At 48.0% G+C, this 70189-nt stretch overlaps 3 protein-coding genes across 9 annotated transcripts in view; all 3 read right to left on the bottom strand.

The window, feature by feature from the left end:
- Positions 1–644, bottom strand: part of RAB29 (RAB29, member RAS oncogene family) — a 6066-nt gene extending 5422 nt beyond the window's left edge. The window contains exons 1-2 of one of the 3 annotated variants that reach the window (XM_032606778.1): positions 593–644; positions 17–266 (exon numbers count right to left, since the gene is read on the bottom strand). In XM_032606778.1, coding sequence (XP_032462669.1) covers positions 17–140 — 124 coding nt within the window. In that variant the 5' untranslated portion in view covers positions 141–266; positions 593–644. Of the gene's footprint in view, positions 1–16 lie in introns of all 3 variants that reach the window. The other 2 variants (XM_032606787.1, XM_032606796.1) reach the window with 2 other exon arrangements.
- A 9128-nt stretch (positions 645–9772) lies between these two features.
- SLC41A1 (solute carrier family 41 member 1) lies at positions 9773–33984 on the bottom strand. 5 transcript variants are annotated; one of them, XR_004351928.1, is made up of 12 exons: positions 33056–33441; positions 30355–31376; positions 22532–22639; positions 21308–21379; positions 20520–20664; positions 20235–20381; positions 19448–19595; positions 18523–18602; positions 17874–18008; positions 17420–17568; positions 11750–14041; positions 9773–9934 (listed from the first exon to the last, which is right to left on the bottom strand). XR_004351928.1 is itself a non-coding variant. In XM_032646988.1 (12 exons), exons 2-11 carry the CDS (start codon positions 30727–30729, stop codon positions 13856–13858), a joined length of 1545 nt encoding a protein of 514 aa, XP_032502879.1. In that variant the 5' UTR covers positions 30730–31376; positions 33056–33441; the 3' UTR covers positions 11458–11955; positions 13813–13855. The 5 variants fall into 5 exon arrangements, 4 of the variants coding, with proteins under 4 accessions (XP_032502879.1, XP_032502873.1, XP_032502865.1 ...); XM_032646988.1 differs by lacking the exon at positions 9773–9934 and having other exon boundaries at positions 11458–11955; positions 13813–14041; XM_032646982.1 differs by lacking the exons at positions 9773–9934; positions 33056–33441 and adding an exon at positions 33907–33983 and having other exon boundaries at positions 11458–14041.
- A 12164-nt stretch (positions 33985–46148) lies between these two features.
- PM20D1 (peptidase M20 domain containing 1) lies at positions 46149–68438 on the bottom strand. Its single transcript, XM_032603406.1, has 13 exons — positions 68133–68438; positions 65477–65563; positions 63744–63976; positions 63215–63301; positions 61844–61977; positions 61425–61544; positions 60574–60649; positions 60140–60201; positions 59819–59897; positions 57749–57820; positions 52388–52556; positions 50169–50268; positions 46149–48937 (listed from the first exon to the last, which is right to left on the bottom strand). Exons 1-13 carry the CDS (start codon positions 68305–68307, stop codon positions 48814–48816), a joined length of 1518 nt encoding a protein of 505 aa, XP_032459297.1. The 5' UTR covers positions 68308–68438; the 3' UTR covers positions 46149–48813.
- Positions 68439–70189: the final 1751 nt, after the last annotated feature.

The raw sequence follows: 70189 nt of genomic DNA, 5'->3' as shown, positions 1-70189 counted from the left end.
CGCAGCGACGTCTCACCTCCCACCGTGGACTTGTAGTGTTTGCTGAAGCTGTCCTGGGAATATCGCTGCACCAAGGACGTCTTGCCCACTGCGGCGTCCCCCACCACCAGCACTTTGAACAGGTGATCGCGGCTGCCCATGGCTAGCGGGATGGACGTTATACGGCGGCGGGAAGTGGGGGGAGTAACTTATTTTAAACCCTTTGGCTCGCGACCCCGCTCAAATTGAAGTTTGGCATTCCCGCCGAACCGCCCGTTGGGGCTTCTCTGACGAGAAAGCAAAAAAGGAAACTTCGCACTCAACCTATACGCGCTTCCTCCCCGGGCGGCCGCAGCCTGGGTGGGGCGCAGGGCGCAAGCTGCTAGCCCCCTGCTGTTCTCACCTTCTCCCCCTCCCCGCCCGGCTACCGAGAAACTGGATGAGGCACCACGGTGTCTCACCCACCGGGACTTCCCCGGAGCTGCTCCGGCGGGCATATGAACCCGGGCCAGCTCATTTCACGGTCAGGGAGAAGATGGGGGCCCTCCCCGCACTGCAAAAACCAAATTCTGGGGAAAAAGACGTTCACAACTAGACTCCCCGGACCCCATACCACACCAGGCGGCGCAGTCCCTCTCGCCTTCCTCCGCGTGCGTCACGTGCAGCGTTGCTTGGGGCACTACATTTCCCATCTTACCTCGCGGTGAAGAGAAGTAGGCGAGTGAGGAGACTCGCCCGCCTGGCCTCCTGGGAAGTGTAGTTAATGCACTATTTTTCTTTTTTAAAAAACTACGCAAAGTTTCAAATCGTTTCAACCGTTTGGAATCTTATTTTAAAATAATTCTGGAATAGAGAAGATCCTTCAGAAGCGATTTGTTCGACATGATTTCACCTGCCTAAATCCGTCCCCAGATAGATTTCTCACTATCTTTAAAAGTTTTATGGAGCTAAGATTAAAAATTATTCCATAGATGCCATACATTATTCCACTAATAAAAGCTCAAGCCTCATCCCTCATGCTCCAAATCTATTTCCTATTCTTTCAGTTGGATGGACATATCCAGGATCTTGTGAACATGATGAAGCCTAGCTCTTATATTTTCCCCCAAAGACCCAATATCAGTCAAATTCAAGGACAGATTAAAAGGCTGACTCTTAGGAAAACCCATGTCGTTAAATGTTAGTTATTAATATTTAATAACTAGCTACTGCAGTAAAGATAGAAAACAACAGACGGTTCCTCATCCTCACTTCCACAATCTCTAGTCATCACATCATTTGGGCTGGAAGCTAATTGGCGTACACTGGCAGCCCTCCTCCAGTTGTTGCTGTTGCTCATGAATAACGATTAAACTACAGTTTTGCAAATACTTTTAATTTTTTAGCCTGTAACTTTTCTGACCTGCCTGCCCTTTAGGTAGCAGTTAAGGGGACATGAGCCTCACGGCGAAGAAAATAAGTTCCATTTTCTATACTTTTCCCAGGAATAGAAGTAAAAGCAACAGGGCAATGGGAAAACAGCCCTGGTTAGATCTCTTGATAGGCTACCTCTTACGTTCTGTGAGGAGAGAACATCAGCACGGTTCACAATGAATGTATTTAGCCCAAAATATTTGTTACCCAGGTAAGGAAGTTCAGGCTAGGCTACTCACCTTTTCCGAATGTCTCAGTTCCCTTTCCAGTGGTCTTTTCTCAATTCCCATTGGCTTTAACATAGTTGAACACTCCTTGAAATTTGTTTCTCACGTGGCTTCTGTGACACTTTTTCTTGTTTATCCTCCTACTTCTGTGATGATCGCCTTTTTCTTTCATGGTTTCCTTCCATCCCATCACTCCCTAAGAATTTCCTAAGGCTTAAGTCTTGGTCCTTGAGCTGATCATTCTTTAAACTTTTTACTTTAGTGAATTGCCTTGGCTTCAAATTTCTTTGTCTAAATTTTATTTATATCTTTATCTCCAATCAGTTCTGTTCAACTGCTATAAGGGTGCCTCCATTTGGCTGTCCTGCCAGAGCCTCCCTCTCACTGCATCACCACAAAAACAGCTATTTCTGTCACTGGCCTCATCATTTCTTCCTTTCACTCAGGCTTCAGACCTGAACATTTTTATTTTATTGTGGTAGGAACACTTAACATGAGATCTACCTCTTAAGTTTTAAAGTATTCAATACAATACAAAAAATACAAAATTTTAAGTGTGCAAGAGAGGTACAGTGTTGTACAGCAGATCTCTAGAATTTATTCATCTTGCTTAACTGAACGTTAAGCCCATTGATTAGTAACTCCCCATTTCCCCCTCCCCCCAGCTCTTAGCAACCACTATTTCTTCCACTCTTTGACTCTATAAATTTGACTATTTTAGATACCTCGTATGAGTGGAATCATGCAGTAGTTGTCTTTCTGTGACTTGGGTATTACACTTAGCATAATGTTTTTAAGGTTCATCTATGTTGTCGTTTATTGCAGAATTTCCTTCTTTGTAATGGCTGAATAATATTCTATTGTATGCATATACTACTTTTTAAACTCATCATTTGATAGACATTTAGGTTACTTCCTTATCCTGGCTATTGTAAACAGTGCTGCAATGAACATGGAAGTGCCAACATCTCTTTGAGATCCTGATTTCAATTCTCTTGGATAAATTCCCAGAAATACGATTGTTGGATCATATGATAGTTCTATTTTTAGTTTTTTGAGGAAACTTCATACTGTTTTCCATAGTGGCTGCAACATTTTGCATTCCAACCAACAGTGTACAAGGGTTCCAATTTCTCCACATCCTCGCCAACACTTGTTGTCTTTTTTTTTTTTTTTAATAATAGCCATCCTGATAGGTGGGAAGTGATATCTCATTGTGGTTTTGATTTGTATTTCCCTGATGATTAGTGACATTCAATGTTTTTTCATGTATTTTTTGGCCATTTGTATGTCTTCTTTGGAGAAAAATCTATTCAACTCCTTAGCCAATTTTAAAACTATGTTATTAGGTTTTTGTTTTTGCTTGTAGACCTTGAGCATTTAAAAAAAATTTTATTGGAGTATAGTTGATTTACAGTGTTGTGTTAGTTTCAGGTGCACAGCAAAGTGAATCAGTTATACATATACACATATCTACTCTTCTTTAGATTCTTTTCCCATATAGGTCATTACAGAGTATTGAGTAGAGTTCCCTGTGCTATACAGTAGGTCCTTATTAGTTATCTATTTTATACATAGTAGTGTGCAGTAGTGAGCATTATTAATATTTCCTCTTACACACATTCCTCTACAGCCCCTCCCTTTTAAAAAGTCAGTCACCACATCCTACTGATCCTTCCTTCAAAGACATTTCTCCCACCCATCCTTTATGCTTTGTATCCAGTGCCACTTTCATGTTCAGGCTTTCATTATTTGCACCTGGATCATCTTCAGAAACCTGTTTATTGATCTCCCTGATTTTAGTGTTTTAAAATCTTCAGTGCATCCTGTACAACCAGCTAGGATGATTTTCCTAAAACATCATTGTTCCTTCATTGTCTACCAATTATCCAAAAATTGTCCAACCTTCCTGAATTGGTGTCCAAAGCCCCACCCTACCTAACAACTCTATCTCACCTGATCTCAAACGGGAATCTTCCCCCTCCAAAAGGTGATGTTCCTTCTGCTCTTTAAAAGCCCAATTTCATTTTTTACTTTGTATCTTCGCTCAGGGTGCTTCACCTATCAGAATACCCTTCAGGCTTCTTTTCACACACCTAAATCTTACCATACTTCGGGTTCTCAAACTTTAGTGTGCATAAGAATTACTTGGGGATGCTTGTTAAATATGAACATTCTGACTCTGCAGGGCTGTGGTAGGACCCAGGGGAATCTGCCTTTTTGTCAAGTACTGAGGTGATACCCAGACCAGATTCCACTTTGAGAAATGCTGCTTTAAAGCCTGACTTATGCATCAACCGATTTAGGAATATTTCCCTTATTATTGCAGCCCTTATTCATCACCTGGAGCATTTACAATCGGTTTGATCTGTGTTCCTTTAACTGTGTGACCAATTTAAAATTATTTAACTTATATGCAAATAGTACATTGCAAACTAAACAAGCATTTCAAATACAAAATTTTGGCTTTGGCCCCGGTTGTCTGTAAGAGGAGCTACTTTAAGTTTGCCAAATCAGAAGTGTGAAGAGTGAGGATTTAAGAGGGAAGATTAGCAAGTTCCTGGTATCCCCCCAAGTCACAGAGTTTCTATTAAAGGAGTGACAATTCCTTTGGTGGGGGTAGGGGTATTGTATTTCTTCGATAGTAAGCTTCAGTCTCCCAGATAGACAGTCATAAATAAGAGAGAGGGAAAGCACATTCAGAGTGCCAACAACAGATTTACATGTACATGTTTGGAACACAGCTTTTTGGAAGCTGGGGAAGTGGTCAGCCTTGCTCTGTTACTATCACACTTCCCGTTGGTGCCTGCCTCTCTCCTTTTTACTTCCCACCTTTTTTTTTTTAAATTTCAAACCCATAGAAATGTTAAAAGAAGAATATAATGTATATCAGTATGTCCTAAAGCTGGATTTTCAATTACTGACATTTTGCCTCATCTGCTTTGTCTCTTTGTGTATACATATCAAACCTTTTGAAAGTAAGTAGCACACACTTCATCCCTAAATACTTTAGTACATAGGCCCTAATAATTAAATTCTCCTATAAAACCAAAATACTGTATAAGGAAGAACAAATCTGACTGCATATTAGATCTGTTTCTTTTACTTTAACCTTTGTATTCTGTTACTTTTGCTGTAAGTTAAGAATGTTGCCTATCACCTGAAATATACAGGATAGTGCATTCTCAAGGCTCAGACCTTTATTTATTTATTTTTAAAATAAATTTATTTATTTATTTTTGGCTGCATTGGGTCTTCGTTGCTGTGTGCAGGTTTTCTCTAGTTGTGGTGCGTGGGCTTCTCATTGCAGTGGCTTCTCTTGTCGCACAGCACGGGCTCTAGGCACATGGGCTTTAGTAGTTGCGGCACGTGGGCTCAATAGTTGTGGCTCGCGGGCTCTAGAGCACACACAGGCTCTGTAGTTGTGGCGCACGGGCTTAGTTGCTCTGTGACATGTGGGATCTTCCCGGACCACAGCTTGAACCCATGTCCCCTGCATTGGCAGGCAGATTCTTAACCACTTCTGCCACCAGGGAAGTCCAGGCTCTGACCTTTAAAAGTAAGTATAACACTTTTCCGTTCATATAGAGATAAAAAGTTGCAGAACAGAGAATAACATTTGTCCTGTTGGAGGTTTATAGAAACATGGTGATCTGACCTATGTGGACAGCTACAAGCACAAAGGATTACATCACCAACACCAAGACATTTCAACAACCAACCACACCACTTTCTCTGTTAGTATAAAAGAAGCCTGAATTCTAACTAGGGTAAGGTGGTTCTTTGGAACACTAGTCCATCATCTTCTTGGTCATCTGGCTTTCCAAATATAGTCGCTATTCCGTGCCCCAAGAACTCAGCTCTCCACTTATTGGCCTGTTGTGCGGCAAGCAGTAGGAGCTCGGACTCGGTAACAATACCATTACCCTTATCACACCTAAAAAAATTAACTTTAGCTCAATAATATCATAAAAAATTTACATTTATCTATATCCCTTGAAATATTTTTTTCTCACTTCCCTTCCTCTGATCCAGGATCCAATAAAAGCTCATACATTGCATTTGGTCGTTTTGTTTCTTCAGGCTTTTTTTAATGTAGAACTATGCTGTGTCCAATACAGGAGCCAGTAGCCATACGTGGTTATTTATATTCAAATTAATGGAAATTAAATAAATTTAAAATCGGCTCATCAGTCACACTGGCCACGTTTCAAGTGCTCAGTTGCCACATGTAATAGTGGCCACTATATTGAACAGCTCAGATGTGGACTGTTTTCCTTATCACTGACGGTTCTATTGGAGAGCTTTAATCTACAGTAATCCCTTGCCATTTTTTTTGCTTTTCATAACACTGACTTTCTTTTTAAAGAGTTGTATTGTAGAGAGTCTGGGTTGTCAATCCATATTCTGGGTTGTCTGATTGTTTTCTCAAGATTAGATTCTGGAAAAACGTTTTTGGCAAGAGCCCTACCTAAAGGAGGTGGTGTATAGCTTATTACATCACTAATTTCAGGTTGGTGATGACTACCATATGATTTCAATAAATATTTATTAAAGAAGTGACCCAGCACTAGGAAATCGCCTAAGAACTTGGGAGCTTGACTTCAAATAGAAGAGAAAGAGTTTAGGGAATTCCCTGGTGATCCAGTGGTTAGGACTTGGCACTCTCACTGCTGTGGCCTGTGTTCAGTCCCTGGTTGGGGAACTAAGAGATCCTGCAAGCTGCACTGCGTGGCAAAAAAAAAAAAAAAAAAAAAAAAGAGAAAGTTTATATAATCTCCATAGCCTCCACCCCTGTGCTAGGAAGAAGGTGGAAAAATGCTTTGTAACGTGAAATGGAGACTGAAATGATACAGCAAGTGGCCCAGGAGCACGGATGGGAGGGATGGACCCAGAGAAGGGTCAGGCCATGGGGCTGCAGCTGTCCCTAAGCCCCAAACTCCAGATTCACTTAAGTAATCATAACTTTGTGGTGATTGCTTTGGGCACAGGAAGCGGAAGCACAGGAATGCCTGTGACCCAGCTAAGCATTCAGTCAGAAGTTTCCGCAGCAAGGTGCCCTAGGAAACCCTCTAGAGAGAGGCTGGTGGGCTCAAAGGGCAACGTGTCAATCACTCTTCTGCGGGCTTGTACCCAAGAGTCTGCAGCTAGCTTTGAGCCTGGGAGTATCCAGGGAAAACATTATACCCTAGTTCTTACTGCTTGTGTTGCCACATTTGCCTTCTTCCATGGATACCCTCCCATCCACCCCAAATAAAACCAGGGAAAGAAGATAGGAAAAGGGGTAGAGGAGAATTTTTGGTTTAAAGAGCTGAGTGTGTGGCCCCAACTGTCAACGTGTCACTGAGAAAGTCGCATCTATATAATGAAGGCATTCCCTTCTAACACAGATGATTCTAATTTTCTATGACCTTTCAACTCTGAAAGAGGGGAGCAAGCCAGAGACTATTGTACCCATAGGCCACCCTTAGTTACCCACTGACAACCCCCCACCCCTCCACCAAGAACTTGGAAATACTGTGTTAAACTCTAAAATCAACATGTAATGAGAGGTTCCTAGGCAGCAGACTAGATTGATTGGAGTATGAACATATCTAAAGAAGAAATGTGTTGATCTGAAGGGAAGTTGGTCAGTCTTAGAAGTAAAGAAAGGAGACATTGAGAGGAGAAGGGTGGCTACACATCTCTGGCTTCTGTCTGGCAGACACCTTAGTCTTAAGGGAATATCTGGCTGTCTGTCTGGTGTCCCTATTGTGGAGAGTCTGCAGCTGACTAACAAGGCCTGACACCATTATATTTTCAAGTTATAAAACAAACTTACTCTCTGAGTACCTTCTGATCACCTTTTTCCTGGGTAGCTTCCTTCCAGGGAGGGGATGTGCTGGTCAGGCTTACATGTGTGTCAGGCCCACTGACCATCTGGTCTTACGCACAGGCCTCTGTGAGTTTGTGGGCCTAAGTCAGCCTCCCTGAGATGACTTCTGGATGGGAATGAGTTTTCGGGTCACTGAAGATGAAGCCGGGTCAGGGTCACAGTGCACTTACCCAGCGGAGACCTATGAACCTGGCTGGTCTGCCACACTGCACAACTTTGTCCAACTTCAACTGCACCCACGGCACTAATGAGCAGAATCCAGGGTGGGTCTGGGTCTATTAACTTCTCAATCCACTAGTTCCTTCATATCATCCCAAACTCTATATTCTGAGTATTGCTCTTCTCGTCTTAATCAACATTGTATAATAATAATAAAAGCTTCTGTTTATTGAAACTTCTGTGTGCTCAACAGCCCCACAGAGAAGGCACTGCTGTCCCATTCTACAGAAGGGACAACTGGGGGTCAACAGAGCTGAGAAAGCTGGGATTCAAACCTATGTCTACCTTTAAAGCTTGTGCTTGTTATTATATTTAAAATTAAGCTGTGTGAGGAAAGTAGGGTGACTTCTCAGAAGAGTATAGCATCCTCAGCATGTTTTCTAACAGTTGCCTCATTCCAAAAGTGGACATGATGACTCTTACTTATTGAGCTCAAAAAATAAGAATCTGCCTTGATTGGAGAAGGCAGCTGGCAGCTGTGCCTCACTGGAGGAGTAGGAGAATTCTAGTGATGCCCTGGGGTATCCCAGAGGATTCTGGCCACCATCTTTGATCCTGACACAGGAAAAAGATAACCTGGATGCTAAGCAAAGCAAAAGATAGAGAATGTAGAAGCCTAGGTGGGCACGTGATGTGCTGTTCTGTCCTCCATAGCATGGGAGTCCTAAGGGAGAAGATCAGTGGCTGTGTTCCAGGCTTGGGATTGGGTCCCCTGAGAATACCTCAGGCAATGGTGACATCTCTCCCCTGCACCTTCCTGAACCTGTATCGAAGGCTGGTTTGATTTTTGGCCTGGTAATCTTAGTTAATATTTCATATTTGACTTAGTTACTTTTCCCACAGATTTCTAACTCCTAAAAACCAGATACATACTTGATTTCTGAGTAATTTGTGAGGTAGTCAACAACTTGGTAATGTACTTGAAAGTCACACACGTGATAGTCTGTGCAGAGTCAAGGATGGATAAACGTGGGTGTCCCTGGCAGGTCACAATTTGGAGCTCCCTTAAAGCAAGGTTTTCTATCTACTTGCTCAACATTTCTTTGATAGCAGCTAAGAGAAAATAATTTCTGTAATGTTCAAAATAAGAAATTTGTTCTAGTATGTTCAAAATAAGGAACGTATACTATCCTCTGAATATGACATAATATTTACTTATTTGGGATTATTTTCATTTAACTTTTTAAAAGAAAACACCAATAAATAACTAGACAATATTAGTCCACCCAACCTAACTAAACATGAATATAGCCGTAAAGTCTTTCAAATTATGTTTAGGATTTTTTTTCTCTCTGGCCAACTGGTTCTCACATTCCTGCATTTTGTTTCTGTTTTTTTGATTTTTTTGGCCATGCCGCACAGCTTGCAGGATCTCAGTTCCCCACCCAGGGACTGAACCCGGGCCACAGCAGTGAAAGCCGGGAATCCTAACCAGTAGGGCACCAGGGAACTCCCTGCAATTGGTTTCCTTACTAGCTTTTAAAAAAAATTATTATTATTATTTTTTTTGTTTGCGGTACGCGGGCCTCTCACTATTGTGGCCTCTCCCGTGGCGGAGCACAGGCTCCGGACTCGCAAGCTCAGCGGCCATGGCTCACGGGCCCAGCCGCTCTGCGGCATGTGGGTTCTTCCCGGAACGCAGCACGAATCCGCGTCCCCTGCATCGGCAGGCGGACTCTCAACCACTGCGCCACCAGGGAAGCCCTTAAAATTTTTTTTAATCAAGCCATATATTTTCTTGGGAGTCATATTAAAATATTTTATCTTTAGATAATGTAATAACATATACTGCACTAAACAGCACTATACTGTGATTGCTCAGTTACTGAATTTTAGCCGGAGACAGCGGGATTTCAGGAGACTGTCAGCTGACTGATCTCAGGGTTGGTGGTGTTGCCTGTAATTATGTTGCAAAAATATCATCAGGGATAGGCTGGCGCCTGGGAGGCTTGTTTTTAAATGTCCACTGGAAGATATTGTCTATTTCTGTAGACAATTATCATTTTACAGCAATACAAGGTGTCTCAAGGGCAAAACAGATAACAGGCACCATATTTTTGACCATTTCAGTACGTTTTAATGTTCTCTATACAGGTACACCTTGGACACCTCTTTCATCTGGCTCCAGGCATGGTGGGAAGGCACCGGGCTGAGAGAATCCTGGGTGTGAATCTATGACCTTGGGCAAGACACTTAACCTCTCTGGGCCTCAGTTTCTTGCCTGTAAAATGGTGATAATATCTTTTTTGCAAAGTTTTGAGAGATAATATTGCAGTTGAATGAGGCTATTATTTAAAAGTATATCACAGAGTATAATATACTATATATTAAATATTATACAAATAATAATTAACAAGCAATTATCCTCTTTCTACTAACCCTTAATGGCCTTACTAACATATTACTGCTTTGAAGAGTTAGTCCCAGAGTCCAGGCCCGTTATAAAAGGCTGATTTCTTAAATGTTTTCACTAGAAAAAAAAGGGTAATTATGTGACGTGATAGATGTGTTACTTAACTCAATGGGGGGAATCCTTTCACAATGTACTCATATATTAAATCACATTATATACTTTAAATATATTACAACTTTGTCAATTATATCTCAGAAAAAAGGGCTGATCACCAAGCTGGGCAATGCTCAGCACTGTCTGCTTTATACCATTGTCAAGGATCCTTGGGGGAGCGTGTCCTGCTCGGGCAGTGGTTCCCAGCAGAGGCTTTGGCGTCAGACAGATCTGGGTGGGACTGCACCGTGACTCTACCCTTCCCTATCTGCCATCTCAGAAAAGCTGCTTCGTCACAAACGTGTGCGTGTCTCAGAGGGTTGTGTTATCACCCCCTGCCCTGCAAACCACCCCCAGTCATGCGAACCATTTGTAGTTCCCCAAAGCACCAGGCTCACTTCTCTGCTTAGCTTACTGTTTCCTCTCCAGGACGGTTCTCTCCTCCTACATGCTGCTCCTATTCTTGTTGGCTTCCTCTAAGACTTCCCTGCCCCTCAAGACTTGGTTAGGTGTCCTTTCCGTCTGCCTGCTCCCCAGCAACCCTCGGGTTACCCCTATGGTCATAGTATTGACATTGCCTAGTCATTGGCCCACCTCCCCCTCACTTCAGAGTTGACTAGTATGTTGGGGTTTAGTGTATGCCAGGCACAGTGTCTAGTCCTTTATGTCAATTATCTTACTGAAGTTGCTTAACAACCCTAGGAAATACGTATTAGTACAGATGAGGAAACTGAAGCTCAGAGGGTAAATGGTCTGCTCAAGGTCACACAGATCAACGCAGACGATCTGGGATTTGAATTCACGCCTGACTCCAAACCCTTTGCAGTCAATTGTAAATTGCTAAGAGTTTACAGGGTTGAGCACAGTGAAAGCATGTGCAAGGGCTCAGCAAAGAATGGCTATTATTATTTGACCCAAGCAGATTATAAACCTCTGGCAGGAAGGAATCTTAACCCATAGGTGCTTGCACCCTTTGCACAATACCCCAACCGAGGCTGAGTCAGTGTGTGGAGAGCAAGGACAGAGTAAGGCTTCTGGAATATGTCCCAGAGCAGCACTGATTGCTTCTCAATAAATGGCTGATGTTTTCTATCACGCATCTCTGTATTTAAGAAATATTTCTTGTCGCACTCTGGCCCCTTTCCACTTCTGTGCGAGGAGGGGGTGGGACTACAGAGGGGGCCCAAAGCAGCAGTGGAAGCTGCTTTTTGATGAGACACACAGGAACCACCAGCCACCTAAATAAACGTCCTCTTTATTTTACCAAATATAATTTATCAGTTACGTTGACATTTGTCAATTCAGTTATAGTCACTATAAATAATTGTCATAGGACACAGTTCTGTAACTTTTTAAGGATAGAAGCGTAAACCAATGTTGCTCCTCACAGCCAGGCCACAAGTCCATGCAGTTTGTGCAATCGGGGGAAAAGAAATGGATCTTCCACGAAAGTCATGAAGTCCATTTTCTTTCCCTCTCACCCCGCAGTCCTCCCTCTGCTCACACACTCAGGGGTTGGGGCACGCCTACCTTCTTGCTTTTGTGGCAAAGGACACTCCAGAATCCCCCAGGGCAGCCTGGCTGAACTCCAGAGATGAGGAAGCGGTGAGTGACTGGGGCAGGGGTGGCCCACACCAGAGGGGCACGGCCTCAGGGGCGGAAGAGTTGGTTTTGGTGCCTGTATAAGAGTCTGTGTGCAAATGGGTTTGGAGGTGGAAGACAAGACGAAAGAAGGCCTGAGGAAGAGCAGAAACAAGGCCAGGCTGGTGTTAATAAACTCTGCTGGACACAACCCCAGCTAGATAACCTCTATGATTCCAATTCTAAAGTTCTAGGCTCTGGAAGGTGGCCTGGGTGGAAATGGAGGGAGAGGAAAGTCTCTGGAAGTAAAGGGCAAGTTCCTGGGATGAGGCATGGTAGTGGTAAAAGTCAGGGTCACTGCCTAGCCTTCCCCTGGAGAGGGGCCCTTTAGGCTACAGAGCGGAGGGCTTAAGGGAAAGCTGTGGATAGACAGGCTAGAAAAAAACCTGCATCCAAACGCCCAGATTTGTACATGTGAGTGTGGACAACAGAATCCTGATCTGTTCACGGTAACGTGTGGGGGAGGTGCAGAGACTCCAGTGTTCTCCCAGTCTTGTGCTGGGCAGAGAAAAGTGGAAGCAGTTGGTTGATATCCAGCCTTCTAGTTCTGAATCCTCTTTTGCGTGGCTGGTGAGGAGATGGGGGGAAGGGAGGGTGAGGAAGGGGGGTTTAGGGAAATCAGCAGTGGCTGAGCAATGGGGCTAGGGGCTCTAGCCGTGGTCAGTGTTGTGCACAAGTGGGATCCAGGAGTGGAATCTAGAGGCGGAAGCTGGCTCGGTGACAAAGATGGAAATACAGCAAGGAAACTCTCTGCCGGATTGAAAAGGGCACATGGCCTTTATATCTAGGAACGAGGCGAGGTTAGAACTGTGTTTCCCTTACTGCTGGCTAGTCAGTGCCTGTGTAAACAGGACCTGACACGTAGTAGGTACTCAACAGACAGTGCTCAACAAATGTTTCAGACCGTGCCTGCAGAAGACCTGCTCTTGGGGAGGCTGTGTATTTGCTGAATGAATGAATGAGTGAATGAATGATGAATGTGGGCAGAAGCCAAGAGAGAGGAAAACTGACCTCCATGGCATGAAAGAATGAGCGATTTCAGGAAGTGACAGGGTCTAAGGTGACCACGTGATTATGTCTTCAGGAGAACAGCAGCAGTGAAATACCCCTGGTTGCCCTCAACCTCCCAACCATTTTTCACATACCCATCCTCCGTCCCTAATCTTGGAACCCAACCTGGCAAGCTCTGGTAAAGGTCGTGATTAGAAGCATTTAGAGATAAAGGTTGAACAGAGATAATCAGTTCTCTGGGCCCAGGGAGGATGTAGATCTTGGCAAACTATGGGTAGACATGGGTCAACAGGGAGACCAGGCCACTGCTCATATCTTCCTGAATGAGACAATCAATTGGAAAGAAGATCAAAGGGAGGGGGCTGGTGGTATTTATCAGGCAATTGGGTAAGGAGCATGTACACAATTTAAGGAGTTCACCTCATTCTTTTTGAGAGCAGGGTAGAGAATAGGGCTAGGATTATTTGGGGCCAGGAGCATCTGTCTCCTGCTTAGTGCTTTGAAGTTGGTCCATTTCTAGAAAAAGTATGTGTGTGTGGGAGGGGAAGGGAGAGTGACATTTATCCCTCTGTTCAACCGAAAAGAAAAAAAAGAAAACAAAGACAAACCCCCCAAACCAGAGCCCACTCACAGAGGCTGAGTTTGCTAAAGCTAAACCAAATGTCCCCAGATCCCAGATGGAAACCCCTGCCCCAATCCACTTCACCTGGAGGCACCCACCATGAAATTGCACTTGGTGATTGTCTCAAAAATCTACTTGTACTATTCATCTCAGTCCATCTGTCCTGCCTGAATTCTTGCTCTACAAACTTGGCTCAATGTATAAAAATTCCCATTGAAAATAATGAGAATTCGGTATCAAAGTGAAGTCCTAGAAAGAGGTGGGAGTGTCGAGTGGGGTGGGGTGGGGTGGGGGAAGAGAAACCAAAAAAAAATTTCACACAGAAAGTGCAGAGAGGTGGAGAGAAGGCCGAGTGACCAGGCTTAGTCCCCGACATCCGTGTCTCGGTCCCCAATGAGCCAGAGGACATGGAAGCTGAGTGCTAGGAGCCCAGTGCCAAGCAGGTCCCCCAGGGCTGTCAAGTACGGGATGGAGAAGTTGTCCGGGTCCAGGCCCCGGCCCCACATCCAGTGCACCATCCAGTCTGCGATGTACAGGAGAATCAGCACCTGGAGAAACAGAAGGGCCCAGCCTGCAGCCATCCCCTCTCTCCAGGGGGAGACAGAGGCCATGCCATCAACCCATTCATTGCATCACAAGGCTTGACTATCCACAGTCCTTAAGCTGGGACAGCTCGTCTCTCTGCCCCAGCAACCCCTCTATGTTCCTTCACCCCACAGTGACCACCTTGAACAGATGACAGGAGTAATTCAAGTTCTTTGGGAAGGAAGAGGCCCCTACTCTGTGGAGTTTCCCACATCAGCATTACATTCTGCTCCCAAATTTACTAAACAAGAGGCTTCCTAATTGACATCCCACTGGTTGCAGGAATTCAGCCCTCTTGCCTCTAATTCTGGGTCATCCTATCCTCAGGTCACTCCAATTCTTGCCATGTTGGCCTCTTTGGGAGCCCAGCAGGGGGCTGGGGGTTGGAGTTTGCCTTTCATACAGGGATTTGTCCTCAGAGCAGAGTGGAATAAGGACGGCGTTTGAGGCTGCTGCCGGCACAGCTGTCTGAGTAACAGTTGATTATCCCAAGCTGCCTTCCTCCTGACCCTTCCCATTCTGCTGTTGTGGGCTCAGAGAATGCAAGTTTATTTTAACATTAGTCCTAGCAAAACAGAATTAAGAATGAGTCGGCTAAATACAAAGCAGACAGTGCATACCAATTCAAAAGACGTTTTGGATTATCTGCTGCTTTGATTTATCTGTGCCCTTGCTTTTCTTCCATTACTACAGAAAATTAAGAATGATCTAGATTAGAACCTTGCTAGTGGGCCCAGGAACGGTAGCATCAACAACAGCTGGGAGCTTCTGAAAAATGCAGCATCTCAGGCCTCACGCTGGATCTCCTAAATCGGAATCTGCATTTTAACAAGATTCACACGCACTTTTAAGCTGGTGATGAACTCGGTCTAAAATATTCTGGTGGAGTGGGCTGGCCTGCATCTTTGATATAGTCTGCATGATTCCTGACATTTGGGGATCCCCAAATGACTGCATCTGCGTGAGAATGAAACGGTTTCTAACGGTAAAGCTCCAACACAGTCATTTGGGAGGTTTTACTCCTGACTGTACTTTGTAAATACTGTGGTATGCAAATTCTGCCCTGAGGGGCTCAGATGCCGGAACCAGGGCCACTGGGGGATCCAGAAGCCAGAAGTGATACCTATTTTTAGGCAAACCTGGTTGCTCTCCTGTCTTCTCTCCAAGGAAGCCAGAGGTTACAGTTCTAGCACCTTCACGTTCCACCTTGCCCCACACACGGCTGCTTTGGACTCCTGTGGCCCTGGCCCCAGCCCTGGGTGAGGGCCAGCCCCCCATAACTTCACACCCTGGCCAGCAGCTGCAGAAGCATCCCAAATAAAGAGCGTGGCCAGAAGGACTTCGGGACGTGTCCCACGAAGGGAATGGCGACAGCTGTCCCCACATTCCAGCCTCCCCAGCAGGCCCTGGGACATATGGCTGGGAGGGGGCAGTGAGGGGATCAGGAAGAACCTTTAGAGGGGATCAAGTGCCATGCTCCGGCCCTGCACAGGCTAGAGAAGACAGTAGAGGTGAGAGTGTCCCCCAGCGTGTTCACAATGGGGAATGAAGCAGGGCCCATCCTTCCCGACGTGGCCAAGGGCTACCCTCCAGCCACAGACCCTCGGTACACACACCTTCCCTTTTCCCACCGAGTGTGCTTCACCCCAACTCACAATGGGACGTGGCAACTTGGGTAACTGCCGCGGGGAAACTGCATGTGGTTGGCCCAGCCCTTGCTAGGATGTCTTAACACACAACATTTCTAAAGTTGGGGATGAGGGGTTGGAGTTATGGATAAGGGCTTATCAATAGGGGACTGGTTAAATGAAACTATGGCACGTCTATGCAACAGGAGAGAATGCAGCCATAAAAATCAGGGTGTTCTGTTCTTCACATATGGGTGTGGAATGATCTCTAAGATAAATTGTTAAGTGAAAAAAGCAGGGTGTGGACAGCACTATAGTGTGCTACATGTGCATTTAAAAAAAAGGAGGAAAATAAGAAAAATATGTATGTTTGCTTGCATAAATATAGAATAAACTTGAAGGATACATAAGAAACAGATATAAACAACAAGGTCCTACTGTATAGCATAGGAAACTATATTCAGCATCTTGTAATAAACCATAATGGAAAAGAATATATATATTCTTATATATATATATTCTTATATATATATATTCTTATATATATATATTCTTATATATATATATTCTTATATATATATATTCATTCTTTTATATATATATGTGTGTATATATATATGTATATGTATATATAAAACTGAGTCACTTTGCTGTACACCAGAAACTAACACAACACTGTAAATCAACTATACTTCAAAAAAAAAAAAAAGAAACAGATAACACCAATGACCTGTGAGGAACAGAACTGGATGGCTGGAAAAAGCAGAGAAAAGACTTTTCACTGAGGTTTCACTATGAACCTTACAAATTTTTTGAACTATGTGACTGTTATTACCTATTCAAAAAGCAAATCTGTAGAAATTGAAAATGTGATACTAAGGGTGAGTTTGGTTATAAGGGGGTTGCATAAGGGAGGCTTGTGGTGATGGAACTGTTCTGTATCTCGACTGTGGTGGTGGTTGCATGAATGTACACGTGATAGAATTGCATAGAACCACACACACACACACACACACACACACACACACACACACACACGAGTGCATGTTAAAACTGGTGCAATCTGAATAGCGTTGTGCATTGTACCAACACTGATTTCCTGGTTTTGATGTTGTGCTATAATTATGCAAGATGTTACCACTGCAGGGAACTGGGTGATCGGTACATGGGATCTCTCTGCATTTTGGGGGGCAACTTCTTGAGAATATATAATTATTTCAGAACAAAAAGTTGAAAAAAAGGTAATAAAAAGCCAGGGAGAAAGTATCCTAGTATTACAGAATGGCAAGGTTGGATGGGATCCAACAGATTATCTAGTGCAGTGCTTTTGACACGTTTTCAAGCTGTGAAACCCTTTATTCAAATGAAATCTCCCAAGGAACCCCAGCATGTGAACAGAACCACATGGAGCTGTGTGGCCAGGCTAGAGGGGGTGGCACCTGCCTGAAGTCCACCACCTCTGGTCCACTCCTCTCAATTTACAAATGTATCACTGAGCCTCAGAGACGTAAAATGACTGAGCAAAAGTCACCCAGCATGTTAGTGACTTTGCTGGAACTACAGCCTGTTCTCCTGAGCCCCTGTCCAGTGTTTACCGGCCACACAGTCACAGAGAAAGAGTTGGAAGACTCTTTCTGGGCCAAGCCTGGACCTCCCCTCCCATCCATGCAGGGCAGCCCTGGTCCCCGCCCCCGTGCCCCTGCCGGTCCGTACCTGGAGCAGTGCAGCTGTCATGTAGAAGACGATGAAGATGAGTGTAAGAGTGGTGTGCCCGCCCTGCATACAGCTGATGGTGTAGAGGAACACCAGATGTCCTGGGACCACGAGGAGAAAGAGGACCCGGGCCGAGCGAGAATTCACATCTGGAACCAGGGGAGAGATGGTGTGAGGAGGAGGGGAGGAGGAGAACGGGCTCCAAGAGGCCTTTCAAAGTCAGGAGGTACCACGCTACACTCCAGGGCAGCAGACAGCTGACTATCTCTATGTCTCCATCCCATGGTCCCCAGCCCCCAGGGTGACCCAGGAAAGGACAGCCTTCCTGCCTGGGTTCTGCCCTCCAGAACAGCTGGTACATACAGCCCAACAGAGAAGGAGAACCTACATATGCAGGCCCCAGCTGTTTCTGAAGTGATGGAGTGAACCTAGGAGGTGGGGACTCTGGCATTACCGGGACTGAAGAAGGTGGTACAAGGGCTGGGGCAGCGGCGAGGGGCTTGCCCAGAGTTCTCCCCTGGCATTCCGTTCATGTGGAGGAAGGTGGAGATGCGGCTGGCCTGCACAGCCACCAGATTGCCCCCAACACCTGCGGAGACACATAAGACCTGAGACGTGGGGGTGGGGAGTGGGGAGGGCACGACCCATTCACCAGACCCCAGGAAAAGAGTGAGACACTAAGAAGGAAGACAAAGACACCCTTCCTTCCAGGGAGTCTTCCAGGCTCCTCCCATCCCCCATGCTATGGAAAGGTGGCAGTCCCACGTACTCCTAACACGGCTGAAAGTGCAGGAAGGGACACAGGTGGATCTGCAGACTCAGGGAGCCTGCCTTCTCCATCAATGCAGAGTGTACACCTGCGGTCAGACACAGCCGAGGGGACAAGGCCCTGCCTGGCTCAGCCCCTCTCCAAAGCTCTAGCGTGGACCCAGGCACGCAATGCTCATGCGCTGGTTCCAGTAACAGTTTCAAGTAGCAGTTCAAGTCGTGAACTATCTGAGCTGGACTCTCTTGCCTGCTAGAAGCCTGACTGATACAAAGCCCCCTAAATCCTCTGATCCCGCCCTCTTCTTTCCCCTAGGCAGCTAACGCCAATACCTCACCATTAATCACAGGTGTGAAGACAGCCATCCCTGCAAAGTTGGGGTCTGAGACAGTCTTGTCCAAGATGAGGCCTCCCACACTACACAGACACAAAGACAAGACACAAAGACCACTGAAGGCTTCTGTTCCGGACCTCGGGATGAGAGGTACAGGTCCATCTGGACGTGGGCAGCAAGGTGGCTCCCAGGAGTCCCTTGTCCTTCCAGTCCTCGCCTCCCCTTGCCAGACCAGCTGATGCTCCTGACATACACACTGGCGCAGCACCCGGAGCAAGCTGGGGCAGGCAGCTGTCTCCTTTACCCACCTCCCAAGTTGGCTAGAGGAGCGGCCTGCTGTTCTGCCTGCTCAGTATGATTTCCCCTTCTGGTAACAGTGCTGGGCTTTTCCTCAGGGAACCACCTCTCTCAAACTCAGTCACTGTGGTTCGAGTGACACTGCTCCAATGATGGTGAGGCCCCAGGCCCATCCAATCAGAGCGGCACATCCCTAAGGCCACAGTGATTGGTTCGGGGATAGCCACATGACTGGATGACAGCCAATGACATTCTATAATGGGACCCTGCAGAATCGTTGAGAGAAAGAATCCCTGCTGGAATCAGTAAGCGTAAGGAAGTGCAAACCTGAAGCTGCAGGCCAACACAGAGAAAAGCAGAGCTGAGACATGGAGAATACTGGGGCCCTAATGATATCATTTATGTCCCTGAATCCAGCTGTGCCTCTTTAGTTCTCTAAGCCAGTGTGTTCTGCTTTCTAATGAAACCCATTTCAGATGGCTTCTGTCACTTGCACCGGAAGGACATGTGACTGATCCAGTGTTGAAGGCATTTCTAGGGTCTGTGCCGCACTTCCTCTTTCTGGGGCTTAAAAGTGAGTCTGTGGAAGGGAGGGGGAGGGGGAGGGTGGGCATCAAGAGCCCGAGCCTACCTGCTGATGGCCATGGCAATGATGACAGGCTCCCAGCCTGAGTACAACACCTCCCTTGTGGCTGGGCTCCGTCGAGCCAGCACCACCCAGACAGGCAGCAGGGCCACGAAGAAGGCACACACCAGGGGGTAGATATATTGCCAGACATCTAAGAGAGGCAGAGATGGGAGGGAGGTGAGCACTGCGGCTCCCTGCTCCCAGCCTCCCCCTGGCTCAGCCTGCAAATGCCCCAACTGATCAACAGTAACACCACACTAAATGCCAGTAAATGTATTACCTCATTTGATGCTCACTGTAAACCCGGGAGGTGGATGGGGCCAGCCTTTTCCATTTGTAGATAAGGAAGGTGAAACCATTTGTAGATAAGGTCACCAAGGTGAAACCTCCTCAGACATTGAACTTATTAGGGGCACAGACCAGATCCTAGGTTTCTTGCTTAGATTCCCCAGAAATCCCTATCTCCCCTCTTCTTCTTCATTTTGCAAGCAGATTCCAGCCTCTAGTTCCTTTCCTTTGCCCTTTCCCCCTTACCCCGCCAAGGTAAGTGAGAATATACAGCACCAAGCATATTTCTCAAATACTCTCACCCCTGCGCCTGCTGCCTGCATGAATGTGAGATAAGTACTTAGCCTCACCTCTCTAAGGCAGGGAGTTATTACAAACTGTGCTCCAACCAAATAGTTAAGAACATAGAAGAAATCCTTACACATGTGCAAGCCCACTACCATCTCTCCCAATCCCACCCAGGAGTCCACCCTGGTCACACCCTTGATTGCCTCAGCCTCACCCTGCTCCAGGTAGAGTCCCCAGCTGATGCCTGAGAGCAGTGCCAAGGTGATGAGGTCTCCCAGGCTGGCAGCAATGGGCGTGGCCACATTGTCTGGGTTGATTCCAATCTTGCGAGAGCCAATGATGACTCCAATCATGATCATGCCTGGGGAGGAAGGAGAGGGGCCAGGCAGGGTAAGAAGAGATAATGGGGTATCAACCAACAAAAAGAGAGACTGGAGGTTTAGTTGACACCCCTGGGGCAGCCCTTCCTACACCCCTGCCCCTCCCTTCCCTTCCTTACCCAGTACCAGGGAGGCAATGAAGGCCGTGGCCACGCTGCTGGCACAGAGCAGGAAGGCATGTGGGATACTGAAGTGGCCGTCAGGGATCCAGCCAAAGACAACGGCTGCGATGGACGCCAGGAAGCCCACCACCGTGGCCTGCACCTGAGGAGGGGAGTGGTAACTCGGAGAGCAGAGCGTGTCTTAGCTGAGGTCACTGAGCACTTAAAAGACCTCTTCCTGCCCTCAGCAGCCCCAGGAGGCAGGCGGGGCTGGTCTGTCCAGTCCTCCCAGGCTGGAATGATGTCTTTATTTATTTAGTTTCACACCAGACACAAGTACTGGGTAGTGCACCCTGCAGGAACCCAGGACATGTTACTGGCTGAATGAGTGTTCCTCTGGGGATTGGGGGAGGTTCAAAAGAGCCTGAGACTTCGGTCCAGACACAAGGCCTGGGACTCAACGGGGAAGACTCCCAGTTCAGAACCTGTGTGGCCTCATGGGGAGATGGGACAACAGCAGTCAAGGACCTGCAGCACTCCCGAGTCTCCTCCTGAGTCTGATCTGTGGGGACACAAGCCCTCTGCACCACCGGAAGCCAAGAACTGACAGTGGAGATACTGGGGTCCGCCCCATCTTGGCTGTTTTCCTGGGAAACCTGGTTACCTCCTGGAGTCCCTTCGGGAGAAGCCAGTTCAGCAGGATGCTGGAGCTTTACTCAGGAGTCGGCCGGGGCTGACTTAAGCCTTTCAAATTCCTGACCAGGGAGGAAGCTTAGCCCCGCCGTCTCTGGTCCCTGCTCTCTTACCTGGATGAGGGCCATATTCCCAGTGATCAACCGCCAGAGCTCCTTGGGTGTGTCCATGTGCCCGATGTTGGCCTGGGAGAGGGAGGACAAGGGTCTGGAGTTCCCTTGTCCAGAGCTGGAGCTCCCTGCAGGCTGGAAAAGGCCTGCAGCTCCATCCGTTAGGACCTTGCCTGGATCAGCAGGCAGTGCATGTGACCTAAGACTCTGGGACCAGGACATGACCCCCCAGGGAAAGTGAAGCAGGGTCGAGGGGCTGGGGTGAGAGGGAAGGAGCAAAAGAGCCTTCAGCTCCTGCCTCTGGCTAGGGTTGGGAAGGGGGCTCCCAAGGCAGCCTCCTCTTCTCCCCTCCTCTCAGGACGGCCACTGAGCAGAGGCCGATTCCATGCTCTGCCCTGCTCACCTGGGCAGCTCATTCCCACATGGGTTAAAATGGCCTGATCCTTCCCTGGCTCTGAAGCCAGCTTGCCATCTTAGGGGAGAAAGGTCAGCTGCTGGTGCAGGACGGAGGCCACGAGAATGTTTGGGGAGGAGTGAGGCGGCATGGGAATAGGCCAGGAGGGCAAGTTGGGGAGGGCTAGGCTGGCTGCCACTTCTCTCTGCTGCCTTCTCCAGGCTCATGGCCGTGCAGGGACACCCCTGTCACTTGGCTCCCCTGGCCTCCTGAGTTGTACTGCTTCCTGCCTCCCACCCCATGGGGCCTGTATCCGGTTCAGTCTCCGAACCATGACGGCCGATCTAAGAGTCTGGGGAGGTGGGAGTGATGAGCAGCCCCTCCTCATCTATTCCCTTACAGAAGAGCAGCCTGCCATGGGGGAAAGGGAATGGGGTTGGAGGGGGGCTGGGAAGGCCTGGCTCTGCTCCTGCCCAGCTGCAGAGTAGGGCTGGAGATCAGAGGAGGCCCCCATCTGTGCAGGTGGAGGCACCAGCATGATGCTTGCCTGTCAAAGCTGCACAAACAGTCACGAGGCGGGTTGCGAAGCAGGGGGTGGGGCAGGAGGCCAAGGATAGCTGGGACATCCAGAAACCGAGCCTGGGAACCACTCTGGGCAGGGAGCTCCTGCCCAGGGGCAGGACAACCGGCCTGGGGTCTCCCTACTCCTTTCCACCCCAGACCCACACTGCAGACCTGGACAGTTGAGAAAGGCCTGTGGTGATCTCCTAGTCAGGCTCTGTGCTGCCCCCGAGTCCTCTGTGTGTCCCATTCCTCCCAGCCAGGACACTCACTGCGGTGGAAAGCCTTGATGCCAGGGTCATTTCCAGGTTCCCCTTAAGCCCCAGCAGTGCAGGCACCAGGATGAAGACCTCTGTCACTTTCTGGAAGACTTCCCAGTGCTGCAAGGCGAAAACAGAACCCAGGCATTTCAGGGCCCCAAAGGGCTGGCATCGAGGTTGAACGTGAAACTGAGTCCTCCTAAAAGTGAGTTCCTGTTCCAAGGTTATGATTAATGTCTTTATCCAAAACTTTAATCCCTTTCTTGTCCCTTCTGACCTCAATCCTGTGCTAACTGAACACCAATCAGCCAGAGTCAGGTGACTAAGATTTCTGAGGTCAATCATAACATCATTAACGTACACACTCAGGCTGTTTCTCTAGGTCAAAATGAGCTAACAGACCCTTGGGTCATGGACCACCAGACCATAGACTCTTAAACTCTGAGTCCCAAAACTACAATTAAGAAATGTCACAAGACGATGATTAACCCCAGCTTCTTTGTTCTTCCCCTTTAAATCCCCCTCACTCAGAGACCAAGTGGGAGTGGATCTGAGGCTTGTCTCCCACTCCCTTGCTTGGTGCCCTGCAGTAAGCCCTTACTTTGCTGCGAACCTGCTGTCAGAGTTTGGCTTTCTGTGCTGTGGGTACAGGAGCCCTTGTTCGGTTACAACTGGATAGTCTGGGAGCAGGGGCTTGAGGAGAAAATGGAATCAGCAGGGAGTGAGCACGTCAGACGCCTTTCCTCCAGGAACCCTGGAAGCAAACCAAGTCCGTGGTACTCCAAACAACAAAGCCCCCCCTCCTGCCACCCAGAACAGGGGAGACGTGGAGGGTCCCTTCCAGTCAGGAGGCCCTAGTCCGTCTCTGCTTCTTCTGCCTGCTTTGTGGAGCTGGGGGAGAAGACGGCAGGGACCCACACAGCTGAGTCACCCCGGGCTGGCTTATACTCCAGAACTCCTTTGCGATCCCCCTTCCAATTGTCTTCAGTCTGGTTTCTCTGTGGCCTCAGCCTTGAGCGGTGTTGTCTCAGCTGTTGAGCACTGGACTCCATGGGGCTGGGGTTGAGGAGATTAGAGAGTTTGTTTGGTTTCTATCTATCTCCAAGGGCTTTGTGCCTCAGCCACAGCAGCTCTCCTTTAGAACAGGCTCTGAATTAACACCGTGGCCCCCAAACCTCAGAGTGTTGGTCTGCAAGAGGTTTTTCATTCCTCCTCTGCATTCTCTCACCCTACAGACCTGCCCCAATCTCTCAGTCAGGAAAGGTAAGTGTACCCCTGCAAGGAAGAGCACTGGACTGGGAGTCAGGAGACAGGGATTCCAGCCCTGAGACCATCAGGCCTGGCTCTCCTACCTATTTCTTCAGCTAACATCTTTTAAGTCTGCACCACGTGCCAGCCTAAGGCTCTATGTGCATTTTCTCATTATAGCCTATCAACAACCCAGTGAGGTAGGAGCTATTATTATCCCACATTGTGAATGAGGAAACTGAGGTTCAGAGAGCACTGCACTCCTTAGTGCTAAGTAGGAAAAATGTAGGAGCCAGGATTGGTTATTTGAAAGCTACTTTAGTTGCAGTTGAAACTGAAGACTTGCAAAAAAGGCTGGGACTGGGTTGCCCCAGGGCAATGTGGATTCCTTTCCCCGGGCCTTTAACTGTTTTAAGCATGGAAAGCCTTCAGGTTTGGAGAGGGGAGGGGTCAGGAGGCCAGACAGAGGTATGCAGGCTGATCAGAGCATCAAGGTCAGGAGGCAAAGTGCTCTAATGAGCAAAGGCACTGGACTGAGAGTCGTGGGTCTCCCACAAGAGACCACAAGGATAGGCCTCATGCTGTGTCCCCAACATCCTCCCACAGAGACCAGCAGGGGTACCTTCGACAAGTTATAAGGGCCTTGAGCTCTTGACTATAAAAGGTACACTTCAGGGACCAGATCAGATGGTCCCTAAAGGCAATTCCAGCACTGACAACTCTATAGTTAATGATGAGCAAGGCTGCAAATCAAACGCACAATGAGATATCACCTCATACTCATTAGGATGGCAACGATTAAAAAACAAAACAAAATAGAAAATAACAAGTGTTGGTGAGGATGTGGAGAAACTGGAACACTTGTGCACTGTCGATGGAATGTAAAATTGTACAACCACTATGGAAAACAATATGGCAGTTCCTTAAAAAATTAAGGAGAGAACTACTATACAATCCAGCGATCTCACGTCTGGTATATACCCAAAATAACTTAAAGCAGGGTCTCGAAGAGATATTTGCACATCCATGTTCATAGCAATATTATTCACAATAGCCAAGAGGTAGAAGCAACCCAAGTGTCCACTGACAGATGAATGAATAAACAAAACATGGTCTATACATACAAGGGAATATTATTCAGCCCTAAAAGGAAGGAAATCCTGTTACACGCAACAACATGGATGAACCTTAAGGACATTATATTGGGCTTCCCTGGTGGCGCAGTGGTTGAGAGTCCGCCTGCCGATGCAGGGGTGCCCCGGTCCTGGAAGATCCCACGTGCCGCGGAGCGGCTGGGCCCGTGAGCCATGGCCGCTGAGCCTGCGCGTCCGGAGCCTGCGCTCCGCGACGGGAGAGGCCACAACAGTGAGAGGCCCGCGAACAGCAAAAAAAAAAAAAAGGGCATTATATTAAGTGAAATAAGCCAGTCACAAAAAGACAAATATTATATGATTCCACTTATATGAGGCATCTAAAGTATTCAAATTCCTAGAAATAGAAGCAGCATGGTCGTTACCAGGGGCTAGGAGGAGGGGGAAAAAGGAAGTTCATGTTTGTTTAATGGGTGTAGAGTTTCAGTTTTGCAAGATAAAAAAGTTCTGGAGATCTGTTTTACAACAATGTGAACATACTTCACAGCACTGAACTATACATTAAAAATGGTTAAGATGATAAATTTTATGTGTTTGTTACCACAGTTAAAAAAAAAAGAGGAGCACGGAAATCAGAGGGGGCTAAGGCCAGGATTAGAGTCCAGGGGAGGCTGGACACTGGGGAGTCCTATAAAGGCAAGGACCTCTCTTTTCCTGTTAGAGTTCTTTTTGTGGGTGTGTGTGGGGTGTTGATGGCAGGGGGAGTCCCTATCAGGACCCAGGGGAAGGGCTCATCTCGCTAGGGCTGGAGCGTATCTGTACCTGAGCTCCTGGCCTAGCTCCTCACTGGTGGAAGGCGCAGGACTTTTTTAGGGAAGGCTCTTCTTTCTGAAAACTAAGGATGGGAAAGAAACCGCCTGTCCCCCAGCCACAGTTGCTGAGCTTTCAGGCACCCACAGGAAGAGCCAGGAGGGATGCAAATCCCTTTTCATCCCTGGGCCCCCAAAGAGAAGGCAGCCCCAGTGAGCCCCGTCTACGCTGGAGGAACTCGGGGACTGTTGTTCTTGGACAAGGCCAGCACATAGCTCTGGGGCGCCAGCTCCCAGCAGGCAAGGCCGTGCTCAGCTCTACCTCCTCCTCCCTCACCTCAACTGGACACGCAGCTCCAGAGACGAAGAATTCTCTCTGCTCCCCTCCCCGCCCCTCATAAGGGTGGCTGACCTATAAGGGTGGTTTGGAAGCTCCGCTCAAGAGCCCAGCCTCGTATCCCCTCCTCACTGCATAACACCTACCCCTCCCAGCTTCCAAGCCGCAGGCTCTGTGAAAAGCTTTGATCTCCAGGTAGGCGAATGTAAAATATATGTACTTATTGGCAGAGTGAAGGAGCACGGAAAGAAATACTCCAAGTGTATGCCAGCAATATTTTCTGAATTGTTTGTAAGGTATATTGTTTGTCTTTACGATTAAGAAAAAAAATGTATGAAGCTCAGCTAAGCCCCTCCAGCTGCCTCTATAAATACTCCCAAATCCCTGCATCTCCCAGCTCACAGGCACCCTCTCCTTCAACTACACAAGGACCTAGAAGGGATAGGGTTTTAGCAGCGATAAGATTCGGGACAGACAGGAAAGGAGAACCAGCGGCTGCAATGACAGCCCTATGCAGAAGTCTTCCCGGCCAGCCAGGATACAGCCCGGAACCTCACACCCCCTGTGCCCCTACCCAGCAACGCCCTGAGTTGGCACTCGGGTCAAAGTAGCCAATGCCTACACACATACTTTCTTCACCCACCAAAGCCTCTCAAAGACACAGCTCAGGCAGGGGAGCCTCTGATATGTATGTACACACACACACACACACACACACACACACACACACACACACACACACACGGCTCTGAGAGAGCCCAGGAAGCAGGCTGCCCTGAGGTGAGGAGTGGGTAGAATGGGCAGGGGCCCGACAGTGTCTCTCCTTCCTCCTTTGGCCTAATTCAGGCCCATCCTGTTCATCCTGGCTGGAAGTGCCTGCCCCGGAGGTCAAACCGGTCAGCCAAGCCTTCACCCACACCTTCCTGCTCTGCTGGGGATGGAAAAGGGCACGTTCCAGGAAGCACTTGGAGGGAAGTGGGGACAGAACACATCGACACTGCTTCTCAGAAATGCAGCTCTTCTTCCCTTTCCTTCTCTGTCCATGGATACAGGGGAGTGAGGGCTCACTGGGCCCTGATATTTTGGGGCTCAGGGATGAGACAGTTCCCTTCACACTTAGAAATAATCCCAATTCAGAACAATCACCCTAAGTCTCACACCTCAGTGGCCCTGCTGCTACTTCATCCTGATACTTCCATCTTGCCTCTTCCATCCCTCACCTCTTCTGGCCTCAAAGACAGACCCCTGCCTGCCTCTGAGTGCTCTGCCCTGAGCCTTCCCCTCCAGGGAGACAGCAGCAGGGAAGAAAGTCACAGCTTGGAAAAGCTGGAGTCAAGGACATGAAGACTAAGATCCCTAGCAGCTCTGAGAACCAGGCTGTGGGAGAACCTGGGAAGGTGGGCTGGAGTTACCTTTCAGGGTGAGGAATAAGTCAAGCTCAGATTAGAGTAAACCCAACCTTCACCTGAGGCTTTCCCCCGCCACCTGCAGACATCCTCTAGGTGTCCAAGGAGAAGGGCCTCAGGGCAGCACCCGGGTACAGAGGGCTGTACAAAGTGTGATAAAATGGGTGGACATGTGGAACCTGAGTGTCCTAGCGAGGAATGCCAGCAGCCACGGGGGCAGGCCAGCCATGAGAGGAACGCTTCTTTCCCACTCCACTTCCCTAAGCCCATGCTTGCCATCCACTTTCATCTTTGTAGACTCTTCTGTATACACAGCAGGGAAGAAAAGCGAGAGGAGGAGGTATTTTGGGGAGGGGGTGTCTCCTTTCCTTGGGATCCTCAGCAAGTGAGGAGTGAGTCAGGATAAGGAGCTGGGAGTCTCACCTGTTTTAACACAGCTGGGTATTCCAGTGAAGGTTGGCACACCACCTCCTGCCACCCCCATCCCTCAAAAGGCTGACAGAAGAGGGGAGTGAGATGCTCTGCAGCCGCCTAGGACCAAACCAGGAGGTGGGGCAGGGCATCTGCAGCATGGAGGCTCCCAGATCCCAACCCCCTTCAATTCCAACACTGGGCCCAGTCCTGCTTTCCTTCCCAAATGCTATGGGAACTTTCAGCCACGGTGGGGAAGTTGCAGCAGACTGCAGTCCACTTAAACCTTTCCTACTTTTGGCCAGTACGCCAGCCCCTTATCTCACTGCAGAGGCTGGTTCTACAGGCTGAGTGGTGAGGAGGGCAGATAAGAGGAGAGAGAAATGGGCCTGGGGAAGAGACTGGGGCTTCTGCAGCAGTGGGGAAAAAAGGGGGGTGCCCTGGACCAAGGAGACATCTGTACCAACACGGCCTTCTGCTCAGCTGCTCTGAGACACTGGGGACACTCTACGGCCAGCTCCTCCTGATGGCCCCAGCCTCTTAGGGCCCCAGATTCTGTCCCACTGAAGGTCATCTTAGCTTGTGAAGGGGGAATGCGGTGTGAATCCTTAGAAATTGTCCTGCTTTTCCCGAATCCGAGATTGTCAGACACCGCTTTTGCCCCCTTAGATATGGAATAAGAATCTCCCTGTGGTCCCTGATCTTTCTGCTCCCACCCCTGCCATGATATAACTGCAGCCATCTGCAGGGCCTGCTCCAGACCAGCTGTGGCAGGAGGCTGGGGGGACGGGGACAAGAACAAACCAGCCATTGTCATCCATACCAACTGGACCTTAGCTTTGGGGTGGGCCTAGGTGCCACACTGAGGGCGAATGTTGGCCCTCTGTGGGCACACTGGTCAGGCTCCAAAGATTCCCTACCTGGGTTTCTCAATGTCTCAGGACCATGGGTGAGGGGTGGAGGTGGGCAAGGGTCAGAAGTCTTTTCAGTGTGTGAGATGGGGGGAGGGAGGGGCCCTCTAAGAACTTTTGTGCTTTGCTCATTTTAGAATGTAACTCCAGCTGTTCCCGATTCCAGTCTACGCTGTTCTTCGGGGAAAGACAAAGAGAGCAGACCCCTCCCAGAGTCTTTAACCAACTGGCGAACCACAGCCACGGTGAAGGCCATAGAGGTTAATGGCATAGGTTCTGAGTCAGATGACCAGGGACAAGTTACCTAATCCCTCTGAGCCACAGGTTCCCTATCTACACAATGGAGATGGTTATGGTTCCTACCTCATGGGCCCACAGAAGAGGCCAACAGATGCTCCCCACTACCGTTCTTACTATCCAGAAAAGAAAACAACCCCTTTCCAGGTCACCACCAGATCCTGGTTCTATACCCTTTGGAGGCACCAAACCAGAACTGGAAAACTCTTAGAATGAAAACCAAGGCCACAGGAAAGGGATGGAAGAGGTGGAGAACTGCTACCCTGGTCTCATTTCTCCTCCTCCCATTACCTCCACTCGCTGCCCTAGAGGGAGCAGCTACCAGGGGGAGGAATCCAAAGCCCGCCTTCCTAGCTTCTGACATGAGGAACAATCCCCCAGATAACAGGTTAGGGGAGAGAGCAGGAATGACATAAATGTCATCCTCATTAGCAACCAAAGCTGCAGTGTTCTCCCAAGGACTCAAGCCAAAGTGGTCCAGGTAGACACCATTGAAAGAACCACCTAGAACCAACCACGCTGTTTCCTGGGACAAGGGCCTGGTGAGACTTGCCAGCAGGAGTCTTTGTATTACCACATGCATCGTTGGTAGGGTTGGATGGGAAAAGGGGAGGGGATGCTGAACTCCATGTCTTCCTGAGAGATTCCATGAGAGATTATATTTTGTCCCCATATATGTCACACAATTAGCACTTCTATGTCTCATCACACCAACACCGCCCCCACCCCCGCAAATCATGTATCAGACAGCATGTGCCCACCCCCGATCCCCAGCAAGATCCTGCCAAGGTTACAGGCAGACAAGCAACACAAAATGCCTTTAAGAACCTTCCCACTTAATTTGAGACCCTCTTGGCAGCTGGACAAATTCCTGCCCAGCAGGGGGATGAAGGGGAGACTTGAAACTGAGCTTTCTCCTGTGGGTATCCTTGAAACCCCAAAGTAAAGGGAAAAGAAAGTATAAAGAGGAGACCTATCTAAATGTCTCCTACTGAGCTGGGCTCAGCAGAAATGCCCAGGAGGGATGGCAGGTAACAACCCTATTCCATCTCTCCTCTTCCAAGCCTGAGCTCTGGAACCAATTCTGCTTCTGTTAAGCAATACTGCCCTGACCACCTCCCTGGGACTACTGAGCTTCCTCAAGGCTTCTGTAGAAAGTAACTAGACGAAGAAGAAGCCAAGGACATGATCCAAAGGGAAAAGTACTCCAGGAAACAGCAGCTGCTTCTGACAGGGAGGTGGAAGAAAAGCTCCAAGAGACAGTTTCCCAGGAGGAAAAGGTGGCTCCGGGCTCAGGGTCAAGAGCTGCCCTCCCCAGGTCCTACCTGTACGATGTCCAGCACCATGCCGGCAGCCACAGTCCCAAAGCCTGCCAGAAGGAAGGGAAACAGCACTTGCAGCCCGATGGAAAAGGAGGTCTCCTTGAGCGGGGAGGGTGGTGCGGGGCCACGGTCTGTGCTGACGTCGTCACTTTCATTGCTCTGGCTCCCGTTCTCCAGCAGGGCATCCTCCTCCCGAACCCCCTTGGCGTTGGCGCGAGACTCAATCACCACCACCTCTACCCCAGCCCCATCAGGCCCCAGGAACTCTGAGGTCCCGGCCAAGGGCTCTCGCCCGGGGCCATCTGAAGGGCAGGGTGAGGCAGTAGGGCCAGTCCCGTTCAGCTGGTGGACGTCCTTCGGCTCCGGCTTAGAGGACATGACGGGAAGGGAGGAGGAGAAGGGGGGAACTCTTCTCTCTTTGTTTGCTTTCTCTCCCTTTCTAACTCTGGAAAGAACTTAGTCTTGGGGTGAACCCAGGCTTGGTCGCCGCGGGACCTCTTCCCACGGCTCTCCGCTCCTATCAGGTGCTGCAAAAACTGATCCACCAACAGGCAGCCCCATCAAGCACTGAAGCCACGAGCTGGAGGGGAGCAAGAAACTCCTCACCAGACTGCAGCCGGCCACTAGGGGTGCAGAAGCCTGACCCAGCTGGCCAGCGCTGTGCTTGGGGGAAGCTTCTCTGGCCTCTCAACTTCTTTGGTTCTCAGTGCAGGCTTCTCAGAGCAAGGGCCATCCAGAGTAGAAGAGCCCAGCTAAGTCTGGGGTGCCCTCTGAGGTAGCCCTTCTTTCATTAAAGTAGCTTGAGTTGAGATCTTTCAGAAGGCAGCCTCGGCCTGGGGCTGTGGCTCCTTCCCCCGCCTCTGGTTGGGCTCCTTCAGCTTCCCACAGCTCCTTGGGCTCTGCTGGTCCCAGGGCACTGTCTGCTGTCTCTCTCCTTTTTTCCAGGGATGTCCTTCCTTCCTGGGAAGACCTTGCGCCTTCCCAAATCCCTGGTCCTTAAAGTCACAAGAATCTGTATGGAACACCTTATGTATGAAGAAAGAAGACAAGAAAAAGAGAATGTTACGATACAGCAAAGGACAGCTCCTACTGGGAGAATCCTCCCACAAGGCAGGCATAAAGAGTTTGCTATTTGCCTTCCTTTTTTTCATTAAATCACCCATTCCTGCCCTGTGACATCTAGATGCCCAGAGGGCACTATGCCTGCTATGTTCCCAACAGGCAACCCACTGCCTCACAGGGACCACCACGGTGGTCAACAGCAATGAGATGTGGCCAGCCTGGGATTAGGGAGATGCTGCGCAGGAGACCCTGGCATTGCCTTCTCAGTGACCGGGGATGGGAAGGGATGTCCTGGGGGAGATCCCTTCTTGAATGCCCATTAAGAACCCAAGATTATTAAGGTGTGGTCTCCCAGTGGGGTCAGTTACAAATTCAGTCACAAGCTCCCTGTAGCCACCCTGCTGTTGAAAGTGATTGTTTATAGCCACACAGGGCAAATAAGCAGGGAGAATTTGATCACTGAGTGAAGGTCCCCCGACCCCTAACAGCCCCAGCCCCTGAGGAAAAAAAAACAACAACTGGGAGGACTTCCTGGGCAATGGGGCAAGGCTGCCAGACCAAGGCCAAGAGCCAGAGGCCTACCCACTCCTGCCCTTGAGAGTCAACAGTGTTACAGAAAGCTCAGACACTGACTTGGATCCAGGCCTCTGTTCCTACTTCTCTCCCCCTGCTCTTGGCCTTGTGAGCTTGTCAGATAGGACAAAGGTGTTATCTCAGTTTGAAGGGAAAGACGGTAAAACTACTGGTTATTATGCACACATTTCAGTTCTCTAGGTTCACCCTGTTCCCCAGGGTTATTGAGAGTTGGATATAATGTAATTCTCAAAAAACAAAAAACAAAAGCACCATCCAAATAAATAAGTAAATAAAACAAAGCAAAATGAAAAGCAAAGCAGCATAAGCCAAAATGCACTTGCTCCCAAATGCATGTCTCTCTAGCTGTAATGGCCCCACTTTTCTTGCCTAAAGGAATCCCCAGGCCTTGATCCCACCCTATTCCAGCTCACCAGAATAGCTCTCCAAGTAAAAAATAAATTTAAAGAGAATTTCCCTAGGAAAGATGAATAGGTCCTTAAGTATTCCAAACACACACAATTAGTCAACTCCTGTTTGGGAAAGGGTGGATCAAACTCCAGTAACTGGCCCATGGGAACTGTTTTCTCTTTCTAGTCACTCACGTCACCAGGACTCCCTTTTCCAGTCTCCTGAAACACTGTCCTGTGGTTCTTTCAAAAACCCTCACTAGAGATCCAGGAGGAAACCTCTGAGCAAGAGAGTCCACTGCCCCTTGCCAGAAAAGTTTCTGAGTCCGCTAAAACTTGACCCTCCCTCCTCCTCCCGTCTTCCTGGCAGGTCACCTAACCTGGAAGGGGGGCTCGAAGGAAGAGAAGCCAGTCCCTCACCCCACTCCTTCCAGTAACGAAGACTTCAGATGGGCCTAAGGCCATGGGATGAAAGAAGCAAAAGTGACCCAGGATGCCCTGAGGAGGGGACAAAAAAGACCGTCTTAGTATCCCCAAACCCCGGGAGGGAGAGGTATCTGGGTGGCCCTCCCGCCTCTCCCCGATTCAGACTCTGCAAATGCGCTGCGCTCCAGGTCTCCCGCCCTCGCCACCCACCCTCTAGACCCAACAGGACTGACCTGCCCCTCGCTGGGAAGGAAGGGGGGCGCCTGGCGTGTGGCAGCAGGGACCCGTGGTCTTGGGGGGTGCAGGGATCCCCCTCTTCTCATCACTCCTCCTCGGCAGTCCTCCTCGGCCTCCGGCGTGCCCCCCACACCCCCAGCCAAGGCGAGCGTCCAGCCGCGACACCCGGCTCGCTACATTTCGCCTCTGCGTTACTGCGAGGCCGCCGCTCCGCTTCCACGAAGGGGAGGTGGTCAGGGAGGGAGTGCAGGATATACCGCCTTGCTCCCGGGCGGGGGCTGGGGGACCCGGACGGGGGACCGTGGGGCCGAGCTCACTCGCCCCCAATCGCTTCTTGCCCGGGGACTTGGGCCCGACTGGTTGGCTGCTGGGGGCAAACGTGATCTGGGGCAGACTGGGTGGCACCCCCCCCCATCAAAAATAGATTCTGGATGGACAACTGCAGCAGCCAATAGGGGGCGGGGGAGGGGGCGGGCTCAGACTCGGCCTGGCCCCTTTCCTTCGCTTCGAGCCGCGGAGGCGGGGCGCCAGCAAAACGCAGTGCGAGGAGTGACCGGAGCCAGAGGCTGGCTCGCGGGTCCCAGCGCCCATCCGCCGGCTGCTTGAGGTTCCCGCTCCAGGCGCCTTGCCACCTCCCTCGGGCCCGCCCCGCCGCGCTGGGACCTTTCCTCGCTCTTTAAAGCCGTGTGCGCCTGTGCACGTCTATCCCTGCATCTTGAATGTTTCCTTGAGCCGGGGAGACTGGGAAACCTCCCCGTGAAGCCAGCCATCTCTGACCTCCGGGCCTCAAGCAGCCATCCCCGTGCTCTTAACCCCGCGCTTGGTTCCCGGAGAGAACCGTCCCTACCTTGTTCTCGGACACAGCTCCTCTCCTGCTGGCTAGTCTCCTCGCGCTTCCGCCAGAATCCGCATTCCTCCAAGCGCGTGGCTCAGCCTGATAGAACCGGCCTTAATAAAGTCCCAGCCTTGAAAGGGGCGGGAAGAGGGGTCAGACTCACCGCTGTGGTCCCACACGCAGCAACTGAGGTAGGGGCGGGGGGGGGGGGGGTAGCCTGGCTTCCTCTGATCCACTGATCCTGGTGGCAGCATGGGAAGAGATGTCTCCGTCCCTGCCTAAACGAAGTCCAACTTTCCCTGACGCACCTTATGGGATCAAAGAGGGGTGTTCCCATTTCGCCGTTTGCCACTTCCTCCCTGGGGTATCTCTACCTCTCTGACGCAATTTCAGTACAGGTTCTTTTGGGGATGTTTTTGTGCAGGGGGTGTGACCTCCCCCATAAAGGAACCGCCTCCCCCATAAAGGAACCGCCACCCCCAGGTTTTCCCCTCTTGTCAGTGGAACCTGTGACCAGTGGTTCCTTCCTGTCATTTTCCTCCCGGAAAGTGGCTAAGGGGTGCATTCGAGCATGACTCTAGACCCCTGGATGGGTTTTGGAGTAGAGGAGTGCCTGGGGAGAGAACACAGTGCTGGGTATGAAGCTTTTGGCTGCGCCTTCCTCTTTCCGAAGTACACGCACCCCCCCAGCACACACAGCAACAGGGGCAGGTGATTCCCTTGGGCAAGGATGGCAAACGTGTACAACCTAGCTCCTCACCTCCCACTCTAGTCCTCAGGATTATTCCAGCTTAGCTGCTGGGAATTTGCATCAAGGGCCTGAAGTCTCACAGCACCTAGTAGAGAAAATGTCAGTGTCAAAACTGGGGTTCTAATTTTGGCTACAAACACTGAGTCTCTCCGCCTGGAGACAGAAGTAACTGCTAGACTAGGAAACATTGGGTTTCTTCCAAAGGATCAGTTTTTCAATAGGTGGTGTAGGGATGGGTGGGGAATTAAGGTTGATGTATCTGGAGAGTTTTCAGTCAGGGGCTGGAAACAATTCCTGCTCCATTCAACAGTCTTCCCTGCTCCCTTTTCATCTTGCCGCAGCTAATCCACCTGTATGTAAAATCTTGATCTGCCTTCTATTCCCTTCCCACCTCCTTGTTTTTTTTATCCCCCTGAAACAGTTCCCCCTTTCCTGTGAGTTTTTTTTTAATTGAAGTATACCAGACCTATGGGAAAGTGCACAAATCCTAAGTGTACAGGTCAACAAATTACGACACAGTGAACATACCTGTATAATGGCCACCCAGATCAGGAATTCGACCATTACCGGCACCCCCAAAGCCCCTCTGCATGTCTCCTCCCAGTCACTATGCCACCTTCCTTCCCAAATTAACCTCTATCTAATCCCATATGTTAGTTGTATCCGCTTTTGAACTTCATATAAATGAAACCATTCAGTTGGTACTATTTTTTAAATTAATTATTTTTGGCTGCGTTGGGTCCTCGTTGCTGCACACGGGCTTTCTCTAGTTGCGGTGAGCGGGGGCTGCTCTTCGTTGCGGTGCACGGGCTTCTCATTGCGGTGGCTTCTCTTGTTGCGGAGCACGGGCTCTAGGTGCACGAGCTTCAGTAGTTGTGGCATGCGGGCTCAGTAGTTGTGGCATGCGGGCTCAGTAGTTGTGGCTCACAGGCTCTAGAGCGCAGGCTCAGTAGTTGTGGCACACGGGCTTGGTTGCTCCGCATGTGGGATGTGGGATCTTCCCAGACCACGGCTCGAACCCGTGTCTCCTGCATTGGCAGGCGGATTCTTAACCACTGCGCCACCAGGGAAGTCCCTCAGTTGGTACTATTTTGTGTCTGGCTTCTCTCACTCAGTGTGTTTGTGAAATTCATGCATATTGTTGTGGTAGCAGTAGCTCATTTATTTTCATTGCTGTATGGTATGCCGTTGCAGATGTTGATGAAAAAATTAATCAATAGTCAATCTAAGAAAGAAATAGAAAATTTTATTCGAGACAACCTGAGGATTATAACTCAGGAGACAGTTTTTCAGAAACCTCTGAGGACTGTTCTGCCCATTAAAGGTCAAAGCACAGTTACATACGTTTTTGAGACAAAGGTTTATACACCAAATGACATATTGACAGTTTACGCAATCCAGATCTGCAGTATAAAGCAGTGGGTCATCATGACCCCTTACAAGATTGAGAAGGAACGTTATCTCCTAAGGAGGTCTGGTTAATACAGATGCACAATACACACTAAAGGGGAAGGAGGAGGCCCAAATGGGAGAGAAAACTTTTTTGTTTAAATTTTTCCTGTCTTGGAATAAAATATGAATTCTATTTCGTCACCATTAAATGCATATACCAAAATTTATTTTTCTATTATTCTGGTGGACATTTGGGCTGTTCTCAGTTTGGGATTGTTATCAATCATGCTGCTGTAACAGTTTTGTTTCTGTCCTTTGGTACACTTATGTTTCTATTTCTGTTGGATATATACCTAGGAACAGACTTCTAAACATAGGCTATGTTTATATGTTTAGTGTCAATAAATGCTACTAAATAAATTTCCAAAGTGCTCATGTTAGTTTACACTCCTGCTGGCAGTGTCTTAGAATTCCAGTTGCTCCACATCATCATCAACACTTTGTACTGTCGATCTATAAAGATTTAAAAATGTTAGCCATTCTGCTGGGTGGTATCTCATTGTGGTTCAGATTTGCATTTCCTTGGTAACCAGTGAGATTAAGCACCTTTTCATATATTTATTTACTATTTGGATATCTGTTCAAGTACTTTGTCCATTTCTTTGTCCACTTTCTATTAGGCTTTCTGTCTTATTGCTTTATAGGATTTTAAAAAAAATTAAATTATTTTATTTATTGATTTTTGGCTGTGTTGGGGCTTCGTTGCTGTGCGCAGGCTTTCTCTAGTTGCGGCGAGCCAGGGCTACTCTTCGTTGCGGTGTGTGGGCTTCTCATTGCGGTGGCTTCTCTTGTTGCGGAGCATGGGCTCTAGGCGCATGGGCTTCAGTAGTTGTGGCTCAGGGGCTCTAGAGCACAGGCTCAGTAGCTGTGGCACATGGGCTTAGTTGCTCCGCGGCATGTGGGATCTTCTCGGACCAGGGCTCGAACCCATGTCCCCTGCATTGGCAGGCGGATTCTTAACCACTGCGCCACCAGGGAAGCCCTATAGGATTTCTTTATACATTTCAGATATGAGTTCTTTGTTGGTTACGGGTACTGCAGATATTTCTATGAGTATATAAATACAGAAGGCCCCAGTTTTGGGGTCTTCCAAAGCCTCAGGGCCACTGGGACAAGACTATATTTTGATCACTAGTGTACTCCCAGCTCCTAGCACTTAGTAGGTACTAAATAAATATGTGACATGAATGATGGATGAGATGGATGAGACTCATTCAGGTAGTCTGCCCTGTGTTGCGCTGATTCCTAGGGCCAAACACTGAAAGGGGATAGAGGGAGCAGATTTCCTTCCAGCCCAGCCAGCTGTGACCTTGGGAAGGGGAAGACACCCAGCCCTTCCCTACTGAAAAAAGCAGAAATAGCTACAGTCTGTGAAGAGAGAAGCAGGGATGTAGGGAGCAGAGGGCACAGTTGAAAAGACAGGAACTACAAGCAGGTAGCAAGCCAGCCAGATACTTCAGAAGGAGAGACTCGGAGGTGGAGGGGGTGGTGGTGTCAAGGAGACAGTAAGGGTCTCTGAGCATCACAGTGGACCTTTGTATGACAAGAGCCTCCAAGGTCACGCAGGCGCTACTCCTGCTTACTCTTGTTTTTCTTTTGGCCGAGCCGCTCGGCATGCAGGATCTTAGTTCCCCCACCAGGGATTGAACTGGGGTCCCCGGCAGTGAAAGCATTGAGTCCTAACTACTGGACTGCCAGGGAATTCCCTCCTGCTTACTCTTTTTTTTAGATATCTCTATTGGGGTATAATTGCTTTCCTCCTGCTTACTCTTAAAGCTTGTTAGTTGAGAGAGCTCTTCTACACTTTTCCTTTCCAAAGGAGATGCCTTGAGACTGGTTGTGGGGTCTCATTCCTACCTCCCCAATAAGGAACTTTCTTCTTCAGAACTGGCTTTAACTTCGTTATGGCCTATAATATCCATTGTGAAGATGAAAGACCACTGAGTCACTGCCAGCCCCTTCATCTCCAGGAAGTCTTTCCCCAGGCCTGTTGTGTTCTCTCACAGTGTTCTGTCACCATCTTTCTCTCCACTGTCCTCTCCTTCCCCTCCTTCAGCTATAGCTGATACCAGGTCAGGTCAGAAGTCTGACCAACTCCCATGACTACAGAAGAGAAATTGCTCCCTTGCAACACTGCTAAAACCTCACAGCATCCCCTCCCTCCAGAAGACAATGAGGCTAGAAGCTGCTCCAGAATTTTCTATATAGGATAAGCTTGGGGACTTAGCAGTTTAGCCGGAGAGGGGTTGATGAAGTGTCATGAAATGGCACTTGTATAGCAGGCACAGCGTTTCGCTTAGAGTATGAGATTGTTGGCGGGGGTGGAGGATTCGGGGGAAGGAGGAGGTGTTGATCACTGGCCAGGGGCCAGTGGAGGAGGCTGGGAGGGAAGTACCTCCGTGGGCGGCCCTCTTCAGTCTTGCTCGGCACTTTTCTAATATATGGTTCATTTAGCTTCCATCCTGAGGTCCTCCAGGTCCCTTGGCCTTCTTTCAGGAACAGCCGCTATCTACCAATGGCTTCTCCACGAGCTACCTGGATGCTCATCCTGAAACATTACAAAATTCCAGAGCCCTGTAAATCCTGGATCCCCTAACTAGCATGGTATAGTCACAAGACTAGCCTGACATGGCTGGAAAGTTTTCTGTCTTTTGTTTCTGCTGGGGAAGGGATGCCCCCTCCCATTTTTCCCTTTGCTATAACCCCTCCCCAGCTATCTCCCTCCCAGAGGTCAACTTCTTTCCTGCTGCCCTGAGCTAAGGTGATATCCCCTTCCGGCTTTATTCAGTTCTAGGAGGATGTAATGATGGGGGTGGATGGGGAAGTGTGGCCATCTGTGCTCAAAGCTAGTTGCTCTCACCATCCCCTTTTCTTCTAACTGAGCTCTCCTGTCCCAAAGCCCCCTGGGTACTCTCCCTGGATTCCTTTAGGCTGGATGGTTCCCGGTATTTTGGAACTGCAGTTCTGAAATTACTGGGTATAACTGGGAAGAGTTAACAGCAAGCAAAATAGTTTGGTGAGCTATAACTGGGGAGATGAAGTAATCTGTGAGAGAGGCAGAGTTGCAGAGTGGAATGTGCCACAGCTTTGCAATCACATGGGTTTGAATCCATGCTCAGTCACATATTAGGTATGTGACCTTGAGCAAACTCCTTTATGTTTCTGAGCCATTATCTAAAAAATGGAGACACTACTCTCTTTCTTAGAGATGCTGTGAATATTAGTGATGCCGTAGCATTTGGAACATTTCCCACACACGGTAAGGACTGGTATGATTTCACCAAAGAGGAAGAGCCACAAACAAGAATTAGGCATCTGGAAGGGGCAGCTCAGGCTCTCTCTGGGACTCACACTGAGGTCTAGACTTCACAGAATGTGAGGGCACTCCTAACTGCAAAGTGTTAAAGATGGACCATCTCTGTCACATGGACGTGGGTGGGGAGATAGTCTGGGGGGCAGCACTCCTGTAGTAAGTTATCGGCCAAAGATGAGTAAGCTTGATCTTTCCAGAGACAGGATGCAAGATCATATTTTGCAAACCAGATTATCTAGTTTCAAAATGCCCTCTGTGTTTACTGCCCTTTGATTGTCTGCTAGCCCAGGGTTTCCTAAACAGGCTTGGTCATAGGAATCTCCTGTGGGCACTTCTTTTAAAATATAGGTTTCCAGGCGTCTCTCCTGGAAATTCTGTTTCCAAAGATCTGGTGCCAGGCCAGGAAATCCACCCTTTTAATTAGTGCACGAGATGACTCCCATGATCTGACCAGTTTGGGGAACAGTGCCCCAACCCTGTGGTTCTCAATCAAGGCTACATATTAGAACAATATGCCTTTGTCATAGGAGGAAACACTGAACACTTGGAAGGCTCTGGAAGTCTTCAAAGACATGGAGATGCTTCAGTTGAATCTTCCTGTGTGGATTTACATATTGACTCATTTACTCCTAATAATTACTCTATGAAGTAGGCTGTTGCAACGTAACAGCTCAAAACCAAGTCAGTGGATTGGAGAAAAGTAGGTGTCTTCAAAAGTTATTTAGGTTAGTGATTAGGGAAATGCAAATCAAAACCACAAGGGAGGGCTTCCCTGGTGGCACAGTGGTTAAGAATCCGCCTGCCAATGCAGGGGACATGGGTTCGAGCCCTGGTCTGGTAAGATCCCACATGCCGCGAAGCAGCTAAGCCCGTGTGCCACAACTACTGAGCCTGCGTGCCTAGAGCCGGTGCTTTGCAACAAGAGAAGCCACCGCAATGAGAAGCCCGCGCACCGCAGCGAAGAGTAGCCCTCGCTTGCCGTAACTAGAGAAAGCCCATGCACAGCAACGAAGATCCAACGCAGCCAAATAAATAAATTAAAAACAAACAAACAAAAAACCCGCAAGTGATACCACTTCACAGTCACTAGGTTGCTCATTAAAAAAGGAGGAGCAAAACCCAGAAAATATAACAAGTGTTGGTGAGGATGTGGAGAAATTGGAACCCTTGTCCGTTTGCTGGTGGGAATGTAAAATGGGGCAGCTGCTGTGGACATAGTTCAATGTTTCCTCAAAAAGCTTAACGCAGAATTACCATATCACCCAGCAATTCCACTGCTAAGTATATGCCCAGAAGAATTGAAAACAGGAGAAAAGCATTCTATTTAGAGGAAACTGAGTGACATGGCAGGTAAGCAAGGGAGACTGTGGCATTTTCAGGAGCAGCAGAGTTTTCAACGTGTGGCTGAACGCATGTTGAGAAGTGGAGGGTGAAAGATGAAATGTAGTCTTTGATGATTAAGTTACACAACTTAAGACGTATTGTTTGATGTGTTGGTTTTGTTTTCCCAACTAGGCTACAAAGTCCTTGAACATAGAGGCTTTATGTTTTAAAATTTATATTAATTTTTAATGCCTTTGCTGACACTGTCTACTATTTTAAAGACTATTTTCTTTTTGGCCACACCACGTGGCTTATGGGATCTTAGTTCCCTGACCTAGGATCCAACCTGGGCCCACGGCAGTGAAAGCACCGAGTCCTAACCACTGGACCACCAGGGAATTCCCTAAAGATTATTTTATTTATTTATTTTTAGATGTTGGGGGTAGGAGTTTATTAATTAATTAATTTATTTTTGCTGTGTTGGGTCTTCGTTTCTGTGCGAGGGCTTTCTCTAGTTGTGGCAAGCCGGGGCCACTCTTCTTCACGGTGCGTGGGCCTCTCACTATCGCGGCCTCTCTTGTTGCGGAGCATAGGCTCCAGACGTGCAGGCTCAGTAGTTGTGGCTCACGGGCCTAGTTGCTCCGCAGCATATGGGATCCTCCCAGATCAGGGCTCGAACCCGTGTCCCCTGCATTAGCAGGCAGATTCTCAACCACTGCGCCACCAGGGAAGCCCAAAGATTATTATTATTTTTTTTTTTTACGGTACGCGGGCTTCTCACTGTTGTGGCCTCTCCCGTTGCGGAGCACAGGCTCCGGACGCGCAGGCTCAGCGGCCATGGCTCACGGGCCCAGTCGCTGCGCGGCATGTGGGATCTTCCCGGGCCGGGGCATGAACCCGTGTCCCCGGCATCGGCAGGCGGACTCTCAACCACTGCGCCACCAGGGAAGCCCCCAAAAGATTATTTTTTAAGAGCAGTTTTAAGTTTACAATAAAGTTGAGAGAATGATACAGAGATTTTCCATATACCCCTTGTCCCCACATGTGCATAACCTCCTCCGTTAATCAACACCACTCATTAGAGTGGTACATTTTTCACCAAGGATGAACGAACGCCGACATCATAATCACCCAAAGTCCATAGTTTACCTTAGGGTTCACTCTTGGTGTTGTACATCCTACGGGTTTGGACAAGTGTATAATGATATATCTCTCTCACTATACTATCATACAGAGTATTTTCACTGCCCTAAAAATCCTCTGTGCTCTGCCTATTCATTTCTTTTTAGCACTAAATAATATACCATTGGCTGGATGTACCACAGTTATTTATCCATTCGTCTACTGAAAGATATCTTGGTTGCTTCCAAGTTTTGGCAATTATGAATGAAGCTGTTGTCAACATACATGTGCAGGTTTTTGTGTAGATATAATTTTCCAACGCCTTTGGGTAAATATCAAGGAACACGATTGTTGGGTCACGTGGTAAGAGTTTGTTTAGTTTCGTGAGAAACTACCAAACTGTCTTCCAAAGTGACTACTATTTTGTATTTCCACCAGCAATGGAAAAGAGTTCTGTTGCTTCACATCCCCAATACCATTTGATGTCATCAGTGTTCTGGATTTTGGCCTACAATTATAACAGGTGTCTAGTGGTGCCTCACTGTTTCAATTTGTATTTCCCTGATAACATATGATGTGGAGCATCTTTTCACCTGCTTATTTGCCATCTGTGGATCTTTGGTGAGGTGTCTGTTAAGGTCTTTGCCCCCTTTTTTTTTTTTTTTTTTTTTTTTGTGGTACGCGGGCTTCTCACTGCTGTGGCCTCTCCTGTTGCGGAGCACAGGCTCCAGACGCGCAGGCTCAGCGGCCATGGCTCACGGGCCCAGCCGCTCCGTGGCATGTGGGATCCTCCCGGACTAGGGGCACGAACCCGTGTCCCCTGCATCGGCAGGCGGACTCTCAACCACTGCGCCACCAGGGAAGCCCTTTGGCCCATTTGTAATTGGGTTGTTTGGGTTCTTATTCAGTTTTTTTTGTTTTTGTTTTTGTTTTTTCGGTACGCGGGCCTCTCACCAATGTGGCCTCTCCCCTTGCGGAGCACAGGTTCCGGACGCGCAGGCTCAGCGGCCATGGCTCACGGGCCTAGCCGCTCCGCGGCATGTGGGATCTTCCCGGACCGGGGCATGAACCCGTGTCCCTTGCATCGGCAGGCGGAGTCTCAACCACTGCGCCACCAGGGAAGCCCCCATCTTTTAATTGGGTTGTTTGGGCTCTTATTGTTCAGTTTTAAGAGTTCTTTGTATGTTTTGGATAACAGTCCCGTATCAGACGTGTCTTTTAACATGCTAATTTAAATTTACAAATTTGGTTCTTCTTCCTTGATCAGACTCTTAGATATTGAGTCTCATTTATTCTTGTAGTGTTAATTTATGTTGCTATGTTGATGACTCCCAAATATCTTTGTCTTAGACTTTTCTTCTTAGCTCTGGACTTGGGTGCCTCAACACTTCCCACTTGTCATATCTGAAATGGAGCTCGTCATCTCCTAGATATCTACTCCTTCTTCAGTCTTCCCCTTCTCAGTAAATGTAATCACTCTCCTATTTGCTCAAGTCAGCTGGCTGGGAGTCATTCTTGACTCCTTCCTCTATTTCTCCATCTCCCTACCATCCATCAATCACCAAGTGCCATCCATTGGCTCCACCTCCTAAAGACTTTTTTTTGGATTGATTTTTTTTTTTAATTGAGGTAAAATTCACATAACATAAAATCAACCATTGAAAAGCATACAATTCACTTGCTAATGGATAAACAGCAAGGTCCTACTATAAAGCACAGAGAACTATGTTCAGTATCCTATGATAAACCATAATGGAAAATAATATTTAAAAAAAGAATGTATATATAACTGAATCACTTTGTTGTACTGCAGAAATTAACACAACTTTGTAAATCAACTATACTTCAATAAATAAAATAAAAGCATACAATTCACCAACATAGAAAACAAACTTATGATTACCAAAGGGAAAGGGGGGGAGATAAATTAGGAATTTGGGTTTAAAAGATACACACTATTATATATAAAATAAATAAACAACGAGTATAGCAGAGGGAACTATATTCGATATCTTGTAATAACCTATAATGGAAAAGAATCTGAAAAAAATATAGAATAACCTAAAATGAAAGAAAAATGTTTCACGTGAACACTTTTCTGTACACGTGAAACATTTTAAATCAGTATACTTCAATTAAAAAAGAATACGATCCAGTTAGCATTTAGTACATTTACAATATTGTGCAACTATTACCTCTATTTAGTTACATTTTCATCATACCAAAAGGAAACCACTTAATCATTAATCACTCCCCCCTCCCCCCTCCCCCTAGCTCCTGGCAATCACTAGCCTGATTTCTGTCTCTATGGATTTTCCTATTTTGGATGTTTCGTAAAAGTGGAACCATGTAATATGTGACCTTTTGTGTCTGGCTTCTTTCTCTCAACATAATGAGTTCAAGTTTCATCCATGTTGAAGCATGTGTCATTGCTTTTCATGGCGACTTAATAGTCCACAGTATGGATACAATGTATTTTGTTTATCCATTCACCTGTTGATGGACAGTTGGTTTGTTTCCACCTTTTGGCTATTGTGAATAGTACTGCTAGGAGTACAAACTTTTGTTTGAATACATGTTTTCAGTTCTTTTGAGTATATGCTTAGGAGTGGAATTGCTGGGTGATATGGTAATTCTATGTTTAACTTTTGGAGGAAACAATAAACAGTTTTCCACAGCAGCGGCACCATTTTGCATTCCCGCCAGCAAAGGCACCAGGGTTCCAATTGCCCCACACCCTCACCAACACTTATTGTTTTCCTCTTTTTAAATTATGGCTAACCTAGTAGATGTGAAGGGGTATCCCTTGTGGTGTTGATTTGCATTTCCCTAATGACTAACCTAAATAACTTTTTAATACACCTACCTTTCTCCAATCCACTGACTCGATTTTTCAACTGTTACATTGCAACAGCCTACTTCCTAGGGTAATTATTAGTATTAAATGATTATACATACACAAATCTATCTATATCTAGATATACATAGATATAATTATTTAGAACAGTGCCTGGAATAGAGTAATCACTGTGTAAGTGTTAGAAAGAAGGAAGAAAAGGAAGAAAAGAAGGATGGAAAGATGGAAGGAAGGAAAAATAACCTCTTAACTATTCTTCCATTTCCCATTGTCCTTAAGTCAAGTTCCAAAATTCCTATCCTGACTTACAAGGCCCAAACAGGCCTCCTTTCAGTTTCCTGAAGGCAGCAGGCTCTCATTTGCACACTCTATTCTGTCTGGCACATCTTCCACCGCACCCCCGCCCCCATTCTCCCCAATTCTTTGCCTTGTTAACTCTTATTCAATCTTGAAGTCTTAGCTTATTCGTGACCTCCTTACCACAGACGCCTTCCTGATTCCTCCGACTGGGCACCATGGGGTATATAAAATAAGACCTTATCTCTTAGACCTGGGCAAGAGAGCTCCTTGCCATGGGCTTCATGCTTTAGAAGGTACCATAGATTACAGCCACAAAAGAACTAAATCTATTAAAAACCTAGAGGTGTTTCTGTCACTTGGGATTCAGCACTCAGTGCTGGCACAGAGCACCTGTCACCCTAAACACATATTTCTAAGACTAACACAGTTCAGGCCCCAGAGAAACGCTTTTCTACATAGATTGCCCTGTGTCTTCAGAAAAAAAAAAAATTACATCTGAAATGCCCTGAAGGTTTGTGTGTTGTGTCACTGTGAACTTTGGAGACAGACTAGCTTTGGAGTGCAGGGAGGAATTCAGCTGTCAAAGTGCTTAGCTAAGGGAAAAGAAAATTGACTTGTCAAGTCCTTCCTCTCGGATAGCATGATGGTAATAGGTTCCTGTGTGACATGTTATTTCCCAGGAGTGCTGAGCGACCATTATCTTGCTCCTCTTTGAGTCCCAATTTCTGGTTTTGGAGGAACTCATGAATTAGTGTAATATCCGCGACATTGCACATGGTGGTTGAGGAACATTTTGTAGCATTAAGTAATTTATAGCATTCTTACATTTGTAGGTCTAGATGTCACATATATGAAATGATACTTATCCTTTTTATTGATAGCCTTATGGACACTGAACACAAAAATTGCAAATAGTTTCATTGTTATTAAAATATTTAATTAGGTTTAAAATTTGAAAAAATTAATGAAGTGTCCAACTCTTCAGTAGGAACTTTGTCTCTCTTATTTCCTCTGGAAGAAAAGAATACTGGGTCTAGAATGGCCAAGTTTTCAGCAACTCAGGCTCAAAATCAAGGGACTTCAGCCAAAATTTACTCCTTTCCTTTCCCACTCTCTTTGCTTATGAATATTTTGTCTTCCTTCCAACCTTAGGGAGGTATGAGTGAGAAGCTAGAGCTAAGTCCTTGATGGGGGTGTGCGGTGTACTTGTGATTATCTGCTGAAGCTCTTTCAAGGTGGACTTGGGGAGTGGCAGGTGGATAAAGGTAGGGGTGGAGGAAAGTCCCAGATTCATTGGCCCATCCTGCCCAGAATCTTAGGGCTCACGTTGTTCTGGCCAGCACTTTCAGCTGCTCTTTCCAGAAAACTTCAGGGGACACAGGGCTGGAATTTCTGTGTTCTCAGAGCCAGGATTTGGAGCAGCTCCCTCTCAAGGCTTTCCTTCCCACTCCGGGGGCTCAGAACACTATTGTTTCTGATGCTTGAAGAGAGTGGTGAGACCGGACAGGGACAGGGTTCCCTGCTCACTCTTCTCCCAGTTATCCCACAGATCATTAGAGACCTGGCTGTCCCCAAACTCAAGAAGGGGGAAGAGCTGAACCCAGAAGCAGGGGGTGGGTGTGTAAGGAATGCTGGCAGACGGACGGAGAGATGTGACTAGGGAGAGGTCAGCCAGGGGAACAGAGAGCTTGAGCTAAGAACCAAATCCAGCAGTAGAACAGCCTTTGCCCTTGAGATCTCCCTGGGTCAGAATGAATGAGCCAGACACCACAGGTTCTTGGGGCAGGCAGTGTGGTGTGACCGAAAAAGCACTGGACTTGGGGATTTTTGAGCTGCATTTGAATTCTAAGGCTGCCCCTTAAGAACTGTGTAATCTGGGCAAATGACTTCTCCGAGCCTCAGTTTCCTCTTCAGTACTGTTAGCACAGGCTTTGGATGCAGACAGACTCTGCCCCTAACACCTGCATGACAAACTACTTAACCTCTGAGCCTCAGTTGCCTCATCTGTTAAAAACAGGGGCAGTAACCCCTTTGGAGTGATTGTCAGTATTAAATAAGATAATCAATGGGAAGTAGATTTCACCAGTCACATAGGATCATGGAATAACAATGAGCTTGGGGCCAGGTGACATGGGTTTGAAACTGCCTCCAGCTTGATGCGTAACTTCTCTGAGAACCAACTCCTCCTCTGTAAGAAAAATGATGCCTTCTTCACGGGGGTTCTTATGTGGCTCCGATGAGATAAGGTGTTGTGAAAGCACTTTGTACAGCTCTGCCCAAATGTGAAGAATCCTTTTTGTTCTTCAGCTCACCCTCTAACAAAGGCTGAATGAGTACTGAATTGGCCAGAAAAGGGAGGGCGAGGGAAGGAATGTGAATCTTAGGGGGAGTAGCAGAAAACCTCAAATAATTCCTGCACTGTGTTTCTAACGCTTTCCATTAGGCCCCAGCTCCTAAGAACAGCTCACATCCACAGGCAGGCAGGAGGGGCCGGGCATTGTGAGGAGGGAAAAGGAGCCCACTGCCATCAAACCCCAGGAAGGCAATGGAAAGTCCTTGTCTGGAGAGGAAAAAAAGAGGGAGTCTCTCAGGTCTCAGCTCCCTCTGTGTCTCCCTCCATGACCTTGACTCCCTTGTGATCCACAAAGCACAGCTCCCAGCCTTGAGCCAAGAAATGCTGCCTTTCAATGCTCCCCACCTGACAGCTACTGAGCAGATTCCAATATGCTCAGGCTTAGATTCCAGAGAAAAAAGACAGGAGCTCTGCAGTCCCCTAACGGAGGGCAGCTCGCCCCTCCGCCTGCCCCACCAGCCAGAGCAGAGCCCCTCCAGGCAGTCCCCCCACCCCATGTCCTCCACTTCTCTTTGATAAGTCTGAATTAGGACATGATGCCAATGTCCTGCTGGTCCTGGGCTCCAGAGAGAGGCTGCCCTTCTCTTGGGAGCTCAGCCCGTGGGATGTGCAAGGGAAATGTTTCCACAGATTAGTGCCTCCTGGGGTGGGACAGCAGCAGCAGGTGGCAGGAACAGGGCAGGGGAGGGAGCAAAGCCCAGGGAGCCCTTGGGAGGAGCCCGAGGACAGAGGCTTTCTTCTCCAGGCTCCAGCCTCCAGAACCAGGAGGTCTGGGGTTCCTCCAAAGCCCCCTGCCTCCGTTTTACCCCCCAGCTGATGTGGCATAGAACATTTTATTTGACCAATTGTTGTGGCAATTATGGGAGTATCATAGTTTGACTAAGTCTTCCTCCAGGGGTAGAATAAAAGGGAGGATAAGGGGAGGGATGCAGGGGCAGGAGAGGAGAGATGAAGAGCCGGCTAAACAATCCAAGAAGATGGGGCGGGGGCTGGGGGAGGAAAGGAAATTACAGCAAGAAGAAACATATAAGCCCTGGAAAAGGCAGCCCAACAAGCGTGCCCTAAATTAAACACTTGTAGAAGGTCAAATCTGGTTGATATTTTTCAAATCTGCATTTGTTCAGTCAGGACTTAACAAGGAGCAGTTAAATCACCAGGGTGAGACAGACAGGCCAGAGACCTTCTAAAGTAGTGACAAGAAGGCAGTAAATGCCGGTCGGCTGAGCGATGGAGTTGCCGGGAGGAAGGGAGAAGCGGGGCTCCTGCTGGCCTTCCCCTTCTCCCTGGCCTTGTTCTTGAGTGTTGAGTGAGTTTAGGAGTGAGCAAGGCAGGTGGGTGAGGTCATTATGATGTGACTTTGACCCAAAGTTTCATCAACACTGGCTTCCCCCTTGGGTTAGTCCTGGCCTAGCATCAGCCATCCCTGATCCAGCTGTGGCTCCCCAACCTCACAGTTCGTGCAGGTGAGGAACTGGCCTTGGGTCTGCGTCAGCGTTCTGGATGAACTCGAAGATGAATTTCACCTGGGTCTCGTAGGCTTGGACTGAGATTTTCTCATTGATTCCGTGGATGCTGAGGGAAAGAGATTTGGGGGGGAGAGTCCATTGTTCTAGTACAAGTGTTATTACAGAGCACTCCCCACCCTACATCCCCTGAAGCCATTGGCCTTTGACCCTCCAGGGGTAGGAAGTGGGCAAGGTGGGAGCAGCCCTTTGTAGGAAGCGAGGTTTCATGTCACATGTTGGTCATCTCTCCAGGATCCGTGTCCATGGCGAAGAACAGTGGGGGCAGATAATAATAAACTCCTGGGGACTGCAAATCATCTCCTGCTCTGGAATCCATTTGATAATTTCTCCTCTGAGGGAAAATTATCTTTTAATTCTAAGGCCAGAATTCCAGCTAGACTTACATCTAAGCCAGCCACCCCCCACCCCACATTACTAGGGGCACAAGTGGATAGGGAGGGCAACTGCCCAGGGTACCTATGGATTCTCTACTTCACCTAGAACCTCACCTCCAGATCCGATGCCCACAACCTGCCTCAACACAACACAACACAACACAACATAACCACACATGTAACCTCAAAGATGAAAGGAAATAAAGAATAGCTACCTTCCCCTACCCCCATTAAAAAATGAACACCCCCCCATGAAATCTGTTCTTAAGCTCATATTGAAATATTTTTGTTTTATTGGCAACTGACTTATGATGAGGAAATCGGAGCTGGATATGGTGAAGAGCAGAGAGGTAAATGGCAATCGTCCCCCCCATACCCCAGGACTAAAAATTTGCCAAAGAACCCACAAAGTAGTAATTCACATGCAGTAGTTGAAATTAGTGCGTAGGTCTCAGACCCCTACACTGTGCTTTCTTTTGAGAATTCAAAGCACAAGCCCACCTTTGACCTCAAATGTGTCTGCATTTCACTGACTGGAAATTGAGAACTCTGGAGTACCCCCTCTTGGGGGAGAAAATGAGATCCAGAGGGGAAGCACTCTCTCAAAGGGAGGAAGAGGTGGGATTAGCGCTCAAGGGTCCTAATTCTTCCAGGTTCTCTCCGGTCATCTGATTATCTCCATCCCTGAAAACAGTCACCAATTCCCACTCATTCTGGGGAGTGGCAAGACTCTGGTGCTCAGGAAAATTGGCCAGTTGGGTTCCATAATATCTTTATTTTAGTTTGTGCAAACCCTGGGTTTCTCCCATTCTGTGGACTGTCAGAAGAGCGGCGTGGGAAAGGGACAGGTCAGATGTATCTCCTCTCTCCACCAAGCTGTCCAAACCTGTTCCATTCACTCACCTGCTGAAGCTCTGAGGCTGCAGGTAGATGGGGTTGAACCGGTAGATGCCAGTGGTAAGGTTCGTATAGTGTCTGCTGTCTGTGTTGCCAATACAAGTACCTAGAAAGGAAGAATCAAGAGGAATGGGGCTTTATGTGAGCAGCCAAGCCAAGGAAGTGGTGGCAGGTGGGCTACCTGGGAAATTGGGACCCCTGTGTCACCACAGAAGATGTCTGGCCCTTCCTTGGAAGGCTGAGGCTATGAATTTTTGTCCTTCAGGCTACCCATTCTCAAAACCTTTCTAAAACACCACTGCAGCCAGGAACATGGGATATCTTCCCAAAGGCATTAATGAGACATCCCTTGAATGGTCCAAAGTGCCCTCTCTCCGTGATGACCATGGAGGCTAACAGCATCATTTCATACCCATAGCCAGGTTACTCTAGAAATCTAGATATCCAGAAATCTAAGTACATCTTCCTTATTGTCTGAGTTTTCTTGTATATCACCCAGGTCAGAAATAAACACTCTCTGGGGGAATTTTACTGCTATAAAATGCAATCTTCTTCAAGTAGAACATAATTTCCTGTTATTCTTGTCCTCTGAAGGATGACTCTGTCTTCCTAGAGTCAAACTTCAGGTTTGGAAAGTCCCAGGATACTCTCCAGTGTCCCACTCTCCTGAAGGTAGCAGGTCACCCCATTCCCCAGTAGGAGTGTTCTTTGAAAAAAGACCTCCTGGAACATCAGTTAAAGTGTGGTGGGATGATCTGGGATGGTAATTTGTGTTTTGTTCTACTTTCCACTCCTGGTTTTAAATGGATAATCAGCCCCTTCACAGTTCCTGGCTTTGGGGATTTCTGCTAGTTGATGCCTGCCTATCTTTATTCTGTAAAAGCCCAACTCTGTTGATGGGATTATGGCAGGTACCCCAGAAAGGAGAGGGTAAGATAGGGAGCCTTTGAGGGCCAAGAGAGGAGAATCTGGGAGTGTGCAAGCCAGGGTTCCTAGGTGGTGGGGACCCAGGCCCTGCTCTGTGGCAGGAGTCCAAGCAGGTGGCAAATCTCAGAGGGTACATTCAGGGTATGTTCTTGGGTCTAGAGTCAAAGATCTCACCCCCTAGACAGGCCAGGGAATCCGAGGAAATCTGCAACCTGAAGTGACCTTGTGGCCAGGACAATGGATGTCTCAGAGGCAACCACAAGGACCGATGACCACGGACTAAGGGATCCTGATGCTATGCTGTCGCATAAGACCCCAAGGGCCTGATTCAGGTGGTGGTGGTGGTGCTTGGAGGCTTCGATAATGTCTGAGGTTGAATTTCTGAGGAGTGGATCTGATTGAAGTTGATTAAAAAACAAGGCTGCTCTTTTCCCCCACACCCGAGGAGCTTATGGGTGCAGGAGCTCACGGTAATCTCTTTAAGGGCCCATGCCTAGCCCAGGGGCAGGTCCTAAGTATTAATATTAGCTTAGAAAATGAGAGGATCCATGATTAAAGCTAGATAAAAGGAAAGTGAACACAGGTCTTCACATTAGAGCATCTCTTCCTCACATCACAGACCACAGATTCTCAAACTGTGGTCAGTCATCATTCTGGTGTCAGAATCCCCTGGGGTATTTGTTAAAAAGGCAGATTCCGGGGTCCTCTCCAGAGCTGGTTAACCTGAATCCTTGGGAGTGGGTCCAGGTAATCTGCATTTTAATAAATTCCCCAGGTGATCCTCTTCTCCTGTTAAATTTGAGAACCACCGTCTATACAGCATAGACTTGGAAGGTACGCCAGAAAACTGGGAAAGGGGTGTAGCGGCGCTGCTACCGGGAGAGGTGAAGGGGGTTAATTCAGGTGGTACAGCCAGGAGGAGTTTCTGGGCTGAGCATTTTGAGCTCTGTTGCTGAACTGCTATCCTAGAGTGGATCAGAACCAGATGGGGAACCTGGCCCCCTCTGTGGCTCCTCCAGAGGAGGGGGAATCGGAGCTGATCCTCTCCTCCATGCCAGACTGGCTGGCCTAGGTTAAGCAAGGACCCAGGCTTGGCTGACCTAATTTATTGTTTCTGATCCTTTCCTGTTTGCTTTTTCACTTCTACTCAGAGGGGAAAATACAGCTCCAGCCCCTTCAGGAGAGGAAGCAGCCAGCTGTTTCCAGGCTGAACAGCTGGGGTGGGGGTGGGGCAGTGGATGTTAGACAGGATACAGTTCCAGCCCCCCGCCCCCAGCCACAGCTGATGAAGTCATTACCTGGGGCAACAATGTTGACTTCCGGGAAGACAGACTGTATGGTCTGGCGGAGCAGCTGGTAGCCCAAGGCCTGATCATCAGAGGGGCTGACAGGCAGGGGGTCAAAGGCATTCAACACGTGGAACTGGATCCGGTCATCAGCCACAATGTCCTTGGCTAGTTTTAGGAGCTTGAGGGAAGAAACAAAGGGAGTTCGATTTATTAATCTGCCATCCAAGTACTGTATGAATTTAAACAGTCTTGATTTCTCTCCAGCAAGGCAGAGCCCTGGAGTTTACAGAGGAGACTCATTTTGGCACTGGGACCTCAATTTCAGCCGACTGGTTGTAGGAGATAGAAGGGCTGGTATTCCTGGAAATCTACAGCATGGTAGATTTAGGTTAAATGTTTGGGAGGTTGCCTTAACAGCCACGAGGCAGGTGGGGGATTGGAAAATCAGGAAATTGGGTACTTTCCCTTGGGTTGAGAACCATGGGCTGGGTGAAAATGTAGAAGAGACAGCACAGTGGAAATCTCAACCATCTCGAGAGAGGGGGATAGATGTGATGACCTCACTTCAGCCTGGGAGAGTCTCTGACAGATGGTGACAGGGTCATATACTTTCTTTCTTTCTTCTCTCTGGGCATCCCTGCTTCCTCTTTGAAACCAACTGCACTGGAGCCAGGAAGATGAGCTCAACAGACAAGAAGTCAGGAGTTGGGGGACTGGTAGTCAAGTTTTCTCTCTGTGCCTCCTTTCCTCAGGAAGGAACCTGAGGAAGCTTCTAGAAAATTCAGTCTGAAATGAGCTGAACTCAGCAAAAGTCCTGGTCCCAGGCAGGATGTATACCAGACCCTGAGGATCAGGTCCCGTGGAGCCATGTGGGAATGGACCAGGCAGCTGACTTAGGGTGGCCGCCCAAGCCCACTCAGCCACCCAGGGAAAGCCCCAGCAGTAGTCTCAACCCATCTGATCAACAGTTGTTTTAGAACCATCTCTGCCCTAGAAAGGGGGGTGTCTGTCTCATAACTGGGGGGCATTATCTCAAGAGGACCACTTTTAGGTCACTGTCCCCTAGAAGCATGCTATGAGCTGAGTCTGGGAAGAAAATGAGGGTTCCTAATTCTGGCTTAGAAACCACCATTTAAAGCAAACCAAAATCCCTGCTGTTGGATTAGGGGTAGGAGCCAACTCACTTGTCAGAGCTTATTTTCACTCTAGCACTTATGTCCCTAATACTCTGCTACAAGAATTAATATATAGTCTGGATATATTCTTGACCCATTGGAAAGGTTCCTGAAGTCATCCCCAGAAGTGTCTGCTGCTCCCTGTCCCAACTTACTTTAAGGTTCCTGCCTCCAGAAATTGAAGACGGCGCACAGATTGGACCACCCTCAATGAGCACAAGGTTTCCCACCAGCTGTTAGGATAGGTCCTGACCCAAACACCTCATTTCTATATTTCCAGTACGAAGAACAAAAAAGGCATGCAATGAATGTTGGATACACACATTTTAAAAGATGTGAACCAATAAAAATAATAATGGGAGTTGTCTCATTAAGGAGCTTGCCAAGGTTTATCCCGTTAGTATTGCTGGGCTGGGTATCTGAACGTGGTCTGACTTCACAGGGATGATGCTTTACTGCTTCCAAAGTACCTACAGGTTGAGGTGGCGTGGAGCAGAGCCAGCAAGAGGGTGGTGTTCATTTAAGATGGATTCCTTTGTGGTATGAATTTTGAGCCAGGATTTGAAGGAAGGATACGAAACCGATGGAGAAGAGGCAAGAGGCAGTCTGAGCATGGAGAGGGGCATGTACAAAAACTGAGGAGTAACACCAAACTTTGTGCCACAGACAGCCACTTACTGCTGTGTGATGTTCGGCAAGCTGCTTAACCTCTGTGCCTCAGCTTGCTCATCTGTTAACAGGAGGATAATAGTAGCACCTACCTGGTAAGGTGGTTGTTACCACTACCGGAATATATGTAACGTGCTTAGGCTGGTTCCTGGCACTCCATGTATGTTAGCTGTTATTTGCCTGTTTAGAATGGAGGGACCACCCTGGGCAATAATCAGAGGCACAAGGATGGGACTAAGAGAAGGGACTCATCAATGGTAAGAGGGACCTCAAGGGTCACTGTAGAGCACATTGACCCCTCATTTCTCTGAGCTCTCTTCTATTTTATGCGAAGCTGTATTTTCCTCTCAAGTGAATGATAAATTCGTTGAAGGCAAGGACAATGTGTACTTAAAATTGGTAAGGTCTTTTAGAGTTAGCAAGACCAGCTTCTATCCTACTGAAAGGCTGTTCATTAGATCGTCTGTGACAGGCTGTCATCAGCTTGTCCTTGAATATTTCCAGGGGCGGAAAGCTCACCGTCACGTGTTTTAATATATTCCACCTTTGAACAACCCTGTTATGAATGTCTTCCTAATAATGAACTGAGATATGGCTTCCTGTAGCATCTAACCGCCCCCCCACCTCTTTTTATTTATTTTTTAAAGATTCTGTAGAGTCCACAGGATAAAATAGCACAAGACACATCAGCAGGATTTCATCTCTGTTGAGATTAGAGGCCTGTGCTCTTGCTGCCTGAATGCTGCCCCCAGGTCTTTGCTCCTTCTTGGGTTTCAGTTTGATGGCTTGCTTACTGCTGTCTCTACCCACTAGCACCTAAGCCCCTTTAGAATGGGAATCTTGGCTTGTTCACCATTTTCCCAAGTGCTTGGAAGAATGTCTAGCCCATAGTGGCCACTCAATAAACACTTGGTGAATGAATCAATGAAGGAAGACAGGAATTTTCTGTAAAACACTCTAGATAGGTGGACATCCAGCCTCTGAGAAGCTCATTACCATCCAAGGTGCCATACTCCAAAACTCTCCTTTAAGTGGGGTCTCCCTGAAGTATCTCCCAGTGGCCTTGTTTCTACTCCCTAAGGCCCATGCAGAACAAACTTTCCTTTCTACATGGAAGGCTGTTACATTTCTGAAGGCGCTTGTTCCGCACAGATGGGTGCCGGAGACCTATCTACATCCACGACGTGGGAGAGACCAGCTAAAGATGGAGGAAGAGGGCTCTGGGAGCCATTTATGTTTCCATCGGATCCAGCGCAAGGCTCTGCACCCTCGGCCCTCAGACCAGCAGGGAGTGTCCCTGATGCATGGAATTGGGGCACGAGGGAGAGGAGTGACCAGGACAAAGAGGTGCTACGTGCTTTTGGGATGACAGGGGCTTTGCATTCCTCCCTGGGGCAGGTGAGCAGGATGGGCCTAAGGATTCCGGAGATTTCACGAGATAGGCCGGGAAGGAAGGCCACTGTGGCAGGGGACTGGAGAGGAGGGAAGAGTGCCAGAACCTGGGGAGATGAAAGCCCCAGCTGGTGGAAAACAGCCCGTGGAAAGGGCATGGAGTTGGAATGAGGATGGAAAAAAAACTGGTGGAAAGCAGCTCAGTGAGGGGAATTCAGTGATTTCCTGGTCCCATGAGTCCCCAGGGAGAGGACAAAGGTTGGCACTGGATGAAAAGCAGCAGAGCCCAGGGCTTACACTGTCCCAGATCCCTGCCAATGCTGGGTGACTCTGGGCTGGCTGTCAACTCATCCCCCCAACCCCTGCAATGAGGGGTGTGCCTCCCACCCTGTGTGAGGACACACAACCTCCTCTGTAGGGAAGGCCGCAGGGAGAAAGGACCACAGAAGTCTAAATGTGGCAGACCCTTGATGACCTGACCCTTACCTTGTTTAATCCTGGAACATAGCATTCATCTGACAGTTGTTACGTTGCTTTTTTTGATCCTTTTCAGAAGGATCAGATTTACCTTCGAAATTCTTTTTAGCTGAACCTGATGTTTAAATAAGCTAGCCTTTCCTACAGATGTCAAACATTCTGTGTATTTCTTTTCACCCTTTAGCTTTCAGTTCAAATATCACATCCTTAGGGAAGACTTGCCTGACCCCACAGACAAGGTCTGGTTCCTTGCTATATTCTGTGATAGCACCCAGCCCCCTTTCCTCATAGCACTCATCACGGTTTGCTATTATACATTCACTTTTATAATTTTAAAATTGATATTCATAGCAGAACATTGCAAGGCGCTGTCCGCAACCCTCTTCTCTCCAGACTTCACACACCCTTCCCACGGGATTTTATTGGCTGTAGAGGTTTCAATTAATAATACTCCAGCCTCTATCTCTAGTTCATTCTTTCTCTAGATCTGAGGTATTTATACTTGCCTATTAATATATTAGAAGCTTCTCAAATTTCTAAACCCTTCTATTTCTCCATGAACTTGCTCTTCTTCCTGAATTCCCAATCTTGGTTAAAGGCGTCAGCACCTGGCCAACTACCCAGGTTTAAAACCGTGGGGCCGTCCTGCCTTTCACTCACCCAACATCCATTACACACAGCGACCTGCTGAACCCAACTCTCACACCCACCTCTGGTGGGTACCTTCTTCACCCCATGACCACAGCCTTAGTTCAAACCTCTATACCCACTGCCTGAGATGTTGCAACAGCTTAACTGTTTCTTCTTACTCCAGGGCTTCCTCAGCATCACCACTAGCACTGTCTCCCTAAAAAAGAATCTGAGTCTATCACAGCCCTGTTTGAAGACCTCTGACAGTTCCCTTTTGTCCACAGATTAGAGCCCAAACTCCTCGGCGTAGCATACGAGGCCTTGATCCCCAAACGACAACTCCATTTTCATCTTCCATTACTTCTCCCCCAAGTTATCCAACTCTTTAGACTTTATTTTAGCTGTATTCTGAATGTCTTACTTCTAGCAAAGTCCTATTTGTCTTTAAGTCCCAGTTCAGATTTCTAGTGATCACAAAAGACTTTCTTGATCCTCAGAGGTAGCATCAGCCCCCTTCTTTGCACTGGTCCTGTGGTAATTTGTTCAGCCCTATTTGTTATAATCCAAGTGTAGTGTAGTGGCTAAAAGCACAGACTCCGGAACTAGTGCTGGATGTATAATCCTGGGCATGTTATTTACCTCCTCTGTTTATCTGTGTCTCTGTTTTCCCTGTTAAATGAGGATAATATATTTCCTACCTCACAGAGTGGTTGTAGGGATTAAATGAGTATGTGTCTACCTGAGAACAGTGCCAAGAGCACAGAAAGTTCACTGCCTGTGTTTGCTACTATTGTTATCACTTCCTATTTGTCGCTTATTATTATCATTCATCTCCCACCCCCAGACTCCAAGTTCCCCCAAGCCAGAGATCTCCTATCCCAGCCAAGCACCTGGCACATAGGAAGCCTTTGAAAAATCATTGAACAAATGAGAGCCTGGGCCAGCCCTGGGATTGCGGCTCCACCCCAGTCCCGACAGACACATCTCACTGATGCTGACTCAGTTGTCAGGAACACATGGTACGTACCTCCTGGACTGTCTGTGCAGGGTGAATTCGGAAGTTGACGGTGGCCTGGGCCACAGGGGGGATGACATTCACCTAGAGAGAGACCCACAAATCCTGGCTGAGCCGACCTCAAGCCCCCCACACCTGACCCCTGCCCAGGAAGTGCCAACTACCACCTGCAAGGGGAGAGGAAGCTGATTTGATTGAAAAATCCAAGGCTTAATTTTTTCAGTCAGCCCCTGTCTTCTTTGGGCCCTTGACATGTGTTCAATGCTAGAGGTGTGTCTCTGCTTCAGGCCAGACTTTGGTCCTGGAGGGGGTCACAGAGAGATGCTCAGAGAAAGACTGCTTTCTCTGGGAGCGCACGGACACCTCTGCTTTGGCCCCATGCAGTGCCACAGGCAGTCTTCTGTGTGTGCTCTTTCCCAGGGCACCCAGGACACTTTTGCAGCGGTCAGCGTTAGTCCTTACTCAGGATAGGGCACCCAGAGCATCTGAGGCCCCATCATGGCCCTCAGGGGGTTGACCATGATAATGGTGGTGGTGACGGTGACGGTGATTTCCCACATCCAGCTGCAAAATTTGACTCTGTTCTCTGTTTGACCAGGAAAAATCCAAGACTAATTGGAGAAGAGAGTTAAGCTATGGAGGGAATTTTTCCCCAGAGCCCGCGAGAGAACAGATTCCCCAATTGCCTATCTTTCTTTGAACTGGTATGGTGCAAAAAAAGCACCAGGCTAGGGACAGGAGAACTGGCTGTTATAAATTAGCCATGTGATTTTGAATAATGACAACCTCTTTGTGTCTCTGTCTTTCAATTGGCAATTGGGGCAATAATCCTCTGTGAGGAGGACCAAATGGAATAACAAATGTGAAAGTATTCTGGACAGATAAAAACACCATTCAAATGCAAGGACACAGTACTGTTATTTTGGTGAACTCTCTAGGCAGCTGGTGAAGCCAGCCCGGGCCTGGCTGACACGCCAGACACACTCGGGCCTGGCTGACACACACAGTTACGTCAGGAGTGAATTCTGAGGCACCATTCACTTACACTCAACCCGGGCTGCACAGTACCAGGGCTCCACAAGGCCACACTGTATTCTAGGTGAATGGTGCTCCTTGAATGTGTGCTGGTGGTACTGGTAGAAATTGGAATGGTCTAACTCCTTTCCAGATTTCAGAAAGGCCTCAGCCCAGGCGAGCTAGTGTGGCTAGTTCAAACAGACAAGCCCCTTAGTGGCTGGTCCAACTGGAAGGAGACCAATTTGCTGAAAAGTAGTTCTTGGAAAAAAAATTATCAAAGTATTAGTTCACCTGAAACTTATTTCTATAAAATGTAAACCTCGGGAGTTTCCTGGTGGTCCAGTGGTTAGGACTCTGTGCTCTCACTGCTGAGGGCCCGGGGTTTGATCCCTGGTCGGGGAACTAGGATCCCACAAGCCTCGCTGCGTGGCCAAAAAAAAAAAGTAAACCTCATAGAATTTACGTTTGCAAAGGCCACCCAATATTTACTGTATTTTGGGGAATGACAGTGTATGTATTTTAAGTGTTATGTATATCACAAATGTTATAGATTTTTTAAATGGCAGGTGAGTTTCTCTCATTCAATTCAGGGTAACACTAGGGGAAAATATATTCATCATTCATTAAATTTGTGAGGTGAATAAATCTTCCAAAATATGAGGAAGAATTATAAAAAGGTGGTAGGGAGGTTGGGAATCTTTAAGCCTATGTGACCAAAATGCTAAATTAATATGTTACATGTTGAATGAGTATAGGTCACAAGAATTAACTGCCAAATAATGCCTCTTCACACCAGCGTAATGGTTGTTTTTTTGAAGGGGTACAGACCCAGAGAACCTGAGGGGGGCCCCTGAAATGCACATATATGAAACTTGGCCAGCAATTTCATGGAGTTTGTAGACGTCAGCTTAGAACCCTTGCTCTTGAGGCTTACCCATCTGATGACACAGGACAGTTCAGCGCTGGGCCTTCCTACTATTCAAATTGTAACCAGAGAAGGAAGGAGAAGCCAGGAGATAAAGACAAGGGATGGAGGGGTGTGTGGGAGGAACCAGGTGGTGTTACCTTGACCCCTGCATTGAACATGGTGAGTGCTGTGGTGGTCCTGACCAGCGCATTGGTTATGTAATTCCTCTCCATCAACCTAAAGCAGAAGGACTAAGGTAAGACATTGTATAATGGAAAGAAAGAATGGGTTGTTGGACTACCCCCTTTCCTGAACCTTGGAGATCTTTAAGACAAGGAGGGATGTCCTATGTACGAATTAGATGTAGTGTCTGGTGGCTGAGGGATGGTTAGTCAGGCCCAGTTAAGCCAAAGAGAGGGGACTGGGAAGTGGGTAGGTTTGGGGTGGGGGATATGAGGGGCAGAAAGATAAAACTTTACCTGCTTACAAGGGGCTGAAATAGCCACAGGTTGCTCAGGACTATGTTGGTCGGGAAAGGGAACTGAAAGGGAAAGCAGCAGGTCAGCAGGATTTCAGAGGGGTCAGCATAACAGGCTCACTGTTCTGGGGCCTGTGTCTCTCCCTACTTTGGATCTGCCTTGAGGGCACTTGGCAGTAGCCTCAAGGATGAGTGGGAACCAGCTCCCTCAGGCTGCCCGGTGTTAGGTCTCAGGTTCTCAGCCTGAGCGCCAACAGCCCCAAAGAACAAGCTGGATCCCTGCGTCCTGGGCTCAGCCACAGGCCGGGAACAGGGGAGAACGGGCAGAGCACTGGTCAGCAGTAGGGCTCCTTTATTACTCGAAAGGCAACTTCTCCGCCACCCTTTCTTCCTCTTCCACAGCTGACAAGGGGTCTGCGAGACTCCTTCTCATACCTCGTTTGCCAGCTGCTGCAATGCCATCTTGAATGGCCCGCCTCCAAACATGTTCGGCATTGGTGTCTGCTCCAGTCTGGAAGAGAAATGGAGCTCTCAAGACTCACTCAACTCAGTCTAAGACCAGCAGAGTCTGAAGAGAAGGAGAGAGATAGGATGTTTCAACAGGCCTGGCCAGGAGGCCTCCCACTCACCTCCCCATCACCTCCACCAATCCAACCGTTCCAAGATCTCAGAGCACAAGTGGGGCTACCTCTGCTCCACCAGCAGGAGCGTCCCTGTCTACCAAGTCCAAGATAGGCACCCCCAGTCTCATTGCACCTACCACACTGCAGCCAAATTGTCAGTCTCTTCCGCTAACTGTTGAGTTCCTAGAGGAAAGGGACTGTCTGTATGCCCATCACTGGCTACAAAGTTTTGAACATGGTAGATAGTTAAATATTTAACTGAATGAATATAATTCCTCTTCCCACTCTGCAAGAAAACTGGCCAGAGGTAAGCTCTGATGTTACAGGCCCAGACCCACAGCCAGCAGCCTTTATTTACCTTAGTTATCTTGCCAGGGCAGGTGGAGAATTTAGACAGTTGTTTTCCAGCTTGTGAGCTCTAACTTCAGGCCTGGACTTTGGACTATTCCAGCTACCTAACCTAGCTTTTGTCTGCTGGTCCTTACTTGCCGTAATGGATAGATCCTCTTCTGAGGTCTAACCCACTGTACTTCCCGCAGCCCCCATGGCGGCTTCTCAGCCCAGCTTCAGGACAAGAAGCTTAGCTTCCTCAAACTCAGAGTGGGAAAATGCCAGGTCTTCCAGCCTGAGTCTGGCAAGGGAGCAGGGCCAGGAATTGCTTACCGGCTGACAGCAGCTGCGAGGATGCCAATGCTTGTTTCCTTTGGAGGAGCTGAAGAATGGCCTGGAGTCATGTTTACTTGCAGCATGAGGTCAATTGCACCCTTCTCGGAGACTGAAACCCTGTAGGAGAGGGTCAGAGAGGGCCCTCCTGACCTCCTCCCACCCTGAATGATCCCATAGGCCCCAGGCCCATCTGTGCAGTGTCTGGTGGGCCAGGAGGTCAGCTTCATGCTGCTTAACAAAATGTACTCTAGAGGAGGAAGGGAAAGGGAAGCCCAGACCTGGTCAAAGATCGGGGTGATTAAAGCAAGAGGAGTAAAATAAAGAGTTGTTTCGCATGGTCTAGAGACACCAGGCTGAGGTCAACTCTAATGGGGTGAGAACACCTTCCAAGCTGGGGGCTGGGGTGCTTTACTCACATGGCAAAGGGCTTCTGGAGGTTGGGAATGAAACCATCCAAGATGGAGCTCCCCTCATCCACAATGAAGGCTAGCTGGATGCCCCTTGCCTGTAGGAGGGCTGAGATCTTCTGAGCCCCATTTACCCCTGATACCTGCAGACATTGAACCCAGAGCCACAGTCCTTCTCAGCCTGACCTCCAGAGGTAGCTCACAGAGACACATTCAGCATAGCTGGGGGCTCCAGAGCCTCCCTACCCAGGCTCCTTCCTGGGGGGCAGGGCCCTTGACAATCCTGCCTCACAGAATCCTGGAGTGTCAGAGCTGGAAGGGCCCAACGCCCCTCATTTCACAAGTGAAGAAACTGGGACCCAGAGTGGGAGGTGATTTGCCCAGGGTCAAAGTAAGTGGCAATAAAACACATTCGTTGATCTCCCTGTTATTTCTCTTCCCATCACACCAGTCCTCTAGGTGTAGCTGATGGATTACGTGCCTGCCTCAGGTATTACCAGGGAGTTTGTTAAAAATTCAGATCTATGCATATCACTAAGTGAAAGAAGCCAATCTGGAAAGACTATATACTGTATAATTCCAACTATATAACATTCTAGAAAAGACAAAATTAGAGAGACAGTAAAAAGATCAGTGGTTGCCAGGGTTTGGGGGAAGGAGAGAGGGATGAATTGGCAGAACACAGAGGCTTCTTAGGGCAGTGAAAATATGTATGACACCACAATGATACCATATATGTTATTATACATTTGTCCAAACCCATAGAATGTACAACACCAAGAGTGAACCCTAATGTAAACTATAGCTTTGGGTGATTATGATGTGTAGGTTCATCATTTGTAACTAACGTACCACTCTGGTGGGGGATGTTGATACTGGCGGAGGCTGTGCATTCTTGCAAATAAGGGAAATCTCTGTATCTTCTCATTTCTGCTGTGAACCTAAAACTTCTCTTAAGAAAAAAAGTCTTAGGTTCCCTGGTGGCGCAGTGGTTGAGGGTCCGCCTGCCGATGCAGGGGGCACGGGTTTGTGTCCCGGTCCGGGAGGATCCCACATGCCGCAGAGCGGCTGGGCCCGTGGGCCGTGGCCACTGGGCCTGCGCGGCGGGAGAGGCCGCAGCGGTGGGGGGCCCACGTACCACAAAAAAAAAAAAAAGGTCTTTAAAAAACAACAAATTTGGATCTATGGCACAGAGCCCAGACATCTGCATTTTGGTCAAAGTCCTTAGATATTTCTGGCGACAGATACACAGAGAAGTTGGCAAATTACCACGCCATATCCTGGAGACAGTGCAGCCGGGGAGCAAACCAGACCAGGGTGAAGCATACTCCCTCCCCCAATAGGGGACCCAGAGATAGGTATAGGATGAAGGGGTTCTACCTCCTCGTCATGGCCCAGAGCAATGAAGAAAGATCTTCGGGGGATGTAGTTTCTGATCAGCAGAAGCTCCAAGGCCTGCAGGATTGCCTGGGGGACAGAAGGACAATGGAAGAGGAGAAAGGCTTATTCTCTAAGGTGTGGCACCAACGGGGCATCAGAGACATTTGGCTGCTGGCAATAGGGCTGATGGAACTAGGATGTGATAGACTCTCTTTGGAGAGAACAAATTAAAATGGTCCTGGGGATGGGATGTAGGGAAGCAGAGCTCTGCATGAAACTTTTACCACCTAGAGAAAAGCATAAATTTATCAATGTCAGAGCTGAAAGGGTACCTGGGGATCATCTACTCTAATCCCTATTTCACACTTGAGAAATTGGGGCCTAGGGAAGTGACAAACTGATGACTGGAACCGAGGTATCCTGAAGCCAAGGTTCTTTCTACCATAGCCTCCTGCCTCCCAGGGGTTAGCCAAGCACCCCCCTCCTGGGTTTAGGACTCCAAGGCAGAGGGAACTTAGCGTTTCAAGACCATAAGAGAGTTCTTGTTGTCCAGTGTGCCTCGACCATAGATGAAGCCATCACTCTCCAACCCAGAAAATGGGGGCACGTCCCAGCCTTCGTCAGGGGCAGGCACCACATCAATGTGAGCGAGGAGCATGTAGGGCTGCAGGCTGGGGTCCGAGCCTTGGACAGTGAACAGGTGGCTGTACTCTCCCACAGCTTCATGCCGGATAAAGCTGGTTTTGAAAACAGTAGGAAAGACTAGAAGCAGAGAGATGAAAAGCAATGAGAGAAAGCCAGATTCAACAATTGCCTTTGGTTTTCCTACCATTTGATTCTTCCTGCTTTTTTCTTTTCCCTTTAAAACAGGCAGCCTCCTTTAGGAAGCCTTCTGGTACAAAGCCAGTCTGATTCCTGATTTGCCCAATCTCTGAAATACCTCTTCCCTATATTATAATGTGCTATTACTGTGTAATAACCTGCATATCAAGACCCCACCCTTATGACAGATAAGAGCTCAAGATCTGGCTTGGTCTGACCTCTAATGTTGTCACAAATACACGTTACAGGATGACGGAGATGAAGACTATGTTAAATTTTAAATATAATAGGCCCCAGTATCCAAATTACTTGGAACCAAACATGACCACTATATATATATTAAAAAATCAGAGATAGTTTTCTTTTACAAAACAATACTTTTAATGTTTGTGTTATATGGAGATAAAAGATTATTCTGTCTAGCATATGACCACAATTTTGTGTGCAGGTGTGGGTGTTCCCAGGGTCAACTATTCTGGTTATAGATAAGTATTAACACAGGCGGCCTTAGAAACATGGGAGAAAGAACTTTGATCTCCCTCTGGGCTGTGTTGGAAGAATCCATATATACCTCTGTGGATACCTAAAACCAACCAACCAAACAAACAAACAAAAATGAAGACATGCTTTTTTCTTGTCAGCCAGCTTATCTAGTCTACTCTTACTGTACATTTCTTTCCTGATTTTTATCTCCTATTTAGTGAAGACTTTCAGCCTGCTGGATTGATCCCAGATCCACCCGTCCCCAGAGTGTTAGAGAGGGGGCTACTTGCTGTGCCTTTGCCAGCCCCTCCCGCCTGAGACTTGAGGGGGGCTGTTTTTTATTTGATTTAGGAAAGTGGCCTCACTACTTTCCATGAGCTTTTTCTATGGGGAGGGGGAGCTCCAAGTCTCCTTTTTTCCGTTGACCCATATTTCTTTAGCAGTGGGGTAAGGGGAGAGGACTGATGTGATAGTTCAAAGCTGTCTACTGCCTAGAAGCTCAGAAACGTGTTAGTAATGAATCTGGAGTAGGGCTTGGGTAGGTGGGATGTGCACATGTGTGGGCTGTAGGTATGTGTATGGAGATAGGGGTGGGAGGAGCATGGAGCATAGTTCTGGCAACTATGGGAGAAGGAATTCCTAGTCCTACCTTTTGATTAGATTATATTTATTGACTGACATATTTAGGGCAAAGATTGGGAGAGTTCAAACTCCAACCAAACAGCTATGTGCCTTGGTTCTTCAAAGGGCAAATCTATAGTCTCTACTCTGTGTCCACTCTAACTCCTGGACTCTCCCTTCTATCGCTCCCCACTATGTACAAACTTTGGTCAAAAGAGGCCCATACAAATTAGGTTGCCCGTGGTCAGTCACAAATTAAACTTCTTTATCACTTTATAATAGCACCGCATCTCCAGCGCTACCTCTCCTACCCCTTTTGCACAGTTTGTGGCTGACCTTTATGAATGTATTCTCCAAACTCAGCCAGGGCTGTCGTGTTGAGCTCCTCGGGGCTGAAAGACACTGTTGGAATCTGGATGGCACCTATCAGAGTCAGAGATGGAAGATAATAACAACCATTGATTTTTCCACAGCCCTCTGTACATAAAAAGTTCTCTTGCATTCATTATCTTATTGTGGAGGGCAATACAATCCTTTGACGTAGGCACTGTTGTTTTCCCTTATTCGAAACTGAGGAAACAAGCTTACAGGCGTTAGGTGAGCTGCTCAAGACTGTCCAGAAACAAGCAGTAGAACTGGGATTTAAACTCAAGTTCTTTGAATTTATTTAGGCTAATATGTTTCTTAAAGGAAAATAAAGTCCAAGATGGGATGGGGTGGGGGAGGTCAGACAGGAGTAGATTTTATATCCTGACCCTGCGTGGGAAGCTGCTATAAATTGCTTCTAAGGTCTCACTCTGCCTCTGAAGCCACCATCCCTTCAATGAATCTAAGGAGCCCGCTGTCCTGGGTCCCTACAAGAATGAAGCTTTGTGTGCTTTTCTGTACAGAGAGTAGGCTTATTCCTCTTAGACTGGCTCATCCAGTCTCACTGTTCTCTCAGCCAAGGCCAGCTTTTGGGGCACATGATGCCTGGGAAGGGGTGGATTTAGAAGCTCCCAAACAAGTTCTTCAGTCATAAACAATCTCATCCACTCTACCCGGAAGTCTCAGTTGCTGAGTTGCCACTAGGTTGATCCCTTGGTGAAGGCTTTACATTCTTAAAGAGTTCCACTATCAAATACAAACAGCGGAGGTGGGAGGGGGAGGAGGGGCGCAGAAACACATGGATCATGAAATTATTTGATTAGATGGCTGTCTGAAAACACTGGGAACAAGTGCACCCAGGGCAGCTTGATGTCAAGGGAGGGCCTCTGACTTCTGTACTCAGTTTTGCTAAGAGTCAACCCTGCGCCATAGCCTCCCACCTAGGTGGGGAAGCCAAGGTTCAAAAAGACTAAAACTGCCTACATGAGATTGAGAGGCAGACTCAAGTTCTGAACTCAGGTGTTTTGTCCCCTGCTCAGCATTCTAAGCCATGTTGCTATGAGGCCCCCTTTTTAGGTTCTAATCTAGCTTTTGCTTTCTTCTGTGCAGGGAGACTCTGGTGAGCTGCTGCCCAATGCCCTTCAGAGAACTATTTATACTATGATGCTTTGGGAAAGCCCTGCTCTGCGTCCCAGGCCTATCGCTCCAGCACAAACACAATTTATCTTTAACAATGAGGGTTAGCTTTTGCATCTGCCGGCACGTTTGTGTAGGCAGTTCCTTTTAATCCATCACTTAATGGAAGGGAAAAGACTGGCGTTAAGCCCAATGGTGAGGAAGGATCTCATTAAACCACAGGATCTAGCACTGAACAGAAACTTTCTTCTTTTCTCCTGGAAAACGCAGATTGGGAAGGTAAATAAATCTTTAGCCTTGGTTTGCGGTCTAGGGGAGAGATGTCCTTTAGGAGAAGAAATTAGGAACGCTCACACCCCGGCAACACTCCCACACCTCTTTTTGGAGCCATCTAGAAACTACAGGCACTAGATGTTGTCACCCAGTGCTTACTCCAAGGTGCGGGGTGCTGGGGAAGATCATTTAACTGACCTAAACTTCAATTTCCCTCATCTGTAGATAAGATTCAGATCATTTAGTCTTAAGTGATTTAACAAGTGAAAACTCTCAAAGGTTAAAAGCTGTTGTATTTTTTTTTTTACTCATTACACATTTATTGTACATTTTCACAATCTGGATTTGCCACAGAACTGGGGGCATGGGGTGAGGGAAGGGGGGCAGGGGATACTGGGATAATATGGGGGGGTCTAGAACACAGCACCCTCACCCCCAGCATCTCTCCCTACCCTTTCACACCACAGCTTAGATCTCCCTGCTCCCCCTCCACACAGAAACCTCGAGTGTGGGGGGAAGAGTTTAGGGGGTCCCCTCCAGTGTCAGGTTAAGGGACTGCACCCTCAGATCCCTAAAATTGTGCCATTTAAAAAGACATTAGACCCTTCCTTTATCACTTCACCTAAGGAGGAGACCTGGAGAGGGGCAAGAATCCCCATCTTCCAGCAAGTCCTACATTGGCAGTGATCAGTACCCCCGGCCTGAATTCAAGGGGGCAGTCAGAGGAGCTGGGCAGTGATGTGGCAACACCCCCCAAATGAGGGAGGAGGGTATTCAGTCCAACCTCCAGCAGGGGTGGGGCCAGAGATTTCACGCAGGAATTGGAGGGATTCTTTGCCCTGCCCCGTCCTCCCCAAGGCAGTGATGACCCCCTGACACACTGGCAGCCACCTCTTCCAAAAGAGATCAGATTGTGGCCAACCCCCGTGCTCCAGGCAAGCAGAGGTGGGGGTGGGGTAGTGTGGATAAGGGCAAAGTTGAAGCTTCCAGGGTAGGCTGGGAACGCTGGAGTCCCCAGAAGCCAGGTCTAGGAGAAGAATGGGCTCCCCAAGCCGGGCACGAGGTGCCGTGAATGGGGCCAGGGCTCGGCGGTGGGGTGTTGCGGAGCTCGAGCTCGAGTAGCCGACCTCTGTGGCGGTAGAAGGGAGTCGCGGGTTGGCCCGAGGAGACAGCGACCTATATATGAGAATAAGTGGTGAAGGGGACCCAGGTTCACCTTTCAGAGCCTCCTTCATTGCGACGCGCTCCTCTTGGCTGAACTGAGAAGGGATTCGCGGCGCCCTCTGATGCCCCTGGCCCTTGCCCCGCAGGCCCTTCGATCTGGAGACGGCGGCGATACCTAGCAGTAGCACAGCCGCCAGGGCCAGCAGGCAAACGTACGGCCGAGCCATGTTCCTCTCAATTCCTCGCTGCCAGTCGGCGGGCTGGAGTTTGGACCTAAATAGCCAGACGGCGATCTTCGGCCTGTCACTGCTCTAATTCCCGCAACTGCCTTAGTCTCACTCCATTCCCAGGGCTGGCCAATCATCCCTTGCCTGGGGATGCAGGACAACCAATCCACGGTACGGCCCCGCCCCAGGCCCGCAAGGCCTTTTGGGGGTTGTGGTTTCTCGCCCTGTAGCTCGTAGCGTAGGGTTCCAGGCAGGTTAGTGCAAGGTCTTGCCTGCACTTGATCTTCTGCTTTGAGATACTCGTAAATCCCTTTCTAGATGACAACAGACCAAATAAAAGGGGGAAAAGGCAAATAAATGAACAAAGTTAATCAGACCTTTATCTACTTCTTGCTTCCTCTGAAGCTTAGGGCTTGACTACCATTCCCTTAGATTCCATTGAGGAAGCTCTGCACCCCCTGGCTTGATTTCATTTGAATTGGAATAATATTGCTCTGTCTATAGACATTGTTTTGAAGTATATTAGATGAGAGTGTTTGCGTCTGTTTAGGAATTCGCTGAAAGTGTTTTTGATATCAATGTTAACACTGCATTTTTGCAACTCCAGGCAAATACATTAAGACTGAAGGATTTTTTACTTTATATTTTTTAACATCTTTATTAGAGTATAATTGCTTTACAATGGTGTGTTAGTTTCTGCTTTATAACAAAGTGAATCAGTTATACATATACATATGTCCCCATATCTCTTCCCCCTTGCATCTCCCTCCCTCCCACCCTCCCTATCCCACCCCTCTAGGTTGTCAACAAAGCACCAAGCTGATCTCCCTGTGCTATGCGGCTGCTTCCCACTAGCTATCTATTTTATGTTTGGTAGTGTATATACGTCCATGCCACTCTCTCACTTTGTCCCAGCTTACGCTTCCCCCTCCCCGTATCCTCAAATCCATTCTCTGGTAGGTCTGCATCTTTATTCCCATCTTGACCCTAGGCTCTTCTGACCATTTTGTATTTTTCTTTTTTTTAGATTCCATGTATATGTGTTAGCATATGGTGTTTGTTTTTCTCTTTCTGACTTACTTCACTCTGTATGACAGTCTCTAGGTCCATCTACCTACTGCAAATAACTCAGTTTCGTTCCTTTATATGGCTGAGTAATATTCCATTGTATATATGTGTCACATCTTCTTTATCCATTCATCTGCTGGTGGACACTTAGGTTGCTTCCATGTCCTGGCTATTGTAAATAGTACTGCAGTGAACATTGTGGTACATGTCTCTTTTTGAATTATGGTTTTCTCAGGGTATATGCCCAGGAGTGGGATTGCTGGGTCATATGGTAGTTCTAGTTTTAGTTTTTTAAGGAACCGCCATACTGTTCTCCATAGTGGCTCTACCAATTTACATTCCCACCAACAGTGCAAGAGGGTTCCCTTTTCTCCACACCCTCTCCAGCGTTTATTGTTTGTAGATTTTTTGATGATGGCCATTCTGACTGGTGTGAGATGATATCTCATTGTAGTTTTGATTTGCATTTCTCTAATGATTAATGATGTTGAGCATTCTTTCATGTGTTTGTTGGCAATCTGTATATCTTCTTTAGAGAAATGTCTATTTAGGTCTTCTGCCCATTTTTGGATTGGGTTGTTTGTTTTTTTGATATTGAGCTGCATGAGCTGCTTGTATATTTTGGAGATTAATCCTTTGTCAGTTGCTTCATTTGCAAATATTTTCTCCCATTCTGAGGGTTGTCTTTTGGTCTTGTTTATGGTTTCCTTTGCTGTGCAAAAGCTTTTAAGTTTCATTAGGTCCCATTTGTTTATTTTTGTTTTTATTTCCATTTCTCTAGGAGGTAGGTCAAAACAGGATCTTGCTGTGATTT

This window comes from Phocoena sinus, chromosome 1 (assembly GCF_008692025.1).
Source record: "Phocoena sinus isolate mPhoSin1 chromosome 1, mPhoSin1.pri, whole genome shotgun sequence".
NCBI lineage: Eukaryota > Metazoa > Chordata > Mammalia > Artiodactyla > Phocoenidae > Phocoena > Phocoena sinus.
The sequence above is the reverse complement of the archived record's forward strand: the minus strand, read 5'-3'. Positions and strand labels throughout refer to the sequence as shown.

Bases quoted from the DNA above. Each gene is read 5' to 3' on its own strand.
- SLC41A1 (XM_032646982.1), bottom strand. From the start codon at position 30,729: ATGTCCTCTAAGCCGGAGCCGAAGGACGTCCACCAGCTGAACGGGACT. The intron at 21,380-22,531 runs GTGAGTGTCCTG...TCCCTCTCCCAG, and splicing joins CATCAAGGCTTTCCACCGCA to GCCAACATCGGGCACATGGA. The intron at 14,042-17,419 runs GTACGGACCGGC...CTGTTTCTCCAG, and splicing joins TGACAGCTGCACTGCTCCAG to GTGCTGATTCTCCTGTACAT.
- PM20D1 (XM_032603406.1), bottom strand. From the start codon at position 68,307: ATGGCTCGGCCGTACGTTTGCCTGCTGGCCCTGGCGGCTGTGCTACTG. The intron at 63,302-63,743 runs GTCTTGAAACGC...TCTGTCCCCCAG, and splicing joins ACAACAAGAACTCTCTTATG to GCAATCCTGCAGGCCTTGGA. The intron at 48,938-50,168 runs GTGAGTGAATGG...TCTTTCCCTCAG, and splicing joins CAGCCTCAGAGCTTCAGCAG to CATCCACGGAATCAATGAGA.